This window comes from Nicotiana sylvestris, chromosome 9, assembly GCF_000393655.2.
Source record: "Nicotiana sylvestris chromosome 9, ASM39365v2, whole genome shotgun sequence".
Lineage (NCBI taxonomy): Eukaryota > Viridiplantae > Streptophyta > Magnoliopsida > Solanales > Solanaceae > Nicotiana > Nicotiana sylvestris.
The window spans coordinates 74132974-74205062 of NC_091065.1; the positions used below are offsets into that span (position 1 = coordinate 74132974).

At 39.4% G+C, this 72089-nt stretch overlaps 1 pseudogene; it reads right to left on the reverse strand.

Moving 5' to 3' along the window:
• Positions 1 to 14545: 14545 nt before the first annotated feature.
• On the reverse strand, positions 14546 to 16812 carry LOC104249867 ((+)-borneol dehydrogenase 2-like; annotated as a pseudogene).
• Positions 16813 to 72089: the final 55277 nt, after the last annotated feature.

Sequence of the window (72089 nt, forward strand, 5' to 3'; positions counted from 1 at the left end):
AATCATATTGTTGTGCTATTTGACTATTTGCATGCATCCTAGATGCCATAGGTTAAAATCAAATCTTGCACTTCAAGATATCATGCCTATAGGTTAAAATCAAATCTTGCACTTTCATATATCATGCTTATAAGCTAAAAAATCAGTCTTGCACGTTTAGATAACATGCATATATGTTTAAAGTTAATTTCTGCATTTAGGAATCATGCTAAATAGGTTCAGCGTATTTAGAACTTAGAAACCATGCTTGTAGGGTCTAAAACCAATCTTACATTCTGGACACTATGTTTGTGAGTTTAAAATCAATCCTCGCATGCCAATAAGGTTTTAAAATCGCTGCATTGTCTCAAATCAATCCTCACATCTAGACAGCATGCCCATAGGATCTAATCAACCCAAACTGCTTGTTTAAAATGGTTTTATTGGTTATTGCACTTCTTTTTGACGGCTAGATATCATGTCCATAGGATATCATTGATACACGCCTAGGCAAGCCTGTAGGGTAATTAAAAATCATGTAAACTGTAAAACAGTGCTTCTGATTAACTATCTAGATTCAGCAACCCCCTCTAAAATCAGTAGACAAACTGATTAGGTATTGGTTCCCGCTTTAATAAGGCTTTGTATATGTTTTGATTTGTGTTCACCTAGATATCCTATCATTAGGACTCTTTTCAAATGTCTAAAACACTGTTGTCTGAGATGTGCATTTGTTTGTTCTATTTGTGGAGGTAAAATGTGAGCCCCCTTAATTGTTCTTTACTTGACAGTCCTAATTGTTTTGTTTGTCGCCTAGAGTTTTCTCCTTTTAATTACTGTAGGAGAGTCTAGATCCACCCTAACTAGAAGTCCTAAAATACCTCCGGGACTATATAAGTAAAGGGACCGATAGTGCACACATAGGATATATCTTAACGTTGGTAGAACGCTTTAGGCTATGGCCAATGGGAGGGAATTGGATAGTAAAGGATATGATGACCTGTGCGTCAATGCCACGCGTAACCTCTCTAGTTGAGGAAGGCTTACCGGGTATTGTACATATGTGATCCTATAGGCCGACAAACCTAGGAACTCCCTCATTTTATTTATATATATGTGCTTAGACTGCTTAAAATTCCTTTATCGTACATATGTGCTTAGACTACTTATATGTCAAATTTTCTCTATCTTATATGTGTGCTTAGACTATCTATTTGTTAAATGACTAATTCACATAAATCAAGTTCGGCTGGGATCCACCGTTGTGGACCGCGAGGAGTTCCTAACACATTCTCCTCAAGGTTATTTCGAGCCCTTACCCCAATCTATAGGAATGCAAATCGGTTTTCATGAGTTATTTGCTCTAGGTGCCCTAACACATCTTAAGTCTATTAGGTGGCGACTCTTCAAATTCAAATACCCAATTCCCAAAAAAAAAGAGTTGTTCCTAATGAATGTCGAAATTTTAACTCCGTGAGGAAAAAAAGGGCGCGACACCAACCTAGCCCATAAGTCTTAGAACCTAATTTCCAACATCCGGAATTTTCTATAATACGTATCAAGCCATATCCGTAACCCAAAATGTAATCACATGATATATCTCAAAACTCAAATACTAATAACGATAATTTCTAATCACAGTAGCTGCTCAAAACAACCCAGTGCCGGTAATAAACCTCTTATCAAACAAAGCCTCATTCTAACACCTTCATATACTGCCAATGATGAAAGAAACACGCAGAAACTCATAACCATTTGTCAGATCAACAAGTCATGGAGCTCCATGTCCTTCGACAAGGACTATAGCAAATTTCTAAGCCAACTTTCGATATTATTCTTCTAACCATGCTGTAATCAATTCCAATAGTATTCATTCTAGGTCCAAAGAACCCATCTCATCCAACACGACCACTCTAGTGACATGACATATCAATACAATCTAAAGACACAACTCGTACAATCCGTGCACCAATAAGCAATATTCCAAATGTACTCAGTCATGGAAAATGACTCAGATGAGAGAACAGTCTTGCAAGTTCAACAGGTACCGTCACAACGCAATGCTAAGAGCCTATCACACACCGTATAACCAAAACATATGAATCTAACACAAAGGATCATGTCTCAATATAACTCCACTACAATGCGTGACCCATCCAAGCGCTGGTCCATATTATATACCTTAAGCCACCCTACTCAAAATCAATAACCACACAAAATTTCACATCAAGCACCCAAAGTGCATTACCATAACCACAGAGAAGCAAATGACACAATGCCACACAAAACGTGAAAAAGCATAACCAATACGCCATCAACCAAGCAATACCCAATACTCTTCTCGCTTAAATTCCGCTATAAGACCCTAATAGAACTGCACCATATGCGCATATAACCAATGAATCACAACTCCTTATAGCATAGAAGAGTAACTCATAGATCATTTCAGAACACGAATAAGCTCAACAATAATCGAATGCCACATCCCTCAACAATAGCATTATGGATCTAACCAATGGACCCCAAATCAACTCTAGTCATCCACAAATAGATAAATAACCCTCTAAAAATCCACAATGACTGAATCATAACACATACTATCATCTGGCTAGCTTCGGCCACAACTTCACAGTCCATAACCATAAAATAATCTACTCATGAGGAGTCTCAGTCTCCAAATCCATAGACCACACAAATCACCATATCTGATCCCAACTCCATCGCCTGAATATCTAACCCATCTCTCATACACGATCATCCCGCGAGGAATACTTCTAAAATTCTTCTGTGCCACATATAAAAATTTGAATATCAATAGTCGATCAACTAAGAGAGTGTCGCAATACAAATGAAGTATCCATAATTCAAAGCACACTACCCCTTCTGAAATGTATACTCTCATCAAGCCATACCAAATAGTAATGCCATTTACCTAGTCATCTAAAACTGTCCATGCTGCCTAAGAATTTACGTCCTTCCCTTCAAAACTGAATCATGACCTTGCACATGCCAATCTCGATCCCACACAACACACCGCATATACCATGCCATCATATGAAAAATACGAGCACTTCATAATCCATTCCGAGTCACAAGCAACTACATACTCAATTAGCCAAGAACTTTCCATTTGATTTAATTCGGAGAAAATCACTATACATCACATGCTCCTCATGCCAGTAGGAAATATACTCCTCGAACCGTGGTAGAAACTATTAAGATCTCTTCGAAACCCATTTGCACATGATTAAGTCATCATAACTAAATCTCTCTAACTCAACCAAGCCACGCCGATCAGCAAAAACCCAAAAGCATTGCCACAAAATACCTGTAGAAACCCACCACATTATAAGCACCCAAAGAACTGATCATATCCATTACATGTCGATCCAACCTACTACCAAGTTGTCCTATTTCTTCGAGTTCCTTATGAATTACCTTCAAATTGATACTTCTCCTCGCCATAATACCACAATACTCAATCAATCGTGGCCGGAATAGTAGATCGTTACAAGAGAAAGAGGTTTCAGGGTCCCGAGATCCCGCATATCCTAGGTTGTCAGATTACAACTTTAACATCAGCCTGGTAGAATTGGTGTCAGCGATGAGAGATATCAAAGAAGCTCAGTTTTCAAAACCAATCTGATCGGATCATAGACAAAGGGATCCAAACTCGTGTGTGAATTCCATGGGACTCGCGGCCACAGAATTGGGGACTGCTAACATCTTCACGAAGAGGCGACATTGTTAAAGAATGGCCATCTTAGAGAGGTTTTAAGTGATCGCGCCAAAAATAATTATGGTCGAAGCCGGAACAATGCAGAGCCATCAAAGACAGCAAAAAGGGTTACCTTGGATGACTATCAACATGATCTTAAGAGGAAATGAGGTCAATAGGGAAACTTTTTCAGTAGAAAAGAAAACAAAGATATCGGTGACTCACAGCAAGAGGGTCCGGGAAGTCTCGGAAGATGGCATCACCTTAACATAGGAGGACACTGACAGACTTCTTCTTCCACTCAAGGATGCTTTAGTAATCACTCTTAATGTTTTAGATTTTAAAATTAAGTGTGTTTTGGTTGATCTAGGAAGTTCAGCCAACATCATACAATGGAGAGTTCTGGAGCAAGCAAAATTAACCGGGAACATCATTCCAGCGACAAAGCTCCTAGCTGGCTTTAATCTGACAAGTGTGACAACCCAAGGAGAAATTTTTCTGCCCACGCACGCCGAAGGAGTAACGAAGACCACTTTGTTCGAAGTGGTAGATGGTTACATGGGCTATAATGTGATCCTCAGAAGGCCGTGGATACACGAGATGAAGGTTTTGCCCTCGACCTATCACCAATTGTTGTTCCAACGCTAGAAAGGATCAAGCAGATAAGATAAGACCAACCGATAGCAAGGGAAATGAATGCTGTAATCATTTCCAGGAGCAAAACCAACAAATAGCAATTATATGAACTGATGCCTTCTCCGATCCAAATCGAAGATGATAAAAATGGGGAATCATCAGAATTATATCAGGTACCAAGGTCTTTTCAGGTACTGGAGGAGACGGATGCAACCAAATTGATCATAGAAGAGCTCGAACAAGTAGCTTTGTTCAAAATTTTTGGAAACCAATGTTTCATTTTGGAATGGGGTTAAGTCCCAAACTAGGGTTAGAACATATGAATTTTCTTAAATATAACATTGACTACTTTTAGTGGTCGCACTCGGATATGACATGTATTCCATTAGAGGTAGTGGTTCACAATTTAAGTCTGGATCTAAATTTTCACCGGTAAGGCAAAAGAAACGCCCAATAGCAGAGGTCAGAAACAAGTTTGTTAAAGAAGAAGTAACTCGACTACTCAATATCGGTTCAATCCAAGAGGTAAAGTGTTTGGATTGGTTAGCTAATGTAATAGTAGTGCCTAAAAAGAATAACAAATTTTGGATATGTGTAGATTATAAGGATTTGAATAAGGCCTGCCCCAAAGACTCTTTCCCACTAACAAACATTTATCAAACAATTGATGTTACAGTCAGGCACGAGTTGATGAGTTTTCTCGATGCCTATTCCAAGATAATCAGATTAGGATGAACCCAGAAGAACAAGAAAAAACTTCTTTCATTACGAACTTCAGCACGTATTGTTATAATGTGATGCTTTTTGGGCTTAAAAACGTCGGAGCCACTTATCAGAGGCTCGTTAATAAGATGTCTGAAGAGCAGATAGGTAAAATACTGGAAGTGTATATTGATGACATATTAGTTAAGTCTTTAAATGCAGGAGATCATCTGAAACATCTCCAAGAAACTTTCGACATTCTGAGGAAATATAACATGAAACTCAACTTAGAGAAATGTGCCTTCGGGGTTGGATCTGGTAAATTTTGGGGGTTTCTGGTCTCGCAAAGAGGGATCGAGGTAAATCTTGACAAAATTAAAGCCATCGAGGAGATCCCGGACCAGTTAACAAGTGTGAAGGAAGTGCAAAGGCTAACCGACAGGTTGGTGGCTCTTACTAGATTTATTTCAAGATCCTCGAAAATATACCACAACTTCTTTTCACTTCTGAGAAAGAAGAACGACTTCGTATGGACTCCGGAATGCCAACAGGTATTGAAGGACCTAAAAAGGTACCTGTCCAGCCATTTGTTTTTGTCAAAATTGGGGGAATGTGAATAACTGCTAGTTTATTTAGCAGTCTTGGAAGTAGCGGTAAGTGCCATTTTTATTCGAGAAGAAGAAGGTACGCAATTTCTTGTTTATTATGTTAGTAAAATATCATCAGGAGTAGACACACGTTATCTGTACCTTGAAAAGTTGGCTTTAGCACTCGTAGTTGCCTCCCAAAAGCTTAGGCCTTACTTTCAGTGTCACCCAATAGTCGTTGTAACAACATTTCCCTTAAGGAATGTCCTTCATAAGCCTGTGTTATCAGGCCATTTGGCTAAATGGGCAGTCAAAGTTAGCGAATTCGACATTGAGTACAAACCCAGGACTACAATCAAGTCACATATTTTGGCCGAATTTGTTGCCGATTTGAGTATGGGACTAATGCCTTTGTCTGCTAAGGAAGCAGTACTGGTATCAAGAACGATATCGGGAGTTTGGACCTTATTTACAAATGGGGCCTCCAACGTAAAAGGGTCCGGCCTCGAGTTAGTTCTAATCACTCCCTTGGGGAGACCCTAAGACATGCCATTAGAACTGTACTGTTAACTAACAATGAAGCCGAGTATGAGGCTTTGGTTGCAGGACTTGAACTAGCTTGGGGACTAGGTTCCGACTTCATCGAGATAAAATACGATTCCCAGCTGGTGGTAAACCAAGTGTATGGGATTTTTGACACAAAGGAAGGAGCGCATGCAATGATACTTGAACAAGGTTCAAGCATTACTTGCACGATTCAAAGAATGGTCAATCGTTCACATTCCGAGGAAAGAAAATGTGGAAGTAGACATATCGGATAATTTGGGGGAATCCACGGAGGTGAAAGGATCTGAGTTCGGTATGGTCGTCCAATTGATGCATTATGTGTTAGATGTTGATGGTTACTAGAAAGTAAATTCAACCAACTTTTGGGACTAGAGGAACGAGTTCATTGAATATCTTAGACATGGTAGATTACCGGAAGACCCAAAAGCGTCCCGGGCACTCTAAACAAAAGGAGCTCGCTACTGTCTTGTTGATGAACAGTTATATAGGAGATCATTCCAAGGACCACTGACTCGGTGTCTAAGGGCCTCGGAGGCGGACTATGTGATGAGATAAGTCCACGAAGAAGTCTGTAGAAACCACTCAAGTGCAAACTTGTTAATTCTCAAGTTAGTCAGGCTGGCTATTATTGGCCTCAGATGGAACATGATGCAAAAACATTAGTTCAAAAGTGTGACAAATGTCAACGTCATGCATAGTTAGTGCATCAACCAGCAGAACTTTTGCATTTGGTGGTGTCCCCATGGCCATTCATGAAATGAAGGATAAACATAGTTGATCCTTTACCACCGAGACCCAAGAAGGTACAGTTTCTTTTAGTTTTAACTAATTATTTCACTAAATGGGTTGAAACAGGTCCTTACCAAAAGATCAAAGAAAGCAAAGTGGTTGATTTCATATGGGACCACATAATCTACCAAAAGATCGGAGAACACGATGTAGTTGACTTCATATAGGGCCACATAATTTGTCGATTTGGAATACCAAAGGAGATTGCTTGTGACAATGGACCGCTGTTCGTAGGGCCTAAAGTCAGAAAGTTTTTAGAAGGATTAAATATCAAACACATTACTTCTTTACCGTACCACACGAGTGCTAATGGGCAGGCAGAGTCAACTAACAAGGTAATTATTCAAAACCTTAAAAAGAAGTTATAACATGCTTAGGGCAAGTGTCCCGATGAGCTACCAGGTATTTATGGGAACATCAGACCATGAAGAAGTTGAGCATGGGTGAAACACCCATTTTCTCTCTTATACTACTCAAAGGCTCCGATACTAGTAGAAGTGGGGGATCCGACCTTGAGGTTTTCCTAAGCGAACATAGGAGCAAATAATGAAGCGTTGCTGGTAAAGCTAGACTTGCTTGATGAACACCGGGATCTGGCATATATGAGGATGGTAGCACAAAAGCAAAGAATAGAGAGGTATTATAATCGTAGGGCGAACCTCCGATGTTTCAAAGTTGGAGATATAGTTCTAAGAAAAGTTACTTAAAGCACTCAAGAAGTCAACGCCGGGAAGCTGGGACCAACATATGAAGGACCTTACCAGATTTCAACTATAATTGGTAAAGGCTCATACAGATTAGAAAATCAAGACGCAATCAAATTTATGAGCAATTGGAACGTGACTCACCTCAAAAGGTACTATTATTGAAGATCCTTACTGGTACTAAAAGTATGTGCTACACTCTTTTTTCCTTCGACTAGTTTTTGTCCCAATTGAGTTTTTCTGGCAAGGTTTTTAATGAGGCAACAATGTAAAATATACTACGAAGGAAGGATCATCAGCAAAGGCAAGACCTTTAATATCAAAGCACTAAATTTCTTCCACCGATGGGATCGATGAACATGATATCGTGTGATAAATAACTTGTGTATGGTTAAATAATCTTTGGTTCGATGGTGCATCTCACCTCCCAAAACTCAAACAGATTATTTAACTGTTCATAAGTTATCTCCACCAATGATGTAGTAGTAAAAAGTATAAAATGAAGGAAAAGGCCTTCGATGAATGCGAAACTTCTAGTGTTCGAATTTTTTTATTTAGCATTCGAACACTGGGGGAATTAATATATGTTATGTCACCAAGAGTGCCATGCAGATCGGGGACTGTTAGAACTGGATCAATGTCTTATCAGAATCGGGGGCTGCATGATTAGCCCCGTTGAAATAAGTTGTACAAGTTAGACACATGTATTGGAAGATTTGTTTACTTAAGCAAATGAATGTTTATGTAAATGTAATTTTAAAAATAGAGGGAATAAATCAAAGTCTTTTTATTCTTATCTTATTTATTGTCTAAATGATAAGTTAATTTATTTTATCATTTGAAAGATAACAAAAACTTCAAATGCTTGTGCCGTAATGAATAGGAGATGTCCTCCTTAATAGCACCATAACATAAAGGCCCTCTCTTATGAAACTCTCATACTAAAAGGGTAGACTCCGGAAGTGTTTATGCCAGGAATCAAAAGCTACGAATGTAAAGGTATTCCCCAAGCTTTATCAATTAAATGTAAAAATAATATTTTTGCACAATACTTAAGTAAAAAGTTCTTTTATTTATTAAGTGCCAAACTTTAGTGAAAGGTTTTAGCATAATTACAAAAGATAAAAGAAAAAAATTACATCATTCTTTGCTGCCAGAACCAGAAGGGAGAGAATGGTCTTCATTTCCCCCGATAGAAGGCTGTTTTGCTGCCCGTTCGAGGCCTTCATCTTCTTCAGTTTTCCCTTAGGATCTCGAATACTTAGAATTAATATTTGAGGAGTCAAATTCAATGGGCCGAGCAGGAAGTTTCTCAGGAGCGGTTAACTCCAATTCCCGGGCTTTGGCAATGCAATCATCAATGTTGGCAATGACTTCTTTGGTCTCCTCCAAATTCTTCCTCTTCATATGATACATGGAATAGGTTTTGTCGAAAATGAGGGAATCATCTTGGTCCTGGAGTTTGTTAATTTTGGCCGGAGTTCTTCATTTTCAGCCTTCATCATGCTAAGTTAGGAATCAAGCTCAACATTGATGGTTGAGTGAAGATAGTTTTGCTCCATGACTCTCTTGAGCCTCTCTTCCATTTTGGCCCACTTCTCCTCAACAACATGGGCCTCCTTAGTTTTGGCACGCAAACCAGCCTCCAAGTTACTAACTTGTTCCACGAAGGCAGATTCACGTCCAACGGCAGCAGTCACAACATCGTGAAGCACAACCCACTTAGTCTTTGCTTATTTTAGGTTCTTGTGAAGCTGGGCGGCTTCTTGGCTACGATCCATCCTGTCTTGCTCTGACTACTGCACTCGGGCCTCGAGCTTATCCATTTGAGAAATTTTGGCCTCCAGCACCGGGAGGCACTCAGCGAGCTGATTCCTCTTAGCCAACAATTGTTCTTATTCTGAAGCAAAACCTTGCATGTCCATAATCAACCTTTTGAAGGCCCTCGAAGGCGAGAAAATTGGCTTGAAAAAGGGATCAGATCAATATTATCACTTCGAAGCATAAATGGAACGAAGGTAGAAAAAGGTGAGATTGTTACCTGCGCCGAGGAGTGCATGCTGTTGTTTATTAGGTACTTCCCAGAAAGGGAGTCCAATTCCAGTCCTTCACAAAAGCTAGCGGCTTTAGGTAATTAGCAAGCTCCACCAGCTTGGAGAGAATTTGGTACTCTTTCGAAACCTAAAGAGTAGCATAGCACTTTGCCTCCCACAGGGATCTTGAGAAGGGACCAAGTACGTGTTTCCCAAGTTCCCATGGTCGGGAGACTGTAGAGAAGAAGCATTTCTTATTTGTTTGGCTGAAGTCGGTGGAAGAGAAACAGTCGGTACTGGTGGAGAAGGGGTTGTTGGTATCGGTGGATAAAGATCTGTTGGTGTAGACGGAGAAGAAAAAACTGTGGTAAAAGGAGTGACATTTGTTGCTTTCTTAGAAGTTGATGGTAGAAGGAGCTCAGAGGCAGAGCTCCTCTGACTGGAGACGACAATGGGGGTTGGAAAGCGAGATTCTCAACGAAGTCTATTTCCCCCAAAATGCTAACTTCTTCTGCTGGTGGGTTTTGGAGCTCCCCCGGCTAAGCATCTGATTGAGCTGATGAAGATCTTTTTCTTCTTTGAAGGGAAGCCTCTTTATCAATGGCTTCCTCTTCATCATCGAGGACCACTATGGCCGACTCGATTGGTGTTCCCTTTATTCTTTTCTCCTGAGTCCCAGTCGAAGAGGAACGTCTCCTCTTCGATTTTTTATTTTTGGGCTGGGGACTCCGAAGGAGGCACCCACTCCGGAGGATCGGGTAGATCCACGAGCCATGCTCCAGTTAAGGGCATTCTGCAGTACCCGCTCGGCCTCCTTGGGGTCATTGAGGGGGTCGACGTCGGGGCATATAAAAACCCCCTCAGAAGTCCTATACAAGCAAAAATATGGTTAATAAATTGTTCTTAAACTGTTTTACACAAATAAGATTGAAACAAAGAAGAATTTTTCTCACTGCGGTTCTTGGCTCTACACCTGTATTTGTAAGCCATTTGTTTTCACCGTCGGGATTCCGGAGTTGTAATATCCAGGACTTTCTAAACCCATCGGTCTAGACTGTGAATCAGTGGTGGTTCCTAGTGAGAAGCTGAAATGAAAGGAGTAAAAAGTTGGCAAAGCAAGAAATTATCTTTTTACGAACAAAGGAAACAGACACCCGAAGACTTATGAAAAAGATTCCATGATTTGGGGAAAGATGGAGCTGTGATCGAGACGATGTCCCTGGTAACAATAATAACGAACCACTCCATCCATATTCGGTCGTTATCATCATCTACACCGGTAAGAAGAGCATGGTGACCACGCTTGCTGAAGTTTTAACACTCCCCAACAGAAAATCTTGGGGGAGTAAATATTCATCATATGTGCGAGAGTTAGGGTTTCTCTGGTCTCGATGCACAATTCAAAAAGGCAGGCCACCGTACGCCATATGGATGGGCCTACTTGTGCCAAACAGACTTGGCATCGATGGCAAAATTCCAAAATTATTGGGTCGGGTCCTTCACTCGACCCCAAGGTGAAGGGACCCAAAGTAAAGGAATATGTATAGACATATATAAACCCCACTTTGGAGTAGGTAACTTGTTCTACCTTATCTAGGGCGAAGTTTCGACATTCGAGCAGTTGCAGTCCTCCTTCACAGTAGGGATACTTGAAGGACAAATGGAGGAGGGGTACCTACGAACAGGCAAAAACCTAACACTTGTAGAATTTGCAGGTGCTTTTTGCTCCTGGAGATGGGATATAGTGCTAAGATGAAGATGTATGATAGTGTTTACGGTTGGAGGTTCAGACTCGATGTCAACCTCTTTGGTTTTATTTTTCTCTGGGCCTCCACCAAAGAGAAGACTAGTATTTCCGTAGATAAAAGTGCAAGAAGACATGGTGGTAAAAGATTAGTGAAGAAGTTCTTGCTAAGAAAGTTGAATATTGGAGAAAAGTTCTAAGAAAATTCAGAGAAGGAAAAAAAATTATGAAAATATTGAAAGTGAAGAAATAAAAATGATGAGTAGTAGAGAAGTATAGACGGAAAAAATTATAGTCATGATTACCTTAAAAACCGGCGAAAATACTTGTTGAATCACGGGGCAACACATGTTCGGGTATTAAATGCAAGGAGATGTACGTTCCTTCAAGTGTCAGAGACCATTCAGGAACTTTCCCACCAAGAAAAGAATTTTCATCCACTTTCCGGTAACACAGAGTTACGTCACCGAAAAGTAGGGAGACTATTTGTATGGGGTGTAATTTGTTGATAAAAAGTGGTGAAATGGCAAGATGATATGTGAAACCAAAGACAGGCAAAAGGTGAGTCAACAAATAACTAGCACTGGGTGTGAAGTGTGTAATCGGCATTGGATGGATCCCCAAGGAAGCATAGCCGATAATAAAGATTTAAATGTTTGACATCGGATAACATTTAATGAGCAGCCGTTACAGAGAATATCTGCATTAAAAGCCAACCGTTATGCGCCATTCAATGACGTTTTTATTCTCATTCAAAAGGAGCTTGATTTTAGGATCTTGTCTCCCAAAGTAAGGATATAAATAGCAGGATTAACAACCATTGTAGGACATGAAACACTCTGCATACAAAAGCTATAATCTATCTTCTTATTTCACTCGATTGAAACACTTGAAATATTATTTTTACTCTTGTCATTGGAAAGGCAGAGTCCTTAGTCAGGCTCGTTATCTCCTTTAATTTCATTCATTATTCTAATTTTCCTTCTTATTTATTCATTATTTTTGGGGTCAAATCGATGCTTGTTTATAAACCACGCTATAGATTTAACTATATCGTTTTATGGATAAACATGCATTTATTCCCAAGCCGGATTCATAAGGCGAAAGTTAGTGTATATAATATCTGCACAAACTGAAAGCGGGTTAAAATCTTTTTTCTTTCTCTTTTTCGCTCTTTTTTCTTAATTTGTTTTTTATTTGGCATAGGAGGGGTGTGTCTATATTTATTTGCGGACAACGGCGTCTGCAAGCAAATGGGGAAATTAAAGAAAACAAGATAATCATTGGTGAAATTTGAATAGCACACCATTTGGTGTAGAGTAAAGCCACATTAAACATCAGTTCAGTCTCTTCTTTACAAATTGCAATAATGTAACTCTACTAAAAAATTCCCTTAACAAATCATGCTAGTCGAAATGATTGAACCCGTTATCAAAGTCTCTATCCTGGTTGTCTTTCTTCCCGTGTAATTGCTAGCTGGGAACCACGAAGACAATGGCGGATCCAAAGTGTAACGAATGAGTAGTGGCCTAGCAAGAATTTTCACTAAGAAGTAGATTCAAAAGAAGCTAAAAGGTGTCAATATATAATAAAGGGAAAATGATCAAATATACCCTTCTACTTTTGAATATTGTCCACATATAACCTCCGTTATATTATCCGGCCAAATTTACCATTGCCATCAGTAAACTTTTAAAAATTACCCCCTAGTCTGTCAGGTGACCTGGAATCTCCCAAATCATTTTAATTAAGTCACATATTCTTGTTTTTGATCCATTATTTTTAAAATAATTAGTATTTACCTGCTTTTTAATTGGAAAAAATAATATAAATAAATATTAAAATAATACATCAGTAAGTAAAAAAAGTATAGTAAATTGAAAAATCTAAATTAGATAGCTTGTCTAAATTTCGAAAATATTTACAATATACCAACTTTAATGGATTCGTTGCATCAAAGGTATGGAAACTTTGCAAGTAGTGATAGAAGTTGAAGTTACTTGGAGACTTTACATTGTCGAATTCAACTTTGTTTTAATCAAATGCCTATCATTGTGCACTCTTAAGTTAGTCGATCGAATTCTATACTAATCAGACAATAACAAAATATATTTACATGTACATACATGACGATCAGTTGCATATAATACACAATAAATAGGCCCACTGAATTAAATAAAATTTTAAATCAATTCCAAACTCATTATCACAAGAAGAGTAGCGGGTGCATTGGTAATTAAAAATATCCATGAATAATTTGTATAGAATAGTACCTTTAGCATTCACATCAATAGTAATTTCTGAAAATAGTGGAGCAAGAAGAACAAGTGATTTAAATAAAGGAAATTGGGAGATTTTGGATTACTTAACAGACCAAAGGGTAATTTTTAAAATTTTGCTGATGGTAGGGGTAAATTTGGCCGGATAGTATAATGGTAGGGATAAATTTGGCCGGATAGTATAATGGAGGTTAAATGTAGATAATATCCGAAAGTAGAGGGATATATTTGGCCCTTTTCCCTATAATAAATATACATAAAAAACTAAAAAAGAATTATCAAGCTACAAAATAATTTTTAGATGAAGAGTGCCGGTTGATACACCTTGATTACATGTGGCCCTGCCACTGCGTATGAGTTCACGGGAATCTAATAACTTTTGCTCAGACTCTGTATATGTATTAAAATTTAATTAAATATTTATAAATATTTAATTATAAACTCAGTTATTTATGTATATTACTTTGAGCTACCACATTGGTAACAAGTAATCAAAATAAAGCCAATTGATACCCTCTTTTGCAATGTTAAAATGAATGGATACAAAGTTAATTGACTTGTAGAGTATGCTCTTCTTTCTCTTTTATAAAACGCAAGTTGGATTGCGGTAGAGACGTGACAACTCCACTGACTATTTTTCGGAGGTTTCAAATCTTTAGCAACTTCTCTTCTTTTTTCCTGACTGCCCATTAGAGCAAATTTGAACTATTAGCTGCCAATTAAAACATTCTTGATGAAGAAGAGTTGCATTGTTCATTTGATAATAACAAAATAAATATAATCAAGAAACACATTCCTGTAGTAACTCTATGCAGCGTTACTGTACTGTTGATCAGGCAAGGGAAAATTTAAATTTTTAAACGTAGTGAAACCTCCACCTACCACCAGGTTTTGGCCACTAACATACATAGCATCATCACTGGCCAAATATAGAGCAGCATTGGCCACATCAATGGGCTCACAGTAGGCTCCTTACAACTAACTTGCATTATTTACCATTTTAGCAAGTTGCTGAGCCTCCACTCCCGGGAAAAACAGTTTCATTTCGTCAACTGTTAATGGTGTCGGAATTGCAAAGGGCGATGCAATTGATTCTGATTCCGTTCTTGCATAGCTCCGGTGTCACGGATCTCATAATTCCGATTATGCAGGATTTGGATGTTGAATATGTGAATGGCGCTAGACCTCCCATTACACCAGTAACACTAGCTGTGCACAAAATGGAACCGGTTTGCCGCGGAATCATCACCCGAGCGGCATGCTTGATCCTGCCACCACACCTCCAACGTAACGTTGATAGACATGACGCGGTTGAACGCCCTAAGGTCAAGGTCTACACGATGCTTGATGGAGTACTACATGCAATGCCTACGGAGACGGAGTCAGAATTTTGAAAAAGAAAAGTTTAAGTGCTATATGTATTGCGCTGTGTGAAAGATATTTACACAATCAAATCAGTAATAACGTCACATGTAAATTGCTTATATGCTGAATTCGCCTATGAATATACCTGTGTTTACCTTGAAAATGGTAATAACAATTGGATTTGAATTTTGTAGTTCTAAAAATACGTAATCTGTTTTTATGCTAGTTGTTAGGCAATACATGTTAAGTGAAAGATTAGAAGATAAGATAAGAGCTTTTAGATAGTGTAATAATCAAACCAAATGACTGAAAATCGGGGCCTCGAGCTTGCGTATACGGGGCCTCGAGGTCGAGTTGGATGCCCGGCTAAGGGCAGTCGATGGAGGATTAACAGTTATGATAAATTTGATGACGGATCTTTATGACCAATAATGAGCAATAAATAAAGAATAATTAATGAAATGTGATAAATATAAATAAGATAATAGATGTAAGCAATAGAATCAAATAGAGAGTACGTTTGAGTTAGAGAGCAGAGAATGTTCTTGTATTGAATATAGTGTGTTGTATATTGTATATTGTCCCTTACAAATGACAAGGATCCCCTTTATATATGAGGAAAAACTCATCATAGTACAAATGCATTTATTACAAAGATATGGGGCTGGTACATCCATTTAATGCCATGATACGGGTTTAAACCAGCCTAATAGACTTTGTCAGCTCTAGTCTTGTGCCTTGGGAACTTTACATCGATCCACCGTAGCCGCTGGTTTGCACTGCCTCAAGGTTGATCATTAAGAACCTTTGGGGTCGATGCCCCGAGCTGAGCTTCGAGCCTTTCGAAGGCGGTCTTTACGAGGTGCCTTAATGATCATAAAATCAGACCACTGATTTTTACCGTATACAGATAGTCCCCGCGTTTCTTAGATTAAAATGATAAGAAACGATTTTGACACCGATCTCCTCGAGCCTCTTATGATGATGTCATGCTTATGACGTCAGCTTTTGCGATAACTGAGATGTCCCATCGGTACGTCTTTCCTAGAAATATTTAATGTAGCACCGTTTTACTTTCTTAAGGCGATAATATCGCCGCCGATCCGCCTCCCAACAGGCATTGATTGCGCCTGTTGATACGTTTTCCAAAGACATTGATTACGCTGCCACCTTTTCTATAAATGAAAGCTTTCTTGAACCAAAACTTCATTCAATCGTTCTTCAATATCTTTTTACTCCTTTCTTCTCTTCGTCCTCATCCAATGGTATCTGCCATGTTTGAAACCTGTGGCCATAAGGTCACACGGTAGTGTTCTCATTAGTTATGCCATGGCCGTTTCCTAGAGTTTTTCCCTACCGAGTGGGATTGCACTGGTTCGTTGTTGTTGTTGGCCCGAAATAATGAGAGAGAAATCTCAAATTTTCTTCGCATTAAAGGATATGTGGACTATGAACTTCTGCGCATCTCTCTTAACTACCTGGTGCAGTGCTTCACTCATTTTGCTTTCCATGGAGTGAGGTGGTGCCATCTACTAACTGTTGCATCCTGCACCGGTGCAACGTCTTAAGAAGTGGCTTCACAATGGTAGTGTTGTCGAGACCCATACTCTCCAAATTTTTCACCCAGCCACTTCTTCATCTTTTTCTGCTTCTTCATCATTTTCTGCTTCTTCGTCCTTTTTTGCCTCGGAAGGGGTTCTTGAAGACATCATTTGGAAGGTTGAGATGGGTCCCCGAGGGAATGGATCTCACAGAAACTGCTCCCGAAGGTGCATCCTCGAGAGTAACCATGTGTAAGGACCCTTCGTGGAATTTTGTAATCATCGTTTACCAATGAAAAGTGTTTCTTCAATTTGTCCCTGATTTATGTCGGATTTTTGTTTATTTGTGTTTACGAAGAATTGGAGCATGTGATTTTGCCGATTGGTCCAAATACCTGACCTGGGCGTAGGAATTTCCTTGGTTTTTGATTGGTAAATATGATTTTCCCTGTAATCCTTTACCGCTCTTCTGACCAAGTCCGGGTTGACTTGATAAAAACTTAGGTCGTCGGAACTGGCGACTTCGAATTGAGTGAGAGTGAGGCCTCGATTTTTAGAATAAAACTTAGGCCTTTTAGATCCCGTCGATAATCCTTGAGGGATAATTTGCTTGAGCCTCTGAGAATAAAAATAGCCCTTAGGCTTTCGAAGATAGTCCCCGAGTGAGCGTTTGCTCAAGCTCGAGAGGCCTGATAACTTGTTTTGAACTAAGAGTGAAGATAGCCTCAAGGTGTTATAGATAGACCCTAGATGAGGGTACGCCCAGACTCGGATAGCCCCCTAATTAAAGTAATCGAGAGGACGTTTAACTTGATCCTAAGGCAAAAAATAGCCCTAAGACTTTATTAGTAGTTTTCGAGTGAAAATTGGCTCGGGCTCAGGTAGCCTGAGGGCCAGAGAATCGGGTGAATGACCCACATTCGCAATAGCAAAAATCCTCGAGGTAGGGTACTACCTCGAGGTCAGGCTTATATGATTAGCTCTTTAGAGCTTATCTTTCGTTTTGATAGAGATCCTCAAGATCGGGCACCATCTCGAGGCTCATAGTGGTATCAATATCTCCTTAGAGCCTTCATTCATGGAAGTAGAAATCCTCGAGATCGGGTACCATCTCGAGGCTAGGTTGATGCGGGGGTCTTTGATCCCCCAAAACGTCGTACGATAGTGTTAATTGTATGACATGGTTATGAAATGACCGAGGTGATCTCGCCGGTACATCTTCCCAAAGTGATAATGGCTTAGTCAGCGCTTTTAATTGGCCTTTGAGGCGGGAGGACAGTCACTGCTTGCTCTATATATAGGTTTGTCTTCTTTTTTTGAGGATTCCACTATTCTGAGTAGCTATCCTCCTTCATAGAGTTCTTCTTTCCTGCATTAGGTCCATCACTATTTTAACTTTGAAGCCCTCGTTCAAATTCCCGCTCTTCTTTGATTTTACCATAGTTATGGCTTCTACGCTAGGATCCGTTCGGCAAGGAGAATGAAGTTCCGCCTCTGGTTCCCGCCTGGTTGGGGGACTTTTCGTCAGAAAAACCTTCCAATGTTCAGGGTTGTTGGGAGTATGCCTCGAAGTTTATTTCTTTAATAGGAGAGAGGCACCTTGAATCAATGAGGAAAGATTGTGGATGGGGGAAAAGGTAGTACTGCAGGTACCTTCCCCAGAAGAGAGCATCATGGATCATGTCGAGGGATTTTTGAACGTATACACGTACCCCTTTATGCTGGGTCCCCTTGATAGGGTTGTGCTAGACTTTTGTCGAAAGTATCGGGCTACCTTGGCATAAGTTCATCCGTCATTTTGGAGGTTAGTATTGATGATGAGATTCTTTGCAGAGGAAGTAGGGCTTGAGTTCACCCTTAGTCATCTCATCAGGCTGTACCAGCCTTTTCACCACCAAGGCCTGCTAACCCTATGATGCCGATCCACCAGGCCCTTCGTTGTTGATGATGAAAAAGATGAGGGTTTGGTATGGATGAGCCGATTCTTCCGAGTTTGGACTATTGATATTATCCCCGCGAAGTTTTGCCATTTCCCGAGGAATGGAATTTTCCATGCAGTGGTACACATGTGCCTTCGTTGTTTTGTTTATGGCGGAGGCAGGCTCCGTAAATGCGCCTGTCTTTCCCTTTCTGCAGCAATTCCATGGATTCCGTACGAGGTCCCCGACCTGACGGATTGGGCTTGGAAGTTGGCGACTCATTCGACTTATGATGAACGTAAGTGGCGAGACTTGTCTAAGGGTAGATGGGAGGCAAAACACCACGGTACATGCTATGTGATTTGCTCCCTTTTTTGAAAGGCACCTTCTTTTTTATGCGTACTAACTCCGTCATCATAGGCATTGGGGAGTTCTTTGAGGCGAGATCGTGCCCTCTCGGAGAGGGAGAAGGATCGTCAGCTTCGGGGCCGAGGAATAATAATAATAATAATAAGCAAAAAGGGCCTTCGCAGGGTGACAGTGCTTATAGCAAGACGAGTCCAGCCCGGAGGCTCAGAGAGGGTGTATCAGTTGAGCCTGCAGCGCCCGAGATCTCTGGCTTTAGAAAAATGGTCCCTCCTTCATTGCCATCTTCTTTTCTCGTCGAAGGTACCTCGAGGAACGAGGGTTCTCTGTCGCCGACTTCTTCTCCCATCGAAGGTACTTCGAGGGATGTTCAAAGCTAGGGGCCGTATATATGGAGCGACCATACCACAACCCGGAGCAGTTCTATCGGGGTTGATAGAGCCAGACTAGTAGATGTGCGCTCGACTTTTGAGGAAGCTCTACGGCTCTATTCTGTGGTGAGTTTTGGTCGATCGTATTGGTTTTATGGTTTTTGCAATTTTTACTCTTTTATCAAGTTTCTCCTTCACAGGCTTTTAACAAGCTCAAGTCTGAGCTGCTTCATTGTGAGGCCAGGTTGCGAAAAGCTATGGATAGGGAGAAATACCTCAGGCTTCTTTGCGATGAAAGGGAAGACGAGTTGGCATACTTGCAGTATGAGGTGAGTCGAAGTCTGCACTACGAAAGCTATCTCGAGGAGCAGGATGAGCTAAAGGCTCGGGTGGATGCCCAGGTTGCGGCAGAGAAGGATGCTTTGGCCAAGGCTTTCACCCTCGAAACACAACTCCATAACGCTCGTGAGAACAACTCGGTCCGAACGGACATGATTACAAGGCTCAAGTCTGAGCTTCTGAAGATGAAGGCCGAGGTTGTGGATGCTCATGATGAAGCCGAAGCAATCCGAACTAAGGCTGATAAGAAAGTGGCTGTCTATTTGAAGAACGTTGCCGACGCTCGAGCTGAGTTGAGAGGGGATCTTGACCGTGAGAGCAGAAGCAAGGAGTATGCTCGATGCAAATCTCAAAGGGAAACCCTCGAGGAGATCCACGCTAGGGGCTTTGATCTCTTGGAAGAGATAAAGCAGGTAAGGGCGGATGAATATGATGCCAAGTTCCTTTTGCTCGATGTCGAAGGCAACAGGAAGGAGGCGGGTGGGCCACTGTCACTGAAGGGAACATAGGCTTAGGCTTTTTTCTTTTCAATCTTGTGTATGGTGTTCCTAGAAGACTTTGTAATTGAAGCCTTATGTAATTATAAAAGGAAACCCTTTGGTTCCATTCTTTTTTGCATGTGTATGTCTTTCTTTGCTTTGAATTTCGAAGCTTTGTCAATGATTGGCCAGATAAGTTGGGCCTTGGGGTAAAAACCTTTAGGCTTTCAATATGGCCCTAAGGCTCATTGGATTGGCCCGTAGGCTCTTACGCATTTGGTTGGTACAACCTTTTAGTATAAGCCAACATTTAAGCCTTTATTATTTTGCTCTTAGGCATATTCAGTTAATTGTTTCGGGTTCAGTCTCCGAATCGGGTTTTGACTCGAGCTCATTGACCCTTAAGTTTTTGAATTTAAAGCTGTCCCTTAGACTCTTATGCGTTAGGTCGGTACGACCTCTCATATGGGCTGGTGGCAGTGTCTCTTACGCATTAGGTCGGTACGACTTTTTATATGGGCTGGCGGCAGTGGCTCTTACGCACTGGGTCGATACGACCTCTAATAGGCTTTATTTTTCCCTTGTTAAGGACTTTTTGAAATTTTGTTTCCCTGACTCTTCGATGGTTTGATAAAAACCTCGATTGTGAGTCGTTATGTGGCGATGAATGAGCACCTCGGGAGGTTTTACTCGGTGGCTGAGTGTTTCGAAGCCTATAGTTTGGAGCTGACATGGTCAAAGCTCTTTTGCCTATGTTGAGGGTAGCCTGTTTAACAGGTTCTTTTCGAAGTACTTTCGAAGTAATTGAAGGCCTGTGATTTTATAGTGACAGTCGGGCATCCCTGAGTTGCGTTAGTTTGGCCGGAGCCTTATGACCGTAGTCATTTATGTTTGGTCGTAGCCTTTTAGTTCCCAAATGAAGTAGTTTTGGCGTCTATATCGAGGGTATGCCTTTTTAAGGGTCTTACAAGTTCGAATATATAGCCTTAACTTTAAGGTCGGGATAATGCCTTTTTGTAAGGTCTTATAATTTTTACATGCCTTACTTGAGGTCTTACAGTTTTGGTTAAGTATGGTTCATGCCCTGCTTGAGGTCTTACAGTTTTGGTTACTTGGTACAAGTATGATTCATGCCTTGCTTGAGGTCTTACAGTTTTGGTTACTTGGTACAAGTATGGTTTATGCCTTTCTTGAGGTCTTATAGTTTTTAGTGTTGGCTTATAAAGGTCTTACGAGGTCGAGGTTGCCCATATGGGGTCTTATGGCCTCGGGTTCTGATAAGTCGATGGGATGGCAATTGGCGACAGTCCCCGAGGCATTGAAAGTTTTCTTGGCTCTGAAGCCATTTTGTAGACTTGACGTTGCCTCATTGAGGGCTTACAAGTTTGAAGCTTCCGACCCAGGGGTCATACGGTTTTGAGTTTTTGACGCCAAGGTGCTTGTCCTTGCCCGCCTAGTTGGAAGAGGCTATCTGAACTGCTAGCTCCGCTGCCATAACTTTTATCTGCTGCTCCAAGGTACACTTGTTCTCCTCTAAAACTTCCATCTCAAGTTGGAGACTTTCATATTGTTCTTTCCAATTATCAGCCTCAATCTGATAGTCATGCATCAACTGCTCTGTATGGAAAATACTTTTCATCATCTCCGTACCGATGAGATTGATCTACGTAAAGAGAAAAGGGTGAAAATACTAGAAAAAGGAAAATTACATAAGGTAAAAAGAGAAGTCTATACCTTCATAGATGATTGTACAATGTCAATCATCCAAGTCAAGGAACTATGACTTTCCAGTTTTGACTTTTCCACCGGACCTATTAAGAGTTTTAGCTATACATCAGCCTGGTCTGACTTATTCAGAAGATTACCATCAACAGGAGCCTCAATGGTAATTTGTTTCATTGCCATGCTACCACTTGAAGAACCAATTTCATGACAAGAAGCATTGGCAGCAGGAAGGGTCGAAGAGGCTATAATAGCTTCGGGTGGCGTAGAAATAGCAACGGTAGAAACGGGCACATAGGATTCCATTGTAACTGACACAAGAAAAGAGGCAATAGGCTTTTCCTCAGCAACCAAGTCAAAACTTTCATTGTTAAAACCACGTGAAAAGAGGTGTTCAACAGAGTCTTGAGGTGCCACAGGTGTCTCTTCATCAGAACTCAATAAAGTGGCTTCAGCAGGCTCGGTGGCAAAAATAGAATGAGGAGGAGTAGCTTCGTTATCCGAAATGACACGTCTTCTGGCCCGCGGCTTACGCACTAAAGAGCTTCCATCCCGCTCCTCTTTATCTTCAGAATCCTATGGTCTATCAGCTTTTCTTTTCGATGAAGAGCTCAAGATTATCTCTTGAACTCTTTCAAAAGAAAGTCCAGAAGCTACGATTGACTCAGCACTCACACCTCGAATAGGAAACCCTGATAAAAAGAAGGGTTAATAAATTCTAAAGAGAGAATGAATGAAGGAAAAAAGAGGAAATAAAAATTTTACCGTGAGTCTTAACCTTCCAACCAAACCTATTTGAAAAGTACTTCCAAGATTTTACTTCCATCGGAGCAATTGTCAACAATTTTTTTTCCCAACCATGAAAATTGGGAATCTCTTCAATAGTTCCCATGGTTGCTGAAAAAGAAAAGTAAAACAGTCATGGGAAGTACAAACTCTTTAAAAAAAGAGAGAAAGTTGTAAAGAAAACTTACATGCAAAATTCCACTTCTTAGAGAAGGGCATATTTTCTTCACCTACTAACCCTTTCGTAGGAGAAACAACAAATTGGGCGTACCAACCACGATCTTTATCGTCCTCAGGGCGGAATAAAACTCTCTTACTTCTCACCACCAGAGTAGAAATTCCATGACAGAATAATTTAGGGGAGTAGAGATAGATTAGATAAAAAAAGATGAAAGGCAATTGAGCCAAATTAGCCAAATACCTTAAACATGCAACAACCCTCCATACAATAGGGCCAATTTGTCCTAAACACCCATTGAAGAAGCGGCAAAATTCAATAATGACTGGATCAATAGGGGGTCTAAAGTCTAATGTAAACGGGTACGTATACACAAAAGAAAAGCCAGCTTTGAAAAAAGTGATTCTTTGATTTGCATTAGGGATCAGAATTGGAAAATCAAACTTCCAATAACAATCTCTACGAACAACAGAGATCAAACCTTCAGTAATATGTGAAGGGTAAACATCGGCACGATCATGAGAGGACATAAAGGAGACCTGGTTTCTAATCGACTCTCTATCAGTATAAAAAGAAAGCTCAGCAGGGATAATCTCGTCTACAGTAGGATCACGAATTGGCTCACTGGAATCCCTACCTCTAGCGGAAGACCTATGAGAAAGAGAAGGCCTAGTTCTAGAAGATGATAGAGGAGTAGGACTGGGTTGAGAAGGAGAACCTCGAACGGAAATTGATCCTAAACTACGCAGCCTACCACCTCTCCTGCTTCTAGTATGAGCGAGGGGAAGTTCATCAACAATAAGAGCCTTTTTAGGATCAGAGTTTGAAGAAGACATAGCTATGCGAAGATGAAGAAAAGATTGAATGGCAAAGTATGGGAAACTTTTTCGTGAAAGAAAAGACAAAGGATATATTTATACTTGGAAGCAACCGTCAAACAAAAAAGGTAATGATAGAAATGTCATTATGAAAACTATCACTTCGTGATTGATGCACCCGTAAAAAAGCCCTAAAAGGCGCTGAGGAGTTACATAACCAATCGTAGGGCACCACGTGTCACACGCATTAAGTGGAAGTGACATACGAAGCGTCAGTTTAGAAAAAGGTATAATGGTATGTAAGAAATGGCGGCAAAAATTCCCGCTTTAATGAAATTCACTTCCCAAATATTCAATTACTGAATAAACGGCAAGTGGGGGGACTATCTGTATTGGGAAAAAATCGATATTACACTTGGAATTAATTATGTGGCTGACATGTCAAGACACATAGATTATTAGAAGAATGACAGCTGGCAAAGAGTACTTAAAGAGACGCGAGTCTTAACAGGTGCGAGCGAAGTTTCATGAAGACAAGAAGGAACGGTCACTCGGGCCTCTTGATAATTTGAAGAGACATCGGTGGAATGAACCAAGACAATAAAAAGTACAGATTCGTAATATCTTCAATTAATGAGCGTAAATGATAGGAAACGTTATAGAATCTTCACGAAACAGTTACGATTGCTAATTATAACGTTTTACTAATGTCATTAAATGTTCATATTGTCTCTACAATGTGAAGAAAGAAACGTTGTTCTTGGAAATAGCTATAAAAGAGAGAGAAGGAACATTTATATGGACACACTAATTATTATTGGAATATATTTATTGACATTGCTTTATATTACTTACTCGGCTATTTCTCAGTCCAATTTTCCTTTTTTGTTATACAGTTATCTCTTTATTTGTTTACCAGTAACCCGAGTTTTTCTAAAATTACGCTTTGACCGAAATTCTTATTTTTTGGTTAAACACTCAAGCTATCCTCTTCATCATGTTAGCTTCTTCTTTTTCTACTTTTCTTTAAGGGATCGGTTATAAAGTGATAAAAAGAGTTCCTCTCAGTATTGGCTCTCTCAGCCAATTGGGTGTTAAATGAATTCAGCAGGCTGGAGTCTAAATAGATAAGTAATACATGGGCATGTCAACAACACATGTAAGAATACATAAGCGCTTGGATTTGGATTATGGATCGGGTCTGTCTTAGGATTAGTAATACAAGAATTAGAATGACAGAATTATTTCTTGTTAGATATTTAATTTGTTTTAATGTTATACTAGTTTAAATTTTATGCGTTGATGATGTAAAGATATTTACACAAATCTGGTCGCTCATTAGATACTGCTATATACTTATAGGCAAAAAAGTTTCTTGGTTAGCATTAATTATTGTAGTATATGATACATATACATTTATATGTGGAGGATAACATTAAGGACAGAAAAATCAATGGTGTGAAATTAGAATAGTACACCACGACCGGCAAAGGTTCAAAGGCTAAGCTACTCCAATCACATTAAAAACAGGTGGGTCACTTCTTTACAAGTTGCAACAATAAAATCAAGAATGCAAAATCAAATATTGCCTCTTCTTGACTGTTTCAAACTCTGAGCTGCCACATTGATAACAAGGTATCAAATTAAAATAAAGACAATAGAGCAATTTCTTTTGCAATTTGCAGTGTCTGCAATTATTCAGTTGACGCTAATATTATCGAAAATCATCGGAATTATTGACCCTTTTCTTTTTTGTTTTAAATTGAATTCGTCTACTTCATCAAGAGAGCTAAGGGTGGTCGATCCTATAACTTTTTGGATTTCTCATTTAAAAGGTTGCCGTCTTAGCCGTTTGTGTAATTGGATGAATCTTGAAATATTAAATAAATTGGAGATAAAATTAATTGACCTATAGCTCCCCCCCCCCTCCCCCGCTTTTGTTTTTGAAAGGCAAGTTGCCTTGCGATAGTTGTTAGGATATACTATAAACCATGCGTATTGTTATAGTATTTTGTATGGAATAATTGTTTATTTATTTAATCAATTCAATAAAGTTTTATTTTAAATAGATCATGTATATGTCTGTGTGTCATTTGCTTATATTGCAGATGATTTAGTATATAGAGTTTAGCTTATACATAGAAGATTAAATCATCGGGTCTTATTCTTTAGTATCACATCGTAGACCCCCACCCCAACGCTATCTTCCTTATCAGTAAACCAGAATATAGTGCATAGGTACTCTTCGATGCAGTGGGGACGAGACGACATGACATACTACGATAACCTACAGAAGTGATGTCCTTCGTCTCGGCAATATGGAACCTCTCAACAACTCCCGTTCTTTTATGGGGTCCTATCCAGCGAACTCGATTTCCCGAAGAAAATAGAGGGAACTCTTCTAATATTTAGTTCCTAACTGCTCTACCTTTCTATTTTCAAAAGCCCTGCTCACTTATAGCCCTATAACCAAGCAGGCAGGCAAGGCATCAGAGCAGGGGCGTGCTATCTGTTTACATCCATTAGTTTGCAAGGTATTCAATGCTGATTTTGATGGAGATCAAATGGTTGTTCATGTACCTTTATCCTTGGAGGCTAAGTTGGTAATTTTTCTTACATCTCCCCTTCCCGGAGTCCAGATATGATATACGCCCCCAAAATAAAGAGCCTTGAATAATAAAAAAAAATTAAAAAAGAAAATCAAGAGTGCTTAGTGCTTAGTCTTCTTTGTTTGAAAAATGCACAGTGGAAAGGATGCTAGTCAGCCCAGCGAAGTTGTAGCCCAAAAAAGATATTTCACATTTACGATGAAATTTCTGAAAATTGACCAATCACCTTCTATTCTGAACTAAGGAATCTTGTCTTCTTCAGTAATTCGGGGGAAGATACGGTCGGTCAGTCCTTTTCTGCTGTTGATGTTGAGAGCGGCCTCTTGACTTCTTTCTTTACAATCAGTCCAGGGCAGTAGCTACTGCGAAAGGGTAAATGATCTCCAAGAAGAGAGGGTACTTGGTCATTTTTACATAACATTCCCGGCTGCCTCTGATCAAATCAGTGGATTGTGAATCCACCATGCACGGGTTTTATAAGTCATAAAGTTTATATTCACAATCTAATGATAGAATTGGACAAACCATCGGAATGGTTGTAGCACAGGATTACATATAATTTATCTTGATTGTAGGAATGATTTAATTCCGACTATATTTTATATGTATTGAACGGATCAAGTAGAGATAAGTATTTTATACTGACTTAATAAAATAATTTCTCTTGTCCATTCAATGTACTCCTACTCTTAATCTTGATAATTATTATTAGTGGTGTGTGTCATTTATTGTTTTGATTTATTTAAAGGCGAGATTCTTTCGTGCGTCAATAAGCAAGGTAAGTTGGACAATAATGATATACATTGGCGAAATAATAATGAGTTGATAGAATCCTTGCCTCAAATTTGAGATTGATAACACTCATTTATGAAAGCTTATAAGTTTTCGTGTAAACCCGGTCGATGAATTTTGTATGCGACACAAGAAATAAGTTAAGAGAAAATCTAAGGAAGTAATCAATAAATCAAACTGTCAGTAATTTAATTTGATTGATTAGTATATGAATCTTAACATTGGGAGTTAAATAAAGTTTTATTAAAGAATTTCGAAAGTGAACTAAGCAGTGCAATTACGAATTTTTAGTGGAATAATTCGTAATTTATTATGGTAGAAATTAATTTCGAAATTCGAAATTAATTCCATAATAAGGAGCCTTGTTAATTAAATTATGTTGCCCTACTGTACCTAAATAATAGGAAATAAAAGAAACCTTTACTTTGTAGGAAAGGAAAACCCAACAGGTTTTAAAAAAGATTTTACTCTAAAAAACGTGGCTATATATACATGGTATATGGCTGGCCATTTTTCTACACGTCGTTTTCTTGGAAATTTGCCAATCTGAAATTCTCTCTTTTTGGATATTATTTGGGTAACACAGTAGAAGACTGTGGAATATATTTTGGAGCTCCTGGTCTTGCTACTCTAGAACTGGAGACCAAGATTAATTTATTGTGTTCACGTTTCAAGAGGTAACTCGTATAATCTCCATATGTGCTAATTGTTTAATTTACACGTGATATGATACTAGAATTGCTTTTGATGTGATATATAATCCATAAATTGGTATCATAGCCTACTCACGTCTAATTAGATAATTAGGATGATCATAAAAGAGGAACATCATGTTAATATGCAAGTCTTGAATTACATGCAAAGATTATTTTTCTGAAAAAACTACACCGCTCTATGCATGAATATTTGTTCTGAGAATTTTTTACTATTCTGGAAATCATGTAATATCTTTTTATATTGATGATATTTAATAATAATAATCTCAAAATTTCTTTAATCCAAGAAAAATGCAAAAACTCGTTTTTGGCCGAACTGGTCAGAAAATCGGAGGTCAACATGTTGACGGACTCTAATTGACCTGAAATTTTGTAGGTCCATGGAATTGGCAGTGGTCAATACTCATCAGCTTTACTCATGATGTAAGCCGTTTTTCGGGTATTCAGGGTCGTTTAGATGGTATTTTAGGTATTTTTCTAATTTTCTAGAATTCTTTCAAAAAATAATTTAAGTTGTTTTTAATCCAGTGGTGGTAGGGATCATTCCCTATGGTCTCCATGGTTAAATTCTAGCTATATAAGGAATTTATACGTTGACGTAGGTCTTCTTTCATATCGGATAAACTCATTATAGGTATTACTAGGTAATATTTGTTGTTGATTACTTGTATTTACTCTTCATCTGAGTATGCATGTTGGTTCAATGAGACTAGTATCTTGAATGATGATATTCACTTGACTTAAATTAACAGTTTACTCTCCATCCGAGTAAGGCCTATTTAAATTTTCATGGAGTGAATAATCTGTCATTACATATGAATATTGCAAGAATAGCTCTTTTTTCCTTCGAAACTTGTTGCTCAAGGTGCATGGATTATATATATGTAGTGTATTTTGAATTTTTATATTCAATGAAACATGACTGATTTTGATCTATTTGTTTAATTATCTCTCAGATTAACCATGACTGCTTTCAATCCCCTTACTGTTATTCTTACTCAAAACAAACTTGAGGGTCTGAATTATGTTGATTGAAAACGAAACTTGGATATTGTCCTAATTGCTGAAGAGTACAAATCTGTGCTTGATGAGGTGTGTCCAGAAAAACCTGGAGAAAATGTTACGAATGATGAACATAAATCTTACAAAAAATGAGTTTAGGCTGATGAGATGACGTGGTGTTATATTCTCCATCTAGATCGAATGTTCTGCAACATCAGCATTAGTCTATGGAGTTGCTTATGATTTACTGGAAACTCTCAAGGAGATGTTTGGAGTCGTGCAGCTAAGCAGGATACCATGAAAGCTCTTCTGAATACCAAAATGGTTGAAGGTGCATCTGTTAGGGACCATGTTCTAAAGATGATGAGTCTTCTGAATGAACTGGAGGTCCTTGGAGCTAATATTGATAAGGATACGCGAGTTGAGATGATCCTGCAGACGCTACCTGACAATTTTTAATAGTTTTGCCTGAATTATAATATGAACAAAATGGATTTGTCACTTGCAAAATTTCTGAATGAGCTGCGATCGGCAGAGAAAATTATCAAGCAACAAGCTCCTTATGTGGCACTGAATTTTGAGATAGGTTCTTTTTCTAAACCGAGAGCCCGACAGAAGAAGAAAAAGGTTCAAAACCCTTTGTTGGAGGTGTAACTGGTAGTGTGAAAAAGTTTTACATCCCATATATTCGTACGTGGAAGTGCGCCACAAGTAAATTGATATAAAATCGAAAATGAGATGTTACGTCCCGCATTTTCGTACGTTGAAGTTTCATCGTAAGTTAATCGACGTAAGTTCGAGAATGAGATTTATTTTTGGATTATAAGTATTATGTTATTTATAACCAGCAATAAGTAAGTGCCATGAAGGATAAAGGGTACACAAATTAAAAAAAATGAGTTTCGTTGAAGGTTGCCAATTTGGGATAAAATATGGTCCGAGCTATAATACCTGATATTTATAATTAGTACCATACAAGGTACCATATCATCATGATAGTATGGTGTATAAAGTGTATTAAAAATAAGTAGAATTTTAAGTAATTTGACATAATTCTTAATTATGTGGATAATTGAGTCATTATTAATTTTTAGTGGGAGATTAACTAATTAATTAGGCATAATTTGGATAAATATAAGGATGATTAACGTGGCAGCCACCCTTTCTTCAATTGATGACTCTTAATATATTTGATATATGTAGCAATTGAATAGGATTCAATGTGTTGTTGATATTGAGCAATAAATGAAAGCAAAGATAATAATTTACCAAAAATAGAAGATATCCCACGTACACAAGCTCATATCAAGAAAGAACATATGAATTGCTAGAATGAGGAGTTATAACAATAAGGTTCCTGCGTAAGCACAACTTTATGATAGTTGATACCCATAAAGAAAAGTACATTCAGGACACGTAGCTTGACACTAATAGTAAAATTCAACAAAGTTTTATGCCAATGCCAGCTACAAAAGGCGACTTTCCTCCTAAACCGTTTCTCTATTAGAGATGTGATATTTGGCAAGTCTTAATAATGGTTGCAACTTGCCAGCACATATTTCGGGTTAAAAACTAGACATTACACCTAATTCTGCACTTCTGAATTCTGATGTGATCTTTCTTCTAGACCAGGTATGTTAAAGCTATCCCTTCTTTCTTTTTGATATGATCTATACGACACAATCGAAACGAGAAAATGCACAACATCCATAAATTACTCTATTCGTAGAAATGCTAGAGATGTATATATTCTTATTTTCGCATGTGTCATATTATTCTATCATTTGTTCATGGGTCATAAAAATACGTAAGTTGGTAAAGTTTATTTCATGATTAAATCAGAGGCATAATGGTCCTATGACGTACCGAGAGATTTTATTAAGGTATTTCATATGCATTTATACTTGCATATTGACCCATGACCGGATGGTGTTATATACACGTATGTATGTATATATATGTATATGGGATATGAGAAAGGTTATGGCGTTATATAAGCACCACCACCTGATCAGCTGGTATACATTGATGATTTTGCCCACAATGACCGAGATGATATGATGGGATGCCCTCAGAGGCTTGATGATGTTATGAACACATGTACCTATGCATGACATGACATTCATACGCATATGCATGACACATAAGTATTTCCTGATTTACAAAGTTATCCAAACTTACAGGTTGAGTCATTTACTCCATATTTCTCCCATGTCTTTTATGTACTTATTTATGTGCCTTACATACTCAGTACATTATTCATACTGACATCCCTTTTTCCTGGGGGACGCTGCGTTTCATGCCTGCAAGTCCCAATAGACAGGTCAAGATCCCTCCAAGTAGGCTATCAACTCAGCGGAAGATGTTGATGCGCTCTAGTTGCTTGTTTGGTTAGTATGATTTAGACGTGTATTATTTAGTATGCCGGGACTTTGTCCCGACCTTTATAAAAATTACATATTCTTAGAGGCTTGTAGACAGATGTCATGTACGTAAAAGATTATATAGCCTTGTCGACCTATGTTCAACGTACTAGTGGTTATTTTGGTCTTATAGGCCCATATGTCTTATGTATAAGTTGGTATCACATGTTGTATTCTACTTATCTGACGGCAGCCTTCCGGCTCATTTATCTATAATAGTATGACATGAAAAGATACGTTATGTTAGTACTCGTTGAGTAAGGTACCGGGTGTCCGTCGCGACCCATCGGTTTGGGTCGTGACAGAAAGCCTAAGGGAAAGTGTTATCACTGCAATAAGCCTGGGCATCATAAGAAATAGTGTCCGGCTTATCTGGTCAAGTTGAATAATAAATCAGGTGATTTACATCTACTTGTCGTTGAAATATTTTTAGCAGTTGTTTCTACCATGTCATGGTTTGTAGATCGGAGAGCCACTAATCATGTCAGCACTTTTTTGTAGAGGTTTTAGGTAACGCGACGACTAAATAGAGGGGAAATCAATGTTTATCAAGTAATTGGTTCGACAGCTCCAGCTTTAGCATTAAGAAATATTAGTATTTCGTTTGGTAATAATAGAATATTAACTTTAAAGGGCACATTATATGTACCTTCCTTTAGAAGAAATTTAATTTTGGTTTCTAACGCTATGAGACATGGTTATAACATTAATTTTCATGATATTGCCAAATATGTTATTAGTCATAATAAGAGTTATCTCTCTTCGGCTACACTATGGTCATTTTCTTTTGTTGATTGTGTTCCTAAACCGTTACAGCCTAAAGAACTGAATTATATTGATTTACCAAATAAGAGAAAATGTTCTTCTAAATTGAGTGAAACATATTTATAGCACCTGCGTTTGGCTCATATAAATCTAACAGAATTTCAAGGTTGATTAAAGATGGACCTTTGAGCTCATTTAAAGTAGAGGCACTACCAACTTGTAAATCTTGTTTAGAAGGAAAAATGACAAAGCAAAATTTTCCCTCAAAAGATAACCGAGTAAGTGGTAAATCAAAGTTAATTCATTCTGATTTGTGTGGTCCAATGAATGTTCAAGCAAGAGGTGATTTTGAGTATTTTGTGACTTTCACATATAATTATCCAAATATGGATATATTTATTTATTATATCAAAAGTCTGAATATTTTGAAAAGTTCAAAGAATTTAAGACAGATTGAAAAGCGACATAATAAATATATCAAGACATTATGATCCGATCATGGTGGGGAGTACCTCTCTCCGAAATTTATTAGTTACTTATCAGAATGTGGAATTACCTCTCAATTGTCTGAACGTGGAACACCACAATAAAATGGTGTAGCTGAAAGAAGAAATATGACTCTTATGAAAATGGTTAGATCAGTGATGAGTTATTCTAGTTTGCCTTCGTCTTTTTAGGGACATGATTTAGAAACAACAAATTACGTTCTGAATTTAATTCCTTCAAAGTCAATACCTTTGACCCCTACAAAATTATGGACCGGCCTCAAGCCTAGCCTGCGGCATATTCGAGTTTGGGGTTGTCCGGCACATGTGTTAAAAGGGAAAACAAATAAATTGGAGGTGGGAATGGATGTATGTGTATTTGTGGGTTATCCAAAAGGTATGAAAGGTGGTTTATTCAATTGTTCTAAAGAAAAGAAGGTAATTATTAGCACAAATACAACGTTTCTTGAAGAGGACTATTTGATGAATCATGCTCCTAGAAGTAAACTTGTTTTACATAAACTAAGTAAAGAAATGGAAACCCAATCATCTAAAAAATAAAACGACCCGATGCAAACCCCGAAAGTCAATTCTGACATACGATTGCATTTTAGTAGTGGGAGAAATGTCTATAGACTTGGTGTTCCGTAAGAACAAGTGTCTGATGTCATACTACCACAAATTAGTGGGAGTTATGATGAGAAAACTGCACAACAGGATGAAAGCGTTAATATCCCTGTGGAAAGCATGGAGACTCAGGTTCCTGATAATGATGTGGTTCAACCACAAGATCATAATGGTGTAGTTACAACTGATGTAGTGCGTAGTCATAGGAGGAGAGAAATAAGACGGCTAGTTCGTATACGCTCTTGGGAGAATCATATGATATGATCCTTGAGGATCCAACTACCGAACATGTCAATTATGACCAAGCACTACATAATAAAGATGTTGATAAGTGATTGCTGCTATGAAATCAGAGATGGGGTATATGTACTCTAATCAAGTTTGGGATCTTGTAGAATCACCTGCTGGGGTTAAGCCCATTGGATGCAAGTGGATCTATAAGAAAGAGAGAGGTGTAAACGAAAAAGTACAAATATTTAAAGCAAGGCTTGTAGTGAAAGGGTTTACTCAAAAAGAATGGATCGATTATGAGGAAACTTTTTCACTTGTAGTCGTGCTTAAGTCTATTAGGATTCTCTTATCCATTTCTGCTCATTATAATTATGAGATTTGACAAATGGATATCAAGACAACTTTCCTTAATGGAAGTCTTGATAAGTGCATTTATATGATGGAACCAGATGGTCTCGTGAAAAGTGGCAAGGAACATATATTGTGTAAGCTTAAAATGTCCATTATGGAATGAAATATGCATCTAGGTCATGGAACACTTGTTTTGACTAGGCGATTAAAACATTTAATTTTTATCAATGTCTTAACGAGTCTTGTGTATACAAGAAGTGGGATAGGTATAAAGTGGCATTTTAAATCATATATATAGATGACATATTGCTCATAGGAAATAACGTGGACATGTTGGGTTTAGTTAAGCAATGGTTGTCCATGCACTTCGATATAAAAGATTTGGGAGAAGCGGCTCATATCCTTAGGATCAAGCTCTTGCAAGATCGCAAGAAAAGGATATTAGACTTATCTGAGACTCTTTATATTGATACAATACTCTCCAGGATTAACATGCATGATTCCAATAAATGATTTATTCCTTTCATGTATAGAATTACTCTATCTAAACATCATCCCTTATGCATCTGCATCGGGAGTATGATGTATGTCATGTTATGTACTAGAGATGATATATGCTTTGTCGTGGGCATAGTTAGCAGATTTAAGTCTAATCCTGGGTGAAAGCATTGGACTGCGGTTAAGCATATAATCAAGTACTTGAAAAGGAATAGGGATTATATACTAGTCTACCATTCGAATGACCTCGTACCTATTGGGTACACTGATTCGAATTTTCAATCAGATAGAGATTCTCGAAAGTCTACCTAAGAAGATATATTTACTTTGGGAGGTGGAGCCGTAAGTTGGAGAAGCATCAAGCAAACTTGTGTTGCTGATTCTACCATGGAAGCCGAATATGTGGCAACCTTTGAGGCAGCCAAAGAGGTAGTTTGGCTCGAAAACTTTGTAAGAGAGTTGGGTGTGGTTCTCTCGATTCAAGCACAAATTACACATTCGAAGGAGCCACGAAGCCATAAAGAGAAAAGCACATTGAGCATAGATATCATTTAATTCATGACATATTGCAAAGAGGGGAGGTAGTAGTCCCTAAGATTGCGTCAGAGAATAACTTGGAGAACTCGTTTACTAAGAGCTTGCCATAGAAGACTTTTGATAGGCATGTTGACAGAATGGGTGTTAGAATTATAGACGCATGGTTATGAGGCTAAGTGGAAGATTTTTAGGATATACTCTACACCATATGTAGTGTTATAGTTTTATTTATGGAACAATTATTTATTTATTTATTCAATAAAGTTTTATTTTAAATTGTCATGACCCAATTTCTCCCTCCGTGAACTGTCGTGATGACACCTAGTCTCTACAACTACGTAAGCCTAATATTGCGGATATGAAATGAAAATACAAAGATAACAACTAACATATATTGTTAATAAGCAGGAACGGTGCCACTTGGCATATATAGTAATCGCTTTCCCAAAACCTGGAATGTCGCAAATCACAAGCTTCTAAGAGTTTCTATCTGCTCTATACATCAATGTCTGAAGAAAACAAGGGGATAGAAAGGGACTCCGAGGTCTGCGGACGGGGGCAGATGTACCTTGAAGTCTCCTGAAGCAGCAACCACACAACTAGACTCGAGGATGATAACTAGAACCTGGATCTGCCCACGGAAAAATATGTGCACAAAAGAGCATAAGTACACCACTACGGTACCCAGTAAGTGTCAAGCCTAACCTCGGTCAAGTAGTGACAAGGTTAGGTCAGGGCCCTACAGGTATAAATATAATGAAATAAGACAGAAAAAAATATTACAATAAAATAAATACGGAAATCTAACGGGAATAGAATTCAATGAAAGACAACAACTCAGAAACACAATAATAGTAACTAGGAATCTCCCGGGATACCGTCCCGTAATCCCAAACATAAATGTGCAGGGGGGTCTTCCAAAATACCGTTATGTAGTCCCAAAGTAAATATGCAGTGCTGGGAGATCTCGCGGAATATCGTTTCGTAGTCCCAAAATAAATATGCAGTATAAGGGGATCTCCCGGAATACCGTTCCGTAGTCCTAAAGTAGATATGCAACTCAACCAACATAAAAAACAATCATAGCAAGGACACCTATAGTTTAGACTAAGTTCAAATCAAAGAAAGCGGGTAATTCCACTAAACATGCAATATAAAGTTCAAGTAGGTAGTTAAAACACGTAGGCATAATTTCCTAATCTAAACATGATAGTACATATGCTAGTGTAGTTCAAACAAGGAGAAAACAGGTCATGCCTTAGTGAAAAATGGTGTTTTAAAACAAATAGCCTGTGCACGTACTCGTTGTCACGCCCCCCTTTTTCCTTTGCGGGAATTTGGGTTTCGACATTTATGGGGGAACAACTCGTTCCCTTTTGGGAATTGGGTATTTGAAGAGTCGCCACCTAACGGATTAAGGTGCGGTAGGACACCAAGAGAAATTAACTCAATTAACTAGTTTGCATTACCAGAGATTAGGGTAAAGGCTCGAAATAACCTTGAGGGTAAGGTGTTAGGCACCCCTTGCGGTCTACAAGGCGGGTCCCGACCGAACTTAAACTATGTGAATTAGTTATTTAACAAGTAAGCGGTCTCAGCACATATTTGCAAATAAAGGTAGTTTACACAGTCTAAACACATATACAATCAAGAAAGATAAGCATAAATTAAAGAGGTTTGAACAGTCCGAGCATACATAGACCAAGGAAATTTAGGAAGTCTGAGTACACATATGTGAATTGCGGAGGGGAAGTCCTAAGTTGATTAGCCTATAGGATCAATCTGCGCAATGCCCGGTAATCCTCCTCAACTAGAGGGGCTACACGTGATATTAGCGCGCAGGTCATCATATCACATCACTACCCATTACCCTCCCCTTAGTGGTTATTTAAGCGAGTTTAATTAACAAACTCTAAGCGTGCTTTACCCGTCCCTTCCTTGTGGCCCTTGAGGCATTTAGGATCTCTATACTTAGGCAATTCTAGACACTCTTAAATTATTTAAAAGGTAAAATCTAAGCGGCAACAAAGAACACATAGGACTTTCAAATAGGAAACAATTACGGGCTCATGTTTGCCTCCACATATACATAGGCAAATAAATAGCATGTCTTAAACACAGATTTTGAAGGAATTTAGAGAAGCCTAGGAATATGATATATAGATGAACATCACAGGTACAAAATATGCATCAATTAAATCGAAGTGGCAGAACCCTTAGTCAGCATGCCTACTAGTTTTATCGCCTGTGAAGCCTGAACACTTTCATACATAATCTGATTTCACAGTTATTTAATAGCCTAAGGCTTGCCTAGGCATATGTCTATATGCAGTCATAATTCTATGAGCTATTTAAACAATTTAAAGTAATTTCATCCTATAGGCATACTGATCAAAATGATGAATATTACAATAGTCGATTTTATACACATGATACCTATGTGTGGGGGCTGTTTTCAACCTATTATTTAAGCGACATATTTCAAGGAAAATGCACATGTAGTCCTAATGTAAGGCCCCGTGAAATTTCTACTCAAAATCCCGAATCTCGTGATGTCTACTCAGCCTTTTGGATTGATCAGTGCATTAAAAAGTTAAGAATTATGTTTGCCAGAAAAGTGCGTTTCTACGGTCCATTATGCGGTCGCATAATAGGTATGCAGACCGCATAGTCACCGCAGAGCCAGTCACTGTGTTGTTTAATTTGAGGCCAACTATGCGGCCAATTATGTGATCGCATAATCAATATGCGGGCTGCATAGTCATCACATATCCCCTTGGAATTTTTGCGAAGGACAGTTCTGCGGTGCATTATGCGACCATAGAACAGGTATGCGAACCACATTTCTATCGCATACCCAGACAATTTATCTAGATTTTGGGGCCATTTTTGCAGTTCATTTTGCGGGCCGCATGTCCATTATGCGATCGCATATGCGATCACAAATCGTGCCGGGGCTCCTATTTTCTAACTTTTATAACCCGATCTCATCCCATTAAAAACACCCTATTAGACCATTTTCCTATTATTTCAAGGCATATAGAGTGAGAGAGGAAGTTCTAGAAGAGAGGGAGTGATCTTCATCAAGTCCCCACTCCATCCTTGCCCCAAATCCTTGAAGATTGTCAAGTGAAATTGCTAGGTCTTCACCCTAAGAGATTGAAGTTTCTAGGAAATTCCGGAATTTATTGTAAGGATTTAAGGAAAGCTCTACTGAGTTATGTATGGCTAAAACCCTGTCTTTTAGAAATTGAGCTTCGTTGGTGTTTGTGTAAAAGCGGTAAGACTAAGGTTGGATTGTTATATTGATTGTTGTTTCACATGAATTGGAGTTGCAACCTTATAGGCATGAAAGATGTGTCTCAATGTGATCGAAGTGCTATTCTTGGTAACTTGGAAAGGGTACAATGAATATGAATCATGTGTTGAAATGCCTAGACATTAAATTAAGATTGAAGCTGCATATATTGTGCCATCTATGTGAAGTCTCATCTATTCTTACAATTTTATTTTCTCTTGTGTGCACATATTATCCTAAATTACAAATCTAACATTGAAATTGGGAATGATATGAGATGTGGTCTGGTGCCAAATATATGACCTGATAGTCGTTGCCCCAAGTGCCTATGAAATGATATATGTGAAATAAAGATTGAAACGAGATGATTGATGGAAAAGGAAAACACCTTGGTAAGGCGGCCTAGCCGATCGGGTCGAGATCGGACGCCATGCGGCACACATGGTGGTATTGTATTTGTGATTGAAGTATATGTCTCAAATGAGGCAATAAAGCACCCAGATTCAGAAACACTCAACAAATAGATCTCACGCAGGGATAAAGGGATTGGGGACACATAGAATTCATATTAAGAGAACACATGACAGGGCTCAGGGAGGCATATAGACAACAAAATGCATAGAACACTTATGAGCGTACAGAATTAACGGGTTAGTCATGATAGTAGGTAATAGAGCCATGTTGAAAGCAAAGAAACACTGGACAGAATCAAGCACACAATTAGAGTCAGTCTAATGCCTTAAAGATTAGGTAACTAACATGATTTCCTTAGCGAAGGAGAATAGACAAGGGTGAATAGAAATGCTGGACAAACATAAAATGGACAACTATAGTTTGCACATGCTAATTACATATTGAACAAAGAAGGATTAGACATGCTAAGCAAGGCAGTAAATAGGAACAAAAATTGAATTCATAACTATTAAGCTAGTACTGTAATGAAACACAAAAAGTTTAGGTTTCAAAATTTAACTGAGACATACCAGCCAAGGAAGAAAAATGCAGAATATGAAAGAAACAGGTGTAATTCTACTACCTAGCCGTGGCTTTCAGCCGGCTAGACCCACAGTAGCACAAGTAGCAAAGAGAGAAGAGAGAGTTTGAATGTATGTGTGTGTATTCTTAACCGATGTTCGTGTCTTAAGAAGTTAAATAAGAGAATTTATATAGTAGTTCAAGAGTAGAGCAAATAAGGTAAAGGAATCAACTTCAGTTAATCAAGGGAAGATCACAGAATCAATTACACGAAAAAGCAGCATAGTCTTCCCTTAATTAAGGGTAATTAACCAATGGTAAGGACATGAAATATTTAAGGAAAGAAATTCAAATCAGTCTTAGGCAAAGAGTGAATAATTAAGAATCTAATTAAGGAAATAATCGTGCAAGGAATCAGTAGATACTACAAACAATTAATTAAGGCAATAAGACTAATTAAAGTCATAAACAAGGTAATAATCAAGAATCATGCACATGAATTTTAACAGAGCAAATCACTCAACAATTCTGGAAAGAATATATCAATTTTCATAAACAAAACAGGCTAAGTAAAACTTTAGGAACAAAGAGAAATTAGGCAAAAACTAATTCAAAAACTCTAATAGCGATTAATTAGGATTGTCACACCTCCTTTTTACGCACCCGCGAGGGTGCAAGGGAGTTTTTTCCAATTAAAGGACAATCGAAACGGGATTTGTTTATTTATTTCAGAGTCGCCACTTGGGAGATTTAGGGTGTCCCAAGTAACCAATTTTAATCCCGAATCGAGGAAAAGAATGACTCTATATTACAGTCTGCGTACCAGAAATCCGGATAAGGAATTCTGTTAGCCCGGGAGAAGGTGTTAGGCATTCCCGAGTTCCGTGGTTCTAGCACGGTCGCTCAACTGTTATATTCGGCTTGATTATCTGATTTTTATATAAATTGAACATATGTGCAAATTTTAACTTTTAACCGCTTTTGTCGTTATTATTATTTTACAAGAATTGCAACGTCGTGAAAACATATCTCGAACCACGTTATATCAATGCACCCGTGGTTACATATCTCGACTCGGTTGAGATTTGGATTTGGGTCACATAAATGTGCACCCGAATTAAGGAAAATAAATTATTAAAGACGCGCCTAAAGCAACTAGCGTATTGTTATGTTGGGAAAAGGCCGTGAAATTCGCTAAACGGCATGTCCCGAATTCTAAGTATTTAACATATACATTTAGAGGGCCCCGCAGCTTGTGCATTTTTGTTTGTCGAGGCTCGTCTCATTCATTATTTTAAGGATTTACAACGTCATGGAAATGCATCTCGGACCACGCCACAATCAATGTACCCGTGATTAAAGAAACATTTCGATTTCATTGAGACTTGGATTTGGGTCACATAAATGTGCACCCGAGTTTAAGGAGATAACATTATTAAATACGCGCTTAAATAGACTATCGCGTTATTATTCTGGGAGGGCCGCGAGATTTGCTAAACGACCCGTCCTGGAAACTGAATGCTTCGATAATATACTCTTAACGAGGGCCCCGCAACTTGTGCATTTTTATTTGTCGAGGCTCATCCCGTCTTTGTTTTAACAGGATATCCTATAGCAACTACGTTTCTTGTCGCGTTTGTCTCTACTAATCGAAAGCATAGATAGTCTTAGTTAATTATATGTTTGCAGGTTGTTTATAGCAGGATTCAGAATGCTTTTACAGAATAAGAAAACGTGGCTACACATGCGGACAACTGATCGAACATTATGGGCCCAAATCCAGCTCATGCGGGATGGGCCAGACCTGGGCCATTGTTTATCCGATGCGGGCCTGCGTGGTCTGTTTCGACCTGGGCTCGACCCCCGTGAGGTTGAGATCGTAAACTTGCATTTTAGTTCTGAAAAGTGTGGTTTACCAATTATAACAAAAGCAGCTTATCAAAAGGAAATGAACTTAGCTAACAATGGATAGCTTTGTGCATGACAGGCATTCAATGACATGTTTGAACAAATTGACTAAAATTTGATATGTAACCTACTGCCTTGTGAATACTTTTAACTACCAGCCCATATATACAAACTAACATTCCATTACCCTACACTGATATTTACTAGGCATGCAGGCTACTTCCAGTATCCAAACAAAGAGGTAAACTATTATACATCGCATAACATTTAATGTACAGGCTATGCATAAAATAAACGATCTTCAACTCTTCTCTTTGTATTCATATTCAACTTCAAGTTACATTGACAATATTAGTCGTGTACCTGGATGTTTGAACAATAAGCAGGAGAAGAAGAAAGGTGTCAGCAAAAGGCAACCAAATAGCAACAACACAGCAACAACAACCAGCAACAACAATGAAACCCACAGATGGTCGATTACCAAGGAAACAATCCCAGGAACAAAGTAGAATAACAGCAGGAAGCCCAGAATATTGAATGTAACAGCACCAGCAGTTTAACAGTCACAAACAGCTCGGCAAATGACCAACAACAATTAGTCAAGACAGCTTGGCCAACTTAAACTCTTATGCAGTTTTCAGATAGTGTTTTGTTACAATGTTCTGAGATTTCTTTTGTTTATTTCTTTCCGCTTTTTTTTTCAACTTAAAACCTCTCTGAAGACTAAAAAATGTTCGGCCCCTTTTATGTTCTGAAACAGCTCTATTTATAGGCAGAAATGGCAAGCACTCAGCTGCCTTGAACCCCTCTCCTCTTTCCTGCCCATAACTTCCTTTCTAAACTAATCAAAATATTCCCCATACCCATCCATTCGACAGGCTTTTAGCCTGTATTTTCTGCCCAACAACATGGGCACCCCTTTTTTATTCAATCAGCCCCATGCCACAAAGTTTGGCTCCCCACTATTACCTTATTTTAATCCTAATCCAGTACCCTATTTGTCAGCTCATTTAAACTAATCATTTCTGTTCTTTTTAATACCCAAATTACCCCTGTTAATCCCTGGTTATTATTGTCTTGACCCTCTGCAACAATGGGTCATTTTGAACTTCTGAAAGTTTAAAATCGAAGCTGCCCTAGACTGAATCTTTCAGTTGTTTTGTAATGCAGTAATAGGCTAATTTCAGGCAATGTCGAGCATCCAACTAATCACAAACAGGTCTGTTCACTTACATGAAGTTGTATGAATTAGAATATTTGAACATTCGGTCGTAGGAAACTAATCGACGACGTTTATCGAGTCGACTATACTAATTATAACAGGTAATAATCAGTCGATTAAATAAACAACACGAACAGGGTCCCAAAGGGCTTCAGACAAACTTGCACGACATTGGGAGGCTATATGAGTTATCTATGCGATGACTAATCTAATCGAGGATGTATATCACAGGACGTATTCAAACATACACAAAAAACAATCGGCCAAATAAAAGGCCTCACAAAGATGGAAGAAATTGGAATGAAAATACCAGAAATACCAAACAATCACAACAAAACATGCTAACAAACTCAATCAATATTCGAACAAAACTGAAAAGAAAAGGGAAAACTTACTGAAAATGTTTAACAAAAGCCGACCCATGTCTGACTTAGGTTTGACCATTTGAGGCCGAACAAGCTTTAATCGGGGTGTTGTCAACCGAGAACACCTTGATAAAAGTCTATTAGACCCCAAACCCCTTATGAAGGCGGTCGGATTCCAAGGTTCTTTGTGTCTTAGGGTTCGAATTTTTAGATTTGGTTTTTTAGGATTTGTGGGTATATTCGGACCAAACCAGGCTTGGTTTGGTCACTAGGGTAGTCAGGGGATTGTCCAGTGTGGATCTGGGGTGGTTTGGTATAGATCGAGTCTTGTCTCGAATCTTCGAATGAAGATTAGAGAAGGTGGGGGAGGATTCGAGGCTAGGGGATAACAGATTTGGGTTCGGGGTGGTGAGATGCATTAAGGGTGTTAAGGGGGTGGTCAACGGCGTCCTTGCCGCCGGCTTTAATGGCGAGGGAAAAGGGGGCGGTGTTAGGGTTTCATGGGGTTCGGGGTTTGGTGAAGAAGACGAGTGAAGGGGGGTTTGGATAGGGGGGCGTGGGGTGTGATGGAGGGCTTATATACGGAGTAGGGGATTGATCTGGGCCGTTAGATCAGATGATCTCAACGGCTTGGATCCGATGGTGAGGGTGAGACGGGGTCGTTTGGTATTAAAACGAGGTCGTTTGGTTTAAGTGAGGGGTTGGGTTGAACCGGTTACTGGGTCGGGTTTGGGAACGGGTTGCTAAAGGGGGGTCCTGGGCCGTTGGATTGGCCTGGACGGACGGCTCAGATCAAACGGCTCATACGGCGCCATTTTGGGGTCGTGCCTGGGCAGGCCTGGTTTGGGCTGGGTCTTGCATTGGCTTTGGGCCTAATTTTGGGGTCCAAACCAATTTTCCTTTCCCTTTTTAATTCAACAAATTAAACAAAAATTCCTAAAAACAATGAAAAATTAAAATAAACTTACACACATATTGGGTAACACCTACAACAATTAACACACACATATTAGAATTTTAAAAATGGTTAAATCACAGCCTAGAGTAAAAGCTGCATATTTTTGTGAATTTTCTTTTAAAAACCGAATTACGGCCCGATTACACACGGCATACTTATTTTGTATTTTTGTTTGATAAGATTCAATGAAAAATGGATAGAAACACAAAGGACTACCAGCACATGTCACGTAAAAATTGAAAATTTGTACGGCGAGGCCATTTGCAATTATTTTGATTTCTTTTGGAGTGATTGTTCGTGAAGCAAAAATAACGTGCTTACAAGGATAAAAATCACAAAGCAAGGAGTTTGACTAAGGAAAAGCGTGTAAATCAGAATACAGAATGAACCAATACGACTAGTAACTTTGCAAAGCTCAGAATCGAAGCAAAACATCAGACAGTTAGAGTTTTAGCATAAATCAACTAGGGCTTATGCAAATTTAGCATAAATCAGTCAAGAACACTTAAGAACAAACAATTAAGCATTAGAAAATCAGAAAACCTTTTGAGAAGATGACTTAGGGTAAACCTCAGTTTAGGAAAAATGGAAAATTAGTTGAAAACCAGAAAACTTTCAAGGAAATCATGTAAGATGATCGAAAATAATAAATTAGAGTTTTTTAGAAAACATATTAGAGACGAGAACATAGGCCTAGAAAACCATGGATTCATAGCAAAAATAAGAAAGGTTTCTTACTCATGGTCGAGCAAACGGCCTGAAACAGGCAAAGAAATCAAAGGTGCAAACCAAACCGCCTAGGTCCCTTGAGATCTTCTTAAGGATCTAGGAAATTGATGAACCATAGCAAGTAGGAGGCCAGTATAGGTCTGAGACGACAGAGAAACATCATAGATCGAAGGGCTAAGCCAGTGATGGCGCCTGAGTATTAGGGTTCAGATAGAGAGCATTTGAGAGAGAAAGGAAAGGGTGACGGCGGGGTATGGTGGAAATGAATTAGGTTAGAAGGGGGGTCGTTTGGAATTAAAATGTTAAGAACAAATACGGGCAGTTGATCTCAGAGATCAACAGCCAGGATTAGGAGGGTCCGGGTTGGGTTTAATTGAATTTGGGCTTGGGGTGAATTGGGTTTGGGACTTGGGCTGGTATATAGGTCCGAACAAATTAGTGAAATTAAAGGTTATTTGTTAAATACCCAAATAATTGAATAAAAATTATTTTATAAAATAATTAACAATGAGAAAAAATAATTTTCATATATAGAAGTGCTTCAAAATAATTATTCAATATTTTAAAAATATAATGGATCAATTTCTGGTAAAATCATGCAGTGATGTGTATGTAAGCTATAATTGCAAAATTAATGCAATTGTAACCAAAAGGTGTAAATCTGGCCATTTATGAAATAATTGTAACTTAATATGTCTATAAATAGCAAAATTAAATCAATGAAATGTTATAGAGCCATTTGTGAAATATTTTTATAATCATTTATATAAATAAAATACTAGAATAAATTAATTTAAAAATATAGAGACTATGAAAAATGTCCGTTGATGCTAATGCATAGTTTTGAAGGCACATATGCTTTTTAAAAATATTATAGGGAAATATTGGGTATCAACAGCTGCCCCTCTTTACCCGGGAAAGATGAAAGAGTTTTCGGGTATAGAAATGATGGACAATTTTGACCGAATGGGCATTTTGGAAAATATAGGTCGAACCCTAGTCTTTGAACTGCGTACATATACATGGTTTTATAGGAATCAGGCCATGTGTAGTTCTGCATCTACCGGTGAATAAAGCCGATGGAGTTGTTATAGGAATGGTTGTCAATTTCAGCAAAGTTTCTTTTGTGAAGGGTAGCATCGGATGGAGTTATGATTATAAGTCTAGAGTGTATCAGATGTGTTATAGGGCAGATAGTTGGATAACACGAGGTAAGATGGGTAGCTGATAAGAATCGGTTATGAATGGTGAAATGAAAATGGTGTGAGCGGAAACCGGAGCGAATGGTTGCTCCTGTTTGAAAACGGTTACCTCTGAGATCACATGCAAACTCAAAATACAATGCATGCAAGTACATAGATTACTGCAAAAATTTAAATGTGATGCAAATTCCCTTTGGACTACTAAAGATTGTCTTAGGGCGGTGTGGATGACGTTTTTAGACCAAGATGTCCTGGGCCAAGAATTGTGAGATAAGAGATTCGCAGGCCATGAAAATGGTGCCTCCGAACCATGACGCCTTTGAATAATGATATACAAATTTGAGAGATCCTTAGGCCATGACATGGTGTCTTCTGGCTATGAGGATGATGCCTTTAGACTATGACGCCTTTGGACAGATTGGTGATATTTCAGCCCATGAGATGCAATAATATGATGCTAAAATTAACAAAACAAGGTTTAGTCTTGTGAGGTTAAGGGTAGAGCTTAGCCCGAAAGAGGAGCAAATATATAGTGTTGGAATAGAGCAACATTTATGCAAGGAGGGACACCACTTAGTCCTATGAAAAGGCAGTGATTAGCCTTATGCAGAGTGGAGATAAAGCTTAGTCTCATGCAAGATTCGGGACAGGGCTTAGTCCCACACAGGTGAGAAGGTCGTGCTTAGCCTTATGCAAATATGGAGGCACGGCTTAGCCTCATGCAGGTGGAGACAGAGCTTAGTCTCGTGCAAGAGAAGGCAATGTTTAGCCTTATGTAGATATGGTGGAAGGGCTTAGCCTTATGCAAATATGAAGGCAGGGTTTAGCCTCATGCAAGACGCGGGACATGGCTTAGTCCCATGCAAATGAAAGGTAGAGCTTAGCCTTATGTAGATATGGAGGTAGGGCTTAGCCTCATGCAGGATGCAAGACATGGCTTATCCCCATACAAATGGAAGGCAGAGCTTAGCCTTATGCAAATATGAAGGCAGGGCTTAGTCTCATGGACGGATGGAGACAGAGCTTAGTCTCATGAAGGATGAGAGATAGGGCTTAGTCCCATACAAATGGAAGGGAGAGCTTAGCCTTATGCAGATATGGAGGTAGGGCTTAGCCTCATGCAAGATTGAAAACAGAGTTTAGCCTCATGTAGTATGATGGACAGGGCTTAGTCCCATGCAGATGAAGGAAGAGATTAGACTTATGCAAATATGGAGGCTGGGCATAGCCTCATGCAAGATTGGAGACAAAGCTTAGTCTCATGCAAGATGCGGGATAGGGCTTAGTCCCATGCAGATGAAGGCAGAGATTAGCCTTTTGCAAATATGGAGGCAGGGCTTAGCCTCATGCAACATGCGGGACATGGATTGGTCCCATGCAAATGGAAGCAGAGCTTAGCCTTATGCAGATATGGAGGCAGGGCTTAGCCTCATGCACGGTTCGGGATAGGGCTTAGTCCCATGCGAAGAATGAATAGCAAATAAGGGTAGAATATTTATTAGCTGGAGATACATTTAGTGTCTGGTGGCCCGTTTGATAGTGATTTTGTTTTGTGTATATATATATTTGCAAATGCTTCTACTACGTCAGATGTGCATGTGCTTAAAGAAAAATTGTAAGTTTCATAAGGGGAGGTTAGTTCATGCCTTTGTCTATTGGCTTTGCTCTGCTCCGTTCTGGAGGCCCTGTTTGAGTTTCCCTGGGTAACACCTGGCTGTTACGGAAATAAAGTTTTTGAAAATATGCAATTATTGATGAAAAATAGAGTTATTTTAGAAACATGGTGAAATATCAAGTAGTTTCAGATGAACTAGTGACTGTAACACATTTCAGAGACATTGCAGCTTTCTCGTGTTAGAACTTTGAGGGTCTTCCTCAAAATTCTACCCCAGTTTGGTAGATGATCCTTCGACCGTTTGTGAGTAACGAAACTTATTGAACCATCTTTGGAATTTTGAGAATCTTTCTCAAAATTCTGCCCTAGTTACTTAACCAATTTCTGGCTGTCTGGCATATGCTGGCTTTAGCTGGACTTGTTCTAGAATTTTGAGGGTCCTCCTCAAAATTCTGCCCCAGTTTCAAGTTTTGCGGAGAAATGAAAATTTATTATTATATGACCGAACCCACAGGGTTGCCTACGTATTTCCTCTTAAATGGGAATCAGGTCAAGCGTTACATTTGATGAAAAAATGTAAATAGTCGAAATATAGTATCTTTTGACTACATCTGAATTAATTGGTTGGCCAGACTGCTCCGTCCATTTCTGCAAGTATGAGTGCTCCTCCTGTTAGCACCTTATGAACCATGTAGGGACCTTGCCAATTGGGAGAGAATTTATCTTTGGCTTCATCTTGATGTGGGAAGATCTTCATAGGGCTGTCCTGGTGCAAACTGTTTTGGTTTGGACCTTTTGTTGAAAGCTCTAGACATTCTGTTCTGATAAAGTTGCTTATGACATATTGCATTCATTCTTTTTCTATCTATAAGGGCCAATTGCTCATAGTGGCTCATTATCCATTTTGTATCGCTGAGTTCGGCTTTCTATATGATCCTTACAAAAGGAACCTCTACTTCGGCTGGGATGATAGCTTTAGTACTATAAACCAGCATTTAAGGAGTTCCCCCAATTGATGTGCGAACTGTAGTGCGGTACCCCAATAAGGCAAAGGGTAACTTCTCGTTCCATTGTTTGTGGTTTTCTACCATTTTTCTTAGTATTTTCTTGATGTTTTTGTTGGCGGCTTCTACGACTCCATTCATCTGAGGTCTGTATGCTGTGGAGTTCTTGTGCTTGATTTTGAAAGTTTCATACATGGAATTCATCATATCACTATTGAGATTGGCGGTATTATCAGTGACAATGGACTCAGGTGTGAGCACGTGATTTTTGCCATATATGAATTACTCCCATAATTTCAAAATAAAACAATTTTTCCCGTTGTTTGCAATTTTTGTGGCATTTTTCGTTAATTGTTTGCATTTGTCTGCGCATATTAACTTTGTTTAATTAATGAAAAATACAAAATATCACGCATTGCATTTAGGATTTAATTTTACATATTTTAGATTAATTAGTAAATTAGTTTGTTTTATAAAATATGAAAATCACAAAAAATAGTTCATTTTTGCATTTTAACTCTTTAGTTTTGAATTTTATAGTTCTTCTTTAAATTTAGGATTTAATTAATTATTGTAAATACTATGATGAGTGATTAATCTAATTGGGTAGGTTAATTTAGTTTAAAAATTAATTTAGGATTTTATTTTTAATTTGAAAAGAAAGGATTTGAAATTGAAAAAGAAAAAGAATTGAAATAAAAGAAAAATCCGATTTTTGGGCTGTTACAACTGAGTTTGTCCCAGGCCCAAGTGTTAAACACCCATTACCCGTTCAAATTGCCCCACACCCGGTCCAGTCCAGTAAAACACCCAATCCGGTTTTCCCCTTCATCGAAACGACCCCGTCCCACTTACAATGAATCTGGACCGTCGAGGTTTTCCAGATCCAACGGTGGAGAAGTTGGGATCTTCTTGTATAAAAATGTCCTAAATCACCCCCTACCCCCTCTCATCGTCCCCACATATCCTCAGAGAACCCTCACCGCCTCCGCCGTGAGCCGCCTGCCGGAAATCATCTCCGGCGGCGGCGTTGGTCCAATCACTACCAAATTAACACCATAGATTCCCCTCCTTCTCCTCTTCCCAAATCTCCAAAACCCCTCCCTCGAATCCTACTGGAACTCGTCGAATCTTCAATCAAAAGTCAGACAAAAAACATAATTTCTCCCAAACCACTCCAAATTGACACCACAGAACCACCACGACCCCCTTATACCTAATCCATCACTGGTTTCCCTCGAATCTGTCCAGAACTCCTCAAATTTAAAATCCGAGTTCGAGACCTAAAAATTCAAAACCAACTTCCGGTGAACCTGGTGGCATGCATTGACCCAGGTTTGTGTTTTTCACGATTAGAAGGCTGATTCACTACAAAACTGATGCTTATCGTTTGTTCTTGACAAAGAACAAGTGATTTGACATCAGTTTCGTGTAAGTCAGGATATCAAGTGTTGTTTCAAGTTTAGTCGGTGAGTTCCCTCCCTTTTCCGTCTAGTTTCTTTTAGTCTTATTTCACCTATTATTCCTTTCTTGTCTTCTCGCTTTCTTTGGTTGAAACTCGACCAATTTCCTGAACCTAGATTGAGTAGTGTCCGTTTGTTCCATTTTAGTTTTCTTTTTCAAATCTTGTTCTCGGATTTTCTTGGCTTGCTTAGTTTTATCATTATCACGATTAAGTTTTTGATTTCACCTTTTGTTTGGTTGCTTAGTTAATTTAATTAGGTTTATTTTGATAACTTAGTCAATTTCCTGTTCGATTAGTGTACGTTTGGTTTCAAAATCATTTAAGTGTCTGCCCTCAGTTTGTTGACTGATTTGATTTGTCTCATTTTGTTTGGGTTTTAAAGCCAAATCAGAATTTCCCCCAAGGGGTTGATTTAGGCATTGGGTCAGCATTGAGCCCACATTTGGCTTAACTACTGGGTCAATTCAACCCATGACCCATATCTGTCTGATTTCAAGGGTAATAACATGGTGCTTAAGGGGTAAAATTGGAATTGTGGGTGGGGAATCTCATGGTAACTGAACTAGGAAGCTTCCTAGAAGCTGGGGTGGGGGCTGTTGTGTTAGTTAATAAGTACATTAAGGGTAGTTCAGAAAAAGAAAAACTAGCCAAGGACTAAGTAGCAAAAACCAAAATTCACAAAGGGCCTAAGTGCAGAAATTATTTCCTTAAGGCTGCTCTACTTGCCTTTACTAGAAAGACATAATTTCTTGCCTTTCAAGGCAGAGTTTAAGAGCCAAAATACAGAAAAACAAAGACAGCTGAAAATTTTGATAAAAAATCACTGTTCCATTAAATTTCTTTTGGGATTCTTGAGTTTTTTTTTTGTTTTTTTTTCTGAAGTTATCTTTGATTCACATGGGGTTGAAGATGGTTTAACTTGGGTTTTTGAAAGCTAATTCTGAATTGAGTTTATGTTTGGAGTCCTGTTTCAATTCGAGTTTGGTTTTTGGGTCTGCTGTGTGTCACTACTGGTTTGAGCAGAAATTGGTTGCGTTCTTGTGACACTGTTTCATTATTGCGTTCAAGCTGTTCTGCTACTGTTTGTTCACTTATCCTTTCCTTGCTTTCCTTTTATTCCCAGGTACACTTTTCTGAATTCTACACCATGTGAAGTCTGACTTAAAGTGTGAAATGAAATTTGAAAATGTCGAGCATGGCTTCAGCATGTCTGGATCCTTTAATTTAGTTTTATTTCGTCTAGATTACACGTTTACTCAATGTACTGAATGTTTATTATGAGGTTGTAGTTAATTTTATCTGATATGAAATTATGTTTGGCAAAGCCTTCATAACTAGTTGTGGGGTTTGGAGTTCCTGTTGTGGTAGCTAATCATGAACTGTGAAGAAGAAAATTTGACGAAAACTTGTGAATTGGACCCTTAGCTGGGCTTTGTACTAAGTATGTTAGCATAAAGTAGGTTGTGTTGGACCTCTTATTGCTTCGCAAGTTAATTATTAATTTCAAGTTATTTGGAATGAGGATTTAAGGTGAGGGAGATGGGACAAAGAGAAACATATGTTTATACATGCATGCTGAATCTGAAATCATGTTAGTATATAGATTAGTGAGTAAATTTCTTGTGTATAAGGGTTTGTGTTTACAGCTTGGATAGTCAATTGAATGATGCTTAAATTTATGTGTTTGTTTGTCTCGAGCGATTAGCGATACATTTGTTTATAATGTTAAAATCCAATAGCTTATTTATGGGTTGATTTCATCATCGCCATTTGGAGCCTAGTTTCTATGTTTGAATTGGGTTGGGCTCAACAACAACTCAGTCTATGGCCAGTACGTTAATGTTCATTTCTTTGTTAGACTTGGGCTCAACTTGGGCCCAAAGCCTTGAAATCATTTGGAAACAAAGAAAAATGGTAGTTTTTGGCTATATGTGTGCTTTCTTGCTGATGGACGGTGTTGGCCCAAACTCTTTCTAATGACTGGCCCACTTCCCCATTGTTACAAATCGCTAAGTCTGGTTACTTGAAAACGATTCGAGAATTTTCTATGTCGTTTAAACAATTAACCAAGCCCTTTAATAATTGAGGTGAGCCATATTATAGGATACAAATAGTTTATGGCCCTCAAGCATTTAGTTTGAATTTCCTTAAGATTAGAAGTGAGGTGCGCCATGCCAAACAAAGATGACAATTACATGGACCTCGTTTAATTAACTTTGTTTTAACTCTTTAGAATTCGAGACGTGCCACTTAGTGAAATTTTCGTGGCCCTCGCAAGGCTAAGAAAATGTATAGTTGCTTTAGGAGCGTTATTTTAATAATTTACCTTCCTAAATTAGGGTGCGCATTTATGTGACTCAAATCCAAATCTCAACAATGTTAGATGAAATGTGTCGAGGATCGCGGGTGCATTTATGTGACGCGATTCAAGACATGTTTTGAATAACGTTGAAATCTTCCTAAAAAGATATAATTGAACAAAAGAGGTTATAAAAGTTAAAATCTGCACATAGGTTCATAATTGTTTAAAATCAGATAATTAAGCCGAATATAACAGTTGAGCGACCATGCTAGAACTACGGAACTCGGGAATGACTAACACTTTCTCCCGGGTTAACAGAATTCCTTACCCGGATTTCTGTATTCGCGGACTGTAAAACAGAGTCAACCTTTTCCTCGATTCATGATTTGAACTGGTGACTTGGGACACCATAAACTATCCCAAGTGGCGATTCTGAATCTTTAAATAAAACAATCCCGTTTCGATAGTCACTTAAATTGGAAAAAACTCCCTATATACTCCCTTCCGGGGGTGTAGGTAAAAAGGAGGTGTGACAGCTCTGGCGACTCTGCTGGGGATCGATCCCAGAATCTCTGGTTCAGGGTTCAAGAATTTGAGCTTAGATGAATTGTTATATTTGGTTTTATCTGTTACCTGATTTTATTACATGTTTGAGCCCAATGTGCTAAATGTTTCTTTTACCGCTTTGATATTTTCTGAACTGTATATAAGCTGCTACGAAACCCTTCTCTTCTCATCTTCGAGGATGTGCTCGCTGGTCGAGACTCCCTATTCTGTTAGTGTCATACCTTGGAATAAGAAAGAGGCTCGGACAAGTTACTAAGCCGGATAGGCTTTTGGTTCCCGGTACGCAGCCCCCTCCTCGGCTCGAGTTGTCCGCTCGGGTACACAGTCTAGAACAAATACCCAGGTTTTGAACCTACAATAACTCAGCCTCATGCCGAATCCCTAGTAGGAACGATTGTTTGCATCATGTGCATTTGACTTTGGAGACTCAACATAGGGGTTGGGTCTGTCTAGGACAGGTGTACCCGAAATGTAAAGACCATTATGATGCATCTTACTTGCTACTTGTGCATTCATTTGCTTCGAATTTGCATGTTGACCGGCTTATAAGGAAAAATTGGAAAGGTTAATGAGATGGTTGAGAGGGATAAGTGCTCGTTTTGAAAAACCAATGTCCCAAAACATACCGAAACTCTGCTGAATTTTTGAAGGAAAAAAAAAAGGAAAAAGGGAATTTTGGGGTTTTAAAGAAAAAAAGAGAAGAAAAGGAAAATCTTTGTGTTTTTGGAAAAGAAAAAAAGAAGTTGGTTCGTTTTTTTAAAAAAAATTGCCCGAACTACGCCAGTTTGATTCTCATCGGATGTGAGATACGTAGGCAACCCCCATCGGGTCCAACTTTCCTTTTGCAAATTAGCCCAAAAAGAACAAAAATCTTATTTTATTTAAATAATAAATAAGAAGGGTGATGCCATTCTTGTCAAAAATAGCCGAATGGCCCTAAAAGGACGCTGAAAGGCTGTTTTTGCAAGAACAGTCACCTTCGGTCCTTTTCAAATTTTATAGCTGATTAGCGAGCACAACCTTAAAATCTTTCCCTACAAGTGTTGAAAGGCCGTATTTGCAAAGCTGGGTTTTTACTTTTGAAATAAAAATTCTGAAAAGTGTCAGCTTTGTTTTTGAGTCAATTGAATCGTGATTTTTTGCTTAACCACCCTAATAAATGTGCAGAATGAGCACGAGTCAGAATTTGTCAATAACAGTCTTGAACAAGATCCGTTTGGAATTGCATATGTGGTGGGATGATTAGGGCAAATCGGGATAAGACACGATCAATGTATACTTGGGAGGCCTCACTGGGTTGCATAAAGGCGTTGGTTACATTCTGGGACCCGGCCCACAATGTATTTCACTTCTCAGAGTTTGAACTTACCCCAACATTGGAAGAAATAGACGGATATATTGGGGGTCCCAAAGTTCCTCTGAGACACCAGTACCTGATTGCTCCAAGGGTCGTAGCCGTACACAGGTTCCTAGACTCTTTGAAAATAAGCAGGGGGTCCACAACCCAGACTTGGCAGCCGGTTTTTGTACTTTGCAGTTTATATACAACAGATATGGTCATATAGGGGGGTCCAACAAGCCGGAAAACAAAATCTGCAGCAAAGGAAACCTCCTTAAGTGGGAAGATCACATGTGTTTTGCATTTATGGTGATCTTTTTGGGACTTTTAATGTTTCCTAGAAAAGAAGGGAATATTGACATACAAGTAGTGGGGTTGTCAGCACTTTGCTCACTCAGGCCAACAGCACCCTCGCACCCATGATAGTAACTGAAATCTTCCGCGCTCTCACAGCCTGCAAAGTCGGGGGAGACTTTTTCGAGGGGTGCAATGTGTTGTTGCAGATGTGGATGATCGAACAATTATGCCATCGTCCTCAATTTATGAGTTATGGGTCGATAGAGAAAACATGCATAGAAGAATTTTACACAAGGGCTGACGGGATCAGCTTGCCAGAGGGGGTCACAGAGTGGGTAGCGCGCCTCCGTTCCGTCACTGCAAACTAAATAGAGTGGACATTTGGATGGTTGCCTATGGATGAGGTCATATACATGCCAGTCACCGGGCCTCATTTCCTCTTGATGGGACTCAGGAGTATCCAGCCTTTTGCGCCATATCGGGTTTTGAGGTAGCTGGGGAGAGCCAGATAGTTCCGAGAGATGAAGATCTTAGTGCCCAAGTAGTCGAGATTGGACTTAACGGTCAGTTTCATAAAGTAGCAGTCCGCCAAATTTGGAGCGAATGTCAATACTTAACATCCAATACCTGTGTACGTGATCGATCCAAAAGTGAGGTTTCACCAGGGTACCTTGCTTGGTATAGAAGAGAAATTGAGTTTGGGAGGCCGGCCAAAAGACCCCATCTTCAGGAACTCGTCGAGGCGTCACAAGAATAATGGGCTTGGTTGGCTAAAGAGAATGATTACAGGGCCACAATAGGAAGGTTGGAAAAACAAGTCAAAAAACTTCAATTCGAGAATAGCTTGCAAGCAGCGTCAGACGAAGGTGAAAAGAAAAAGCTAGCCAAAGAAAATGAGGCCCTTCGAGCCCAAATTCAAAAAATGAAAATAGAGGCAGAGAACCCTGCCCGAAGTGTCAAAGATGAAAAACTCATAAATAACCTGAGGCAGAAAGTGAGTGACTATAGTTTTGATTTGAACAAAACAAAAAGTGAACAAGCCAGAGTTCGAAAGCAATTGGCTAAAAACGCAGATGAACGAGCACGCCTGGTTAAGTAGTTGAAAGAAAAGTAAGACAATGAGGTTGCGAGATTAAAGAAAAGGGTCATCGCCACGGAAAACAAAATGATCAAACAGGCGAAAGACTTCAAGGTTGAAAGGGAACATTGTTATACAGCATTGGCACAATTAGAAATAGATTTGCGACAACTTTAGGAGCAGAATCATGTGGCTGAGCAAACTTTGGAAGCCAGGGCCCAGCAGATCGGGCATTTTTTACAAGAAAAAGGTGTCATAAGAGATAGAATTAGAAATATCACTGATTACATTGTTGTGAAGTGCCAAGTCTGTGAGGATATGACTCGCACCACCTTTTTCGCGACAGTGATGACATTTCTTAAACAAATAATGAGTGACTTGGACTGACATCAAAGGGATCTTGCATATAGGCCCGCGGCGAGACCGAATGATGTCCCGCGGGCACCAGGAGCATTAATGTATTCATGATTTTTCATTTGAGTCTGTATTTTCTTTTCTGCTAGAGTCTGTCAGTTGTTTTGAGTCTGTATTTTTCTTTCTACTAGAGTCTGTCAATTGTTTTTGAGTTTGTATTTTTCTTTATTTTTGGAGTCTATATTTCGTCTTTTCATCAGCGTCTATTAGTTTCTATTGGAGTCTGTTAGTTTTGAGTCTTTGTAATCAAAGCATTTGCCCTTTATGAAAATTGAAAATCCCAAAAATGTTTTATTATCTACTTTCACACTTATTCCCCAGAACTACGCTCGGTCTGATTCATGCGGGGTCATGATACGTAGGCAATCTCTATATGATTCGACCATAACCAAGAGAGAAAAAGAAAAGAAAAGAGAGAAGAATTAGAAAATCAAGAGAAAGAAGCAAAACAAGAGGGAAATGAGACGATAAAACAAAGAGAAACCAAGGGCAAGAGTGAAAAGATAAAAAAAAGAGAAGGAAAAGAAAGCCAGAATGATGCAAGCATCCGATCAAATGCATAATAGAAACGGTTAACTACTTAGGTGCATTCATTCCCCAAAATGTGCGGTTACCCATCTGTTAAAGCCCTAATCGCTAACAAGGTTGTTGTTGAGTCCAAGCAGGTGGTTAGTTGATTGGCATTCTAGCAACTCACTCATACAACACCTGATCAAAAGACAAGCTGAACATGGCCAACCAAGAATTAGAGGCAAGTATTGTTGACCCATCAAAAGAGATGGAAGAACTGGATATTAATGCAATTAAGGAAGAGATGTATAAGTTAAAGCAACAAATGGCTGAAATGTACCAAAGCCTGGGCAAAGGGGCATCCGCCACCGGTTTATCCTGCTAACCCTGCTTATATCCCACTATTGGCTCAACTTCAGGAACCCCCCACTGTGAATTTATCTCCAGCCTTTCCCCTCTACCAACAATTCCACGGCACCACTTCCCATACATCTCAAGCTCCACCACCCAAACAAGTCTCATACCCTCCTCCACCAGTCACTCCCATTTTTGTGGCACCTCCACCTGCTGCATTACACCGATCTTCTAGTAAACCTGCATTACACCGATCTTCTAGTGAACCTTTGTTCCAGACTCATGACAACCAGTATTATCCCCCTGAACCCACCTTCAAAGTTCTGGAACCATATTCTTACACCCCTCATCTTGATCTCCCGGCAGAGACCGAGAAGCCACCCAAAAATCCCGAACATGAGGAGATGATCAGAAAGGTAAAAAGCTTAGAACAATCATTCAGAGATATAAGGGGGTTGGGGGTCAAGTAAGTGTGGCCTATAAAGATTTATGTCTGTTCCCAGATGTTCAGTTACCAGCAGGGTTCAAAATGCCCAAGTTTGATCTGTACGACGGGCATGGTGACCCAGTAGCACACTTAAAAGGATTTTGTAGCAAGATGAGAGGGGCATATGGAAGAGATGAATTACTGATGGCATATTTCAGCCAAAGTCTGAGTGGATCGGCATTAGAATGGTATACCCGACAAGATCACAACAGGTGGTACACATGGGACGATTTGGCCCAAGCCTTCACCTGCCATTTTCAGTACAATCTTGAAATTATCCCAGACTGTCTGTCATTGACAAGGATTGAGAAAAACCTTGGTGAGAGTTTCAGGGAATATGAATTCTGTTGGAGGGAGTAAACACCGAGGGTTGACCCTCCAATGAAAGAAAGTGAGATGGTTTATTATTTCTTACAGGATTACTCCGCAATCAAAGAAACTACCCAGGCTATTCAAAACGGTACTGGGGTGTACTCGGGAAGAAGAAGAAAGAGGATGTTGCGACAATCGAGTCGAGAGCTTGGGTCGGGTCCAGGGGCCCTTCACGTTACTACAACCAGCCTCGACCCTATCATTAAACTTACCCCCACACTCCATATAGCCCACCACAACACTACTACCCACCACCAGATCCCCATTTTTCCGTTTATCACGCACAAACCTATACCCAACCTCCTGCTCACGCACAATGGCGTGCGCCAGCTCCACAAAATACCTATCCACCCCCAAGAGCCTACAGAAATCCCCCTGGAATAGGTTTTCGGCCAAATCAAGCCTTCAAGAATGAGAGGTTGCAAAAGCAGAAGACTTTCACTCCATTGGGAGAATCATATACCAATTTATTCCACAGACTAAGACAGCTGGGTATGTTGAATCCGATCGAGGCTAAACTGCCAAATCCCCCTCCCAGAAATCTTGAACGCTCGGTGAGTTGTAAGTATTGTTCAGGGGCCCCAGGTCATGACATAGAGAAATGCTGGAAAATGAAAATAGCTATTCAAGAGCTCATTGATACTAATCGGATTGAGTTCCAAGCCCCGGAGGCACCCAATATCAACCAGAACATGTTGCCGGCCCATCATGAGACAAATATGATTGAGATAGTGCATAAGGGAGGGGAGCCTAAGAAGCCTTCACAAACTTTCATGATGATTCGGGCTAGTGAAGCCAAGCAGTTTGAAAAGTCAACAAGTGAGAAGTATGTGATCAAGTTGAATGGGGCAAATAATGAACCATCTGTGGGGGTCAAGAAGGGGTCCTCAAGTGACGTTGCAGGAAAACATGAAAGAGCAAAAGAGGTTGTGCCAGGAGTGACAAACAAGCCTGTGGTAATTGTGAAGGGTGCCCACACAGATCCTGTCATTATCAAACCGGTAACTCAATTACCGATAGTCAACAGCAAGGCAGTCCCATGGAATTATGAATGAGTGACAGTGATTACAAGGGGAAAGAGGTTAAAGAAGAAGTGTGTGAGACCCATGGTTTGACTCGATCAGGGAGATGCTTTGCCCCCGAAGAGTTGAGAAAAGCTAAGACCTCCAAAGATAACCCAGTGTTGGTGAAGAAAGCTGTGACCGAGGAAGAAGCAAAGGAATTCCTGAGAAAGATGAAAGTGCAGGACTAGTCCGTTGTGGAGCAGTTAAGGAAGACACCGGCTCAGATCTCGCTATTGTATTTATTGATCCATTCAGACGAGCACCGTCAGGCTTTGATGAAGATCTTGAATGAGGCCTACGTTCCTGACAAAATCTCAGTAAACCACTTGGAAAAGATAGCTAACAAGATATTTGAGGTAAATAGAGTCCCTTTTTCTGATGATGAGTTGCCCGTGGAGGGTATTGAGCACAATAGAGCCCTCTACCTGACGGTGAAATGCGAAGATTCCGTGGTTACTCGGGTATTGGTTGACAATGGTTCCAGCACGAACATTTTCCCTCTCTCCACTCTGAACAAGTTGAAGGTGGATGATGAAAGAATTCACAAGAATAGTATCTGCGTTCGGGGATTCGATGGTGGAGGGAAATATTCAGTCGGGACATAGTGTTTGAGCTTACAATAGGGCTAGTTGAATTTACTATGGAATTCCAGGTGCTCGATGTGGCTTTTCTTACAATTTACTGTTAGGACGACCCTGGATTCATGTTGCCAAAGCGGTCTCGTCTACTCTGCATCAAATGGTCAAGTTTGAATGGGATCGATAGGAAATTGTTGTGCACGACGAAGATAATTTGTGTGTTCCCAATGATGCCATTGTTCCGCTCATAGAGTTTGAAAAAGAAAAGGGACCATGGGTTTATCAGGTTTTTGACATGGTATCGGTAGATAAAATTCCAGAAGGGAAGTGCGTGCCAACTCCAAAGGTAGTTGCCGCATCAGTCATGGTAGCCGTTGAAATGTTGAAAAATGGTTTTGTACTGGGCAAGGGTTCGGGTGCATCTCTGCAAGGTATCGTACAACTGGTCTCTCTTCCTAAAAACTTAGATACATTTGTTCTAGGGTTCAAGCCCACAGTCGCAGACGTGAGAAGAGCCAGAAAAATAAAACAGAGAGCATGGGCCCTTCCAAAGCCAGTCTCGCGTCTTTCCAGATCATTTGTCAGGCCTGGTACCAGAAAGCACCCAGTGACGACGGTTACCAGTTCGGTGGTTGATATGGATGGAGATTTTATGGAAAAGTTTGAGAGGATATTCGACGAAGTGAACATGGTGGAAGCTGGAGAGGGTTCTAGCGAGGCGGATGTGCAATTTGTTGGGCCCAGTGCAAAGATTAACAAGTGGGAAGCTACTCCCAGGAAGGAGTTTTGGTAGTTTGCTTTGATTTCCTCTTAGTTTATCTGGATTATTCTAGGGTTGTAATTCAGATTCTATCTTCCATCCGTTTGGATGTATAAACCTTGTTATTTTCAATGAAATGCAATTTCCCTTCTTCTCCCTTCCTGATAGTTTTATTTTTGTTTTTCTTTTCTTCCTTGTACAGTTCTTTTTATGCTGGCTTCAATGATATGACATGCATGAGGAATCTCCGGCCCAGTCTTAAAAGCCAATCTAATTCTGAAATAATAATTCAAGAAATAGAGTGTGATGATGAATCGGAATATGATGAGGATGAAGCATTTGAAGAGATTAGTAAAGAATTAAGCCATTTTGAAGAAAAACCCAAGCCTAACCTGAGTGATACAAATGCAATCAATTTAGGGGACCAAGATAATATCCGGGAAACTAAAGTAAAAGTCCATCTTGAACCACAACTCAGAGAAGAGATAATTAAAGCACTGTTCGAGTATAAAGATGTTTTTGCATGGTCCTATGACGACATGCCAGGTCTAAGCACTGGCTTGGTGGTTCACAAATTGTCCACTAACCCGACATCCCCCCGGTCAAGCAGAAGCTGAGGAAATTTAAAACTGATATGAGTGTGAAGATTAAGGAAGAGGTCACCAAACAGTTTGATGCCAAAGTCATTCGGGTCACCCGGTATCCCACTTGGTTAGCCAATGTTGTACCTGTGCCGAAGAAGGATGGCAAGACCAGGGTGTGTGTTGATTATCGAGATCTCAACAAGGCAAGTCCCAAGGATAACTTCCCATTGCCGAACATCCATATATTAATCGATAATTGTGCCAAACACAATATCGGTTCTTTTGTGGATTGTTATGCGGGCTACCATCAGATCTTAATGGATGAGGAGGACGAAGAAAAGACGGCATTCATCACGCCACGGGGAACGTACTGTTATTGGGTCATGCCATTCGGTCTGAAAAATGTTGGGGCAACCTATATGAGGGCAATGACGACCATATTCCATGACATGATACACATGGAGATCAAGGTTTATGTGGATGATGTGATTGTAATGTCTAGAAAGCAGTCTGACCATGTCAGAGATCTGAGAAAGTTCTTCCAAAGGCTTCGCAGGTACAATCTCAAACTCAATCCTGCAAAATGCGCCTTCAGTGTCCCGTCTGGAAAGTTGTTGGGATTCATAGAAAGTTGCCAAGGTGTTGAATTAGACCCGTCAAAGATCAAAGCGATCCAGGAGTTTCCACCCCCAAAGAATAAGACTGAGGTGATGAGTCTATTGGGGAGATTAAATTATATCAGCAGGTTTATTGCTCAGCTCACGACAACTTGTGAGCCCATCTTCAAACTGTTAAAGAAAGATGTTGCGGTTAAGTGGACAGATAAATGTCAGGAAGCATTTGATAAGATAAAGGGGTACTTGTCAAACCCACATGTGTTGGTCCCTCCAGAACCAGAGAGACCTTTGATTTTGTATTTGACGGTCTTGGACAATTCATTTGGATGTGTGTTGGGACAGAATGACATCACTGGCAGGAAGGAGCAGGCCATCTATTATCTCAGCAAGAAGTTCACATCTTACGAGGTTAAGTACACTCATCTTGAGAGGACGTGTTGCACCCTAACTTGGGTAGCCCGGAAATTGAAACATTATTTGTCATCTTATACTACTTAACTCATCTCTCGCTTGGACCCGTTGAAGTATATCTTCCAGAAGCCTATGCCCATGGGAAGGCTCGCAAAGTGACAGATCTTGCTCACAAAATTTGACATTGTCTACGTGACTCGGACTGCGATAAAAACACAAGCATTAGCCGACCATTTGGCTGAAAATCCTGTGGATGGAGAATACGAACCTTTGAAGACCTATTTCCCTGATGTAAAGGTAATGCACATTGATGAGTTGGAATAGGTTGAAAGGCCAGGATGGAAACTTTTCTTTGATGGGGCTGCTAACATGAAAGGCGTTGGGATAGGAGCGGTACTTATTTCTGAAATAGGGCATCACTACCCTGTTACGGCTCTGCTTCGGTTCTACTATACTAACAACATGGCTGAGTACGAGGCATGAATTTTGGGTTTGAGGATGGCTGTGGATATGGGTGTCCAGGAAGTCTTGGTCTTGGGTGACTCAGACCTTCTGGTGCACCAGATTCAGGGAGAGTGGGAAACACGGGATTTAAAACTCATACCATATCGACAATGTTTACATGATCTTTGTCAGGGATTCCAATCAATAGAGTTCAGGCATATTCTGAGGATTCATAATGAGGTCGCTGATGCCTTGGCTACTCTGTCATCAATGTTACATCATCCGGATAAGGCTTATGTTGACCCATTGCATATTCAGATCCATAACCAGCATGCTTATTGTAATGTGGTGGAAGAAGAACTTGACGGTGAGTCTTGGTTTCATGATATCAAGGAATATATTAGGATGGGGGTATATCCAGTATAAGCCACAAGCGATCAAAAGAGAACAATTAGATGATTGGCAAGCGGCTTTTTCTTTAGTGGAGGGGTTTTGTACAAAAGGACTCCAGATCTTGGATTGCTGAGATGCATAGATGCTAGGCAGGCCACATCTATTATGACTGAAGTACATTCTGGAGTCTGTGGACCGCACATGAGTGGGTATGTGCTGGCAAAGAAGATTCTCCGGGCAGGTTATTATTGGCTCACTATGGAGCGAGATTGTATCAGTTTCGTGCGTAAATGTCATTAGTGCCAAGTGCATGGAGATTTGATTCATTCTCCACTATCTGAATTACACACGATGTTTGCACCGTGGCCTTTTGCTGCGTGGGGCATGGATGTCATTGGGCCAATTGAGCCATCAGCATCGAATGGGCACAGGTTCATTCTGCTAGCCATAGATTATTTCACCAAGTGGGTTGAGGCTAAAACATTCAAGTTTGTAACCAAGAAGGCGGTGGCTGATTTTGTGCACTCAAATATCATTTGCCGGTTCGGGATACCGAAGGTAATCATCACAGATAACGGTGCTAATCTCAACAGTCATTTGATGAAAGAGGTATGTCAACAGTTTAAGATTACACATCGCAATTCCACCCCATATCGCCCCAAGGCGAATGGAGCAGTCGAGGTAGCCAACAAGAACATAAAGAAGATACTTCGAAAAATGGTGGAAGGGTCCAGACAATGGCATGAGAAGCTGCCGTTTGTGTTGTTGGGTTATCGCACTACTATCCGTACTTTAGTAGGGGCGACTCCTTATTTGTTGGTGTATGTCACTGAAGTAGTGATACCCACAGAAGTGGAAATTCCATCCCTTCGAATTGTCGTGGAGGTTGAGATCGATGATGATGAGTGGGTCAAAACCCGTCTGGAGCAGTTAAGTTTGATCGATGAGAAGAGACTATCAGTAGTGTGTCATGGCCAGTTTTATCAACAGAGAATGGCAAGAGCATACAATAAGAAGGTGCGTCCACGGAAATTTGAAGTGGTCCAGTTAGTATTGAAACATATCTTGCCTCATCAGGTTGAAGCAAAAAGAAAGTTCGCCCCATATTGGCAGGGGGCGTTCGTTGTAACTAGAGTATTGTCCAATGGTGCATTGTATTTGACAGATGTAGAAGGCAAGTGTGTAGAAATTGCTATCAATTCTGATGCAGTCAAGAGATACAATGTATGATTTCTTTGTTTGATTGTACTTGTTTGTATTTGGCATGTTTCGAATATTGAAATGACGAAGGCATTTTATTCTGTTATCTAAACACTTTATACCTTGTCACCCCCTTTGAGCCTTATTTATGTTCTTTCATACCCCTCTTTCGGGATCAGTAGCAAATATTAGAAACACATGCGGAAAGATAAGTAAAGAAAGAAGAGAAAAGAGAAGGAAAGGAATGGAAAAAGGAGGAAAAGAATGAAAAAGAGAAAGAAAAAGAGAAGAGAAGAAAAACAACAAAAAGAGAAAAGAAAGAAAGAGAAAATAGAAAACCACAACAACAAAATAATTTCTATGACATGAACTACATTTGACCTGATTCCTTTTAAGGATACGTAGGCATCCTCATGGTTCGGTCCCATAAAAAAAATCTAAAAGTCCCTAAACAAGAAACTGGGGCAGAAGTTGCGGTTGTTATAAGAAATCTGATTCCGATAGTTGTAATTTTGAGCCCATTCGAATTTTTTTTGAGCCTTTTATACCCTTTCTTTCTAACCCCATCCAAAAGCCCACATTACGGTCCAAAGAAAGACCTTCCGAGCAGTCTTCGAGAAATGCCAAATCAAGCAGGTGGAGGTGATTCATATCAGGGGCAACACTCTGGTCCAAATAGGAAAAAGAAATAAAAAATGAGAGAGTCTTATTGGTAAAAACCCCCATGGGCACCATAAGGCGACGAGAGCTGAGAGAAATGAAAATGAAGAGTCTTATTGGTAAAAACCCTTATGGGCATTGTAAGGCGATGGGAGCAAAGAGAAATAAAAATGAGAGAGTCTTATTGGTGAAAACCCTCGCGGGCACCTTAAGGTGAAAGTGAGTTGATGGATGAACGAATGAGAGAGGTCTCTGGTGAAAACCTTTCAAGGCACCACAGGATGAACAAGGTCAGGATTTGGGTGAAGAAATCAGATTATGGAAATTCTGGGGCAACAAAGTATGGAAACTAAAAGTTGATTGGTTGGACATATTGGGCCAATTAATCTGAAATGCATGTCGTGATCATTGGTGCCAGCTGCTCCACTTAGATAAGTCTCTTTTCCTTTTCCTCTTCAGATAGTCTTCCAGTTTTGGATTTTCTTATCCTTAACTCTGAAAGTCATTGCATTTCATTTCTTTTGGGTTTATTTCTCTAAGATGTTCCCGATGTCAGTTCTGTTTAAGCAAATAAGAAGGAATTTCAAAGCTCACTACCAGCTTCAAGATTGCAAAGCACAGTATGGCCAGAGCATACCATAGATAGCATGATGTAAAGTGGGATAAAGTGCCAGCAAACGTTCCATTGGCAAAATGATTTAGTAATTTCATGGGAGATGCAGGGGTTCAGTTAAAAGGGTCAGAGGTGTGAAACAACGGTTCGGGTATAGAACACTCGGGTCATCCAAAGTCATGGAGGTTTGAAAGTCAGTCGGAAAGTTAAGCGATTCAGGGCCAGTTTGGGGAAGCCAGTCAAAACAAACAATGTAGCGGAGAGACCTTCAGCAAGAATGCCATCAACTAACCACCACATTTTAAACTGACAAAATTTTCTTTGATTAAAACAGGGGCAGGAAATTTCGGTTGTTTCGGAAAATCCCTCCGTAGAGAAAGGCGTCACCAAACAGGTTTGATTTTTTATTTTTAGGACCCTCCTGGAAAATGGGACCTAGTTCAGAAATAGCGTAATCTAGCATAAATATATCCCAAAGGAATATAAGTTGGTTTAGAAGTTTGCATGTTCGAGATAAGATTAAATTAGGAGTTTTCAGGAACCTCCTGAATAATGGGACTTAACTATAAGATTTCGATTAGAGAACAATATTTAGCGTAACTTCTGCTGTAGGGTAGTATAATTCAACTATAAAAGTTGTCACTCTTAAGATAAAATTTGGTTTTTGATTTTCAGGACCCTCCTGGATAATGGGGAGTAGTTTAAAGACCCTCTTAGATAACGAGATTTAGCAGAAGTCACACCTTTAGAAGATATAACTTAGATTTAAAATTATCATTTAATTAAGAGTTATCAGGACCCCCCTGGATAATGGGACCTAGCTTTCAAATTCTTAGTAATACTTGGTAATATGATTTAGTTTTACACTCACATCTGTGCCCAACCACCAAGCTGGGGCAGAAAAATTTTCTTTGTTTGGTCTATTTTGTTGAAGTTAGGAGCCCGCCTGGAGAGCAGGGAATACATTTCGAGTCAGCAGTCAGGAGCCCGCCTGGAGAGCAGGGAATACATTTCAAGTTAGCAGTCAGGATCCCTCTTGGAGAGCAGGGAATACATTTCAAGTCAGCAGTCAGGATCCCTCCTGGAGAGCAGGGAATACATTTCAAGTCAGTAGTCAGGAGCCCATCTAGAGAGCAGGGAATAAATTCAAGTTTAGCAGTCAGGAGACCGCCTAGAGAGCGGGGAATACATTTCAAGTCAGCAGTCAAGAGCACGCCTGGAGAGGGAATACATTTCAAGTCAGCAGTCAGGAGCCCGCCTGGAGAGCAGGGAATACATTTCAAGTCAGCAGTCAGGAGCCTACCTGGAGAGCAGGGAATACATTCAAGTTTAGTAGTTAGGAGCCCGCCTGGAGAGCAGGGAATACATTTCAAGTCAGCAGTCAAGAGCCCGCCTGGAGAGCAGGGAATACATTCAAGTTCAGCAGTCAGGAGCTCGCTTGGAGAGTAGGGAATATATTTCAAGTTTAGCAGTCAGGATCCCGCCTAGAGAGCAGGGAATACATTCAAGTTCAGCAGTTAGGAGCCCGCCTGGAGAGCAGGGAATACATTCAAGTTTCAGCAATCAGGCGTCTACCCGGATGAAGGGAAAACATCTCAGATTACAGTTCAAGGCAATAACAAGGGGTTCCACCGGGAGAATACAAGTCAACAAGAACCACAAGAGCAAGTTTGAAGATATAGATAGGATTTTTCAATGCATAGATCATAGTCTAGTCTAGCTTCTTTTTATTTTATCATGGTGTAGCAAGGGGTTCAGTAAGCAGCAGCAGCAACAGTGAAATCACAGCTTCATGATAGTCCAAGCTACCAAAAGTTCCCGAACTACACTGACCTAATTCCTTTATAGCCAAGGATATGTAAGCAACCTCGGAAGCAGGGTGTGGTCAAATATTTCAAAAATTCTTCCCACGGAGTATGCAAATGGGCAAAAATCGCTCGTATCCGCTCACTTTATCTTTGCACAAAAAATCTTCGTGTTTCCGGGCAAAGAGGGGCAGCTGTGAGCACGTGATATTTTCCCTATATGAATTACTCCCATAAATTCAAAATAAAACAATTTTTCCCGTTGTTTGCAATTTTTGTGGCATTTTTCGTTAATTGTTTGCATTTGTCTGCGCATATTAACTTTGTTTAATTAATAAAAAATACAAAATATTTAGGATTTAATTTTACCTTTTTTAGATTAATTAGTAAATTAGTTTGTTTTATAAAATATGAAAATCACAAAAAAATAGTTCATTTTTGCATTTTAACTCTTTAATTTGGAATTTTATATTTTTTCTTTAAATTTAGGATTTAGTTAATTATTGTAAATAATATGATGAGTGATTAATCTAATTGGGTAGGTTAATTTAGTTTAAAAATTAATTTAGGATTTTATTTTTAATTTGAAAAGAAAGGATTTGAAATTGAAAAAGAAAAAGAATTGAAATAAAAGAAAAATCCGATTTTTGGGTTGTTACAATTGAGTTTGTCCCAGGCCCAAGTGTTAAACACCCATTACCCGTTCAAATTGCCCCACACCCGGCCCAGTCCAATAAAACACCCAATCCGGTTTTCCCCTTCATCGAAACGACCCCGTCCCACTTAAAATGAATCTGGACCGTCGAGGTTTTCCAGATCCAACGGTGGAGAAGTTGGGATCTTCTGGTATAAAAATGTCCTAACTCACCCCCTACCCCCTCTCATCGTCCCCACACATCCTCAGAGAACCCTCACCACCTCCGCCGTGAGCCGTCTGCCGGAAATCGTCTCTGCCAGCGGCGTTGGTCCAATCACTACCAAATTAACACCATAGATTCCCCTACTTCTCCTCTTCCTAAATCTCCAAACCCCCTCCCTCGAATCCTACTGGAACTCGTCGAATCTTCAATCAAAAGTCAGACAAAAAACCTAATTTCGCCCAAACCACTCCAAATTGACACCACAGAACCACCATGACCCCCTTATACCTAATCCATCACTGGTTTCCCTCGAATCTGTCCAGAACTCCTCAAATTTTAAATCCGTGTTCGAGCCCTAAAAGTTCAAAACCATGACCCAGGCTTGTGTTTTTCACGATTAGAAGGCTGATTCAGTACAAAACTTATGTTGATCGTTTGTTCTTGACAAAGAACAAGTGATTGGCATCAGTTTCGTGTAAGTCAGGATATCAAGTGTGGTTTCAAGTTTAGTCGGTGAGTTCTCTCCCTTTTTCGTCCAGTTTCTTTTAGTCTTATTTCACCTATTATTCCTTTCTTGTCTTCTCCCTTTCTTTGGTTGAAACTCGACCAATTTTCTTAACCTAGATTGAGTAGTGTCCGTTTGTTCCATTTTAGTTTTCTTTTTCAAATCTTGTTCTCGGATTTTCTTGACCTGCTTAGTTTTATCATTAGCATGATTAAGTTTGTGATTTCACCTTTTGTTTAGTCGCTTAGTTAATTTAATTATGTTTATTTTGATAACTTAGTCAATTTCCTGTTCTATTAGTGTAAGTTTGGTTTCAAAATCATTTAAGTGTCTGCCCTCAGTTTGTTGACTTATTTGATTTGGCTCATTTTGTTTGGGTTTTGAAGCCAAATCAGAATTTCCCCCAAGGGGTTGATTTAAGCCATTGGGTCAGCATTGAGCCTACGTTTGGATTAACTACTGGGTCAATTCAACCCATGACCCATATTTGTCTGATTTCAGGGGTAATAACATGGTGCTTAAGGGGTAAAATAGGAATTGTGGGTGGGGAATCTCATGGTAACTTAACTAGGAAGCTTCCTAGAAGCTGGGGTGGGGGCTGTTGTGTTAGTTAATAAGTACATTAAGGGTAGTTCAGAAAAAGAAAAACTAGCCAAGGACTAAGTAGCAAAAACCAAAATTCACAAAGGGCCTAAGTGCAGAAATTATTTCATTAAGGCTGCCCTACTTGCCTTGCCTATAAAGGCATCATTTCTTGCCTTTCAAGGCAGAGTTTAAGAGACAAAATACAGAAAAACAAAGACAACTGAAAAATTTGATAAAAAATCACCGTTCCATTGAATTTCTTCTAGGATTCTTGAGTTTTATTTTTGTTTATTTTTTTGAAGTTATCTTTGATTCACATGGGGTTGAAGATGGTTCAATTTGGGTTTTTGAAAGCTAATTCTGAGTTGAGTTTATGTTTGGAGTCCTGTTTCAATTCGAGTTTGGTTTTTGGGTCTGCTGTGTGTCACTACTGGTTTGAGCAGAAATTGGTTGCGTTCTTGTGACACTGTTTCATTACTGCGTTCAAGCTGTTCTGCTACTGTTTGTTCACTGATCCTTTCCTTGCTTTCCTTTTATTCCCAGGTACACTTTTCTGAATTCTACACCATGTGAAGTCTGACTTAAAGTGTGAAATGAAATTTGAAAATGTCGAGCATGGCTTCAGCATGTCTGGATCCTTTAATTTAGTTTTATTTTGTCTAGATTACACGTTTACTCAATGTACTGAATGTTTATTATGAGGACTGTAGTTAATTTGTATCTGATATGAAATTATGTTTGGCAAAGCCTTCATAACTAGTTATGGGGTTTGGAGTTCCTGTTGTGGTAGCTAATCATGAACAGTGAAGAAGAAAATTTGACGAAAACTTGTGAATTGGACCCTTAGCTAGGTTCTGTACTAAGCATGTTAGCATAGAGTAGGTTGTGTTGGACCTCTTATTGCTTTGCAAGTTAATTGTTAATTTCAAGTTATTTGGAATGAGGATTTAAGGTGAGGGATATGGGACGTAGAGAAACATATTTTTATACATGCATGCTGAATCTGAAATCATGTTAGTATACAGATTAGTGAGTAAATTACTTGTGTATAAGGGTTTGTGGTTACAACTTGGATAGTCAATTGAATGATGCTTAAATTTATGTGTTTGTTTGTCTCGAGCAATTAGCGATACATTTGTTTATAATGCTAAAATCCAATAGCTTATTTGTGGGTTGATTTCATCATGGCCATTTGGAGCCTAGTTTATATATTTGAATTGGGTTGGGCTCAACAGCGACTCAGTCTATGGTCAGTACATTAATGTTCATTTCTTTGTTAGACTTGGGCTCAAAGCCTTGAAATCATTTGGAAACAAATAAAAATGGTAGTCTTTGGCTATATGTGTGTTTTCTTGCTGATGCCCGGTATTGGCCCAAACTCTTTCTAATGACTGGCCCACTTCCCCATTGTTACAAATCGCTAAGTCTGGTTTCTTGAAAACTATTCAAGAATTTCCTATGTCGTTTAATCAATTAACCAAGCCCCTTAATAATTGAGGTGAGCCATATTATAGGATACAAATAGTTTATGGCCCTCAAGTATTTAGTTTGAATTTCCTTAAGATTAGAAGCGAGGTGCGCCATGCCAAACAAAGATGACAATTACATGGACCTCGTTTAATTAACTTTGTTTTAACTCTTTAGAATTCGAGGCGTGCCACTTAGTAAAATTTTCGTGGCCCTCGCAAAGCTAAGAAAACGCGTAATTTCTTTAGGCGCATTATTTTAATAATTTACCTTCCTAAATTCGGGTGTGCATTTATGTGACTCAAATCCAAATCTCAACAATGTTAGATGAAATGTGTCGAGGATCGCGTTTGCATTTATGTGACATGGTTCAAGACATGTTTTGAATAACGTTGAAATCTTCCTAAAAAAGATATAATTGATCAAAAGCGGTTATAAAAGTTAAAATCTGCACATAGGTTCATAATTGTTTAAAATCAGATAATTAAACCGAATATAACAGTTGAGCAACCGTGCTAGAACCACGGAACTCGGGAATGCCTAATACCTTCTCCCGGGTTAATAGAATTCCTTACCCGGATTTCTGTGTTCGCGGACTGTAAAATAGAGTCAACCTTTTCCTCGATTCGGGATTTGAACTGGTGACTTGGGACACCATAAACTATCCCAAGTGGTGACTCTGAATCTTTAAATAAAACAATCCCATTTCGATTGTCACTTAAATTGGAAAAAACTCCCTATATACTCCCTTCCGGGGGTGTAGGTAAAAAGGAGGTGTGACATCAGGAACTCCGAATTGGCAAACAATATGATCCTTGACAAAGTCTGTGACGACTTTCTTGGTTACAACTTTGTAGGATGCGGCCTCTACCCATTTTGTGAAGTAGTCAATGGCCACTTGAATAAACCTGTGCCCGTTTGAAGCAATGGACTCGATCGGATGGATGGCATCCATTCCCCAAGCGACGAATGGCTAAGGTGAGCTTGTTGCATTGAGTTCATTTAGCGGCACTTTTATCATATCGGCATGTACTTGATATTGGTAGCATGTGCGGACATACTGGACGCAATATGTCTCTATAGTCATCCAAAAGTAACCGGCCCTAAGTATCTTCTTGGCCAAGACGAAACCATTCATATGTGGGCCGCAGGACCCAGCATGTATCTCTTCAAGTAGCTTAGAAGCCTTTTTTGCGTCGACACATCTTAGAAATCCCATATCAAGAGTTCTTCTATACAAGTTTCCCCCACTGTGGACGAAGTGTTTGGACAATCTCCGAAGTGTGCGTTTCTGAGTATAGTTTGCATGTTTCAGATATTCTCCTTTTGCCAAATACTTCTTGATGTCATGGAACCAAGGTTTTCCATCCGTCTCCTCCTCGACATGAGCGCAATAAGCTGATTGATTATGGATTCTCACTGGGATGGGATCAATGAAATTCTTATCTAGATGTTGTATCATGGATGACAAGGTGGCCAAAGCATCGGCAAACTTGTTCTGAATTCTAGGAACATGCTGAAACTCTATCTTCGTGAACCTCTTTCTCAATTCCTGTACTTGGTGCAGATATGGAAATATCTTGGAATTCTTGGTGGACCATTCTCCTTGTACCTGGTGCACGAGCAGATCTGAATCACCGATTACGAGCAACTCCTAAATATTCATGTCGATTGCCATGTTGAGCCCTAGTATGCAGGCTTCATGCTCTGCCATGTTGTTGGTGCAGGGAAATCTGAGTTTAGCAGACACCGGATAATGCAGGCCAGTTTCTGATACCAAAACCGCTCCAATGCCCATTCCCTTGAAATTAGCAACTCTATCAAAGAACATCCTCCAACCGTTGTATGCTTCAGTAATGTCCTCTCCTGCGAATGACACTTCTTCATCAGGAAAATACGTATTTAAGGGTTTGTATTCTCCTCCCACAGGATTTTTAGCAAGATGGTCTGTCAATGCTTGTCCTTTGACCACCATTTGAGTTACATAGACGATATCGAACTCACTTAACAGTATCTGCCACTTGGCTAACTTCCCAGTCGGCATGGGTTTCTAAAATATGTACTTTAGAGGGTTCATCCTAGATATGAGGTATATGGTATAGGCACAGAAATAATGTATAAATTTTTGGGTTGTCCAGGTCAAAGCACAGCAAGTGCGTTCCAGCAGAGAGAATCGTGCTTCATAAGGTGTGAATTTCTTACTCATGTAGTATATGGCTTGCTCCTTTCTACCTGTCTCTTCATGTTGTCGTAGAACACATCCAAAGGCTCCATCTAATACAAATAGATAGAGTAGCAAAGGTCGACCTGGCTCTGGCGGGACTAAGACCGGTGGTGTGGACAGGTATTCCTTGATTTTGTCAAAAGCTCTTTGACAATCCTCGGTCCAGCTTATTTCGGCATCTTTCCTCAAAATCTTGAAGA